Below are 72,089 nucleotides of genomic sequence, written 5' to 3' on the forward strand. Positions count from 1 at the left end.
ACTTAACAATCCTTGCCTTTTATCACCATGGCTAACAAAAATATGAAATTTGTTAGTATCAATGATTTTTATACCAATCTTTTTTACATAAGGAGTATTAATAAATTGCATTGTCCTACCAAGACTTTCTACAACACGATCATACACACTATGGAATACCATATCTATATCCACATCATCTACAAGTCTAGACTTTCCACATCAAAATCACTATATAAAGAACTGTCCCTACCTTTATTGTTTGTGCTTCTTTCATCATCTCCTTATATGTTTAAGTCTTCTTAGTTCATATTCACATCTTCTTCCATTTCTTTATGATGTTGATCTCCATCTTTATTATTTGTGCTTCTTTCATCATCTGCTTAGCCACCTCTTAGCCATATCATCCACCGTTACTAATCTCTTTTGACATGCTAACACATCCTCGCTTCCTAATAAACCATCTCAATTAACCAAAAACTTAACTTAGTTATTTAATTCCTCTTTTCTAAACACATTTACTCAATCCAGGACCACCCATGTTAGACACGACATTGTCAATCCCATTTACAAGCTTATTCTTCAACTCAACTCATCATATCCTCTTCCTCATGCATACTTAATTCCATGGAAGAATAATGCAATGTTTTAATCACCAATCAGACTTAGGATCTTGTCTCACAACCTCCATATGCGAAGGAAATTAATGTGTTTAGAAATTCAAAAATAAGCACATCGATGGATCGTTGTTTTGGTACAAGGCATCCCTTGTTGCCAATAAATGTAGCTAAAGGCTTGGATAACCTTTTATAGATTGTGACGAGACTTTCAACACGGTGGTGAAACCGGCCACCATTCGAAAATTTGATAGTGTGGTTGTGTCACATTAGTGGTCCATCAGATATCTTGATGTTAATGATGCATTCTTTCACAACCATCTTCAAGAAACCGTGTACATGCATCAACCATCAGGATTCTATAAACATCAAGACCATGTATGTCTACTCTGAAGGTTTCTCCACGAACTAGGCCCATCATGCATGGTTTATTGCTTTGCATTATTTATCACTCGCCATGGTTCCCCTCGTAATAGATGTGATTCTTTGTTTTTTTATTACAAGGCACTCATACAACTTATTAACTTTAATACGTTGATAATATTGTGTTAACAACTTCTTCCCTAAACTTCTATACATGTTTCTACTATGTTGGGCACTAAGTTTTCTATAATAGATCTTAGGGATCTTAACTACTTCTTTGGTATAGATTACTTATGTGTGTTCAAAATCGGATATACAGAAATTCGGATATCCGAAATTTCAGATGGCGGATTTTTAATATCCGAAATTCGGATATCCGAATTTTTGGATACGGGTCGGATATCCGAAATTTGTAATTTTGTAACAATCAAGTACTAAACTATAATCAAATAACAACACATGAAAATATTAATTAGAAAAACCATCATAAATAGTCCTTGTTGTTTCCCAAAATCTGAAGTATAGTACCATTGGTTTAGAAACGTCATAGATGGTCCCTGTGCTTTCAAAACTTTTGACGATTGGTCCTTATTGCTAACTCCGTTAAGTTTTGTCCGTTAACTAGAAGGGCATTTTCGTCATTTCACACCATAGGGACCATTTATGATGTTTTTTCGTATTTTTTTAAAAAAGAAAAAATTAAATATAATTAAATATAAAAGCTCTCTCTCTCTCTCTCTCTCTCTCTCTCTCTCTCTCTCTCTCTGCAAAAAAACCCACTTCCCTACCCCTTCTTCTTCGTCCTTACATGCACCACCATTCTCTAACATTCTCTTTGTTTTAGTATCTTCAACTCAATCCCCATTAATGAATAACTCCATCTGACATAAGATGAATAACTCCATCTGACATAAGCGTACACTTAAAATGTTTCAACACATTATTCACAAGGAATGGATTCATTACCACATTGTAGAATCCAATGGTAACAACCAGAAAACGCCTCTGATCGGTTGATTTCTATCCCTTCTATCATGGAATCCAATACGGTGAATGTCGTATTCACCCGCTTTTCTTTCCTCTAAGTTCTAATCGAACCTCTTTCACCCTTGACCTCGTTGGTTTCCTAACCCTAATTTAAGGAGTAATGTTGACTATGACTGTTAATTTCCCTCATATTTGGGTGATGACTTTCAATCGAAGGGCGGGGACAATGTTTTGAAGCAACCTGGTCCATGTAAGTTACCCAAATATAAACATGGTGTTGACTTTCCTTAACATGATTTTCTAGAAATTTTTATCTTTTCTGATTTCCATGATGATTTTGAACCGCCAGAAGACAACCGTAACACCACCCTTCTTTCTCCATTGTAAGATCCTCATCAAACCATAAAACCTAATCCTTGTTCATTTTTTTAACCCAAACCAGAAAATCAATAAAAATGTCACCTGTGTGAGAGAGAAGGGAGAGTGCAACCTCCTTTATACCCTTGTTCCCAATTTCTGACCGATGATTGAAGAAAAAAGGGGGAGACTTTGTGCAATTTTGAGAAGAAAAGAGAAATAGGGATTTGATTTCTTTTTTTTTTTAGAGAGAATGGTGTAGTGCAGTCAATCAATCATGGAGGAGTTTTGAGGCCCTGAGGTTTTCCAGAAGCTGTTCATGTTCAACAACCTGTTCGATTTGGTGGGTATTTCGGATCTTCGTTTCTTCACTATGTACCTATTTATTTGACATATTATAGAGAGAGAGAGAGAGATTATATATTAAATAATTATATTTAGTTTTATCTTTTTTTTTAAATAACTGAAAAGATCATAAATGATCCCTATGATGTGAAATGACGAAAATGCCTTTCAGTTAATGGGTAAAACTTAACGGAATTAGAAATAAGGACCAATCGTCAAAAGTTTTGAAAGCACATGGACCATCTATGACGTTTCTGAACCACATGTACTATACTTCAGATTTTAGGAAACCACATGGACCATTTATGATGTATTTTCTATTAATTATGAAACAAATTACAAAGCATAAAATGTTATGATTAATGATTAAAGAAATTCATTAATAAATCAACAAAAACTACATCAAAACAACAATTTTCTTGATAGTTGATTTCAATTTTTAATTTTGCATGAGATATGTATAGCAAACAAAATCAATTATTTATCATATCATATATATGGTATATGTACTTTAAGTTTTATTTTAGATTAATCGGTTAATTAGTCAATTCTTTAATTGATATATAGATTATTTAAATATTAGATAAATAGTAAAAGTTATATAAGGTTAAAAGGTGTGATCAAGTTTTTATATAAAAATATCTAGATTGACAATGTGTACATGTGGGTTTCTCTGTGTTAAAACACACAAGACAAATTTCCCAACATCACCATATCTCATATCAATTTAGGATCAAGAAATAGGTGGTTTTCAAGTTACTTACAACTCAAAACTCACTACAAAAATCTCTCAATCTTTTCACTCAACCTAAACATCTTCTAAACAATATGTATTGATAAAGATCTAGTTACAGAACTCTTATAGACGAACACACTATCAAAAAAATAGATGCAGATAACTATCTAATATCAAAGAACCCTTAAGAGAGAAAACCCTAGTTTTGATCACTCCAACTGAACGAATGAGTCCCAACACCTTCTCTCTCATTATTTATACTCTGGATCCAAAATATGGATATAACCCGAACCAACTCGACCCAGATTACAACCCACGTGTTTCCATAAGAACCTGCATGCACTTAACACCCTTGCAGAATACAATATTTACATAATACACCCTTTATAATAAATTACTTCCTAATAAATATGAGATTGTAAAAATAACACCATATTTTCAACATCCCCCCTTAATCGAAATATTTATTTTCTAAAAACATTAATAAGACCCATTTTATTAGACAATTTCAAAACACCACTAGAAAATTTTTCCCTAACAAAATGCAGATCTATCTCAAAATGTTGTCCTTTCATGAAACACAGGATTAAGAGCCAACTTAATTGTGGAATTATTATCACAAAAAACAGAAGCAAGGATAAGATTTTTAACTTCAAGTTCAAACATAATTTTTAAGATCCAAATTATTTCACATGTGATAGAACCAAGAGCTCTATATTCTGATTCAGTGGAAGACCTAGAAACAATAGATTGCTTTTTTACTTTTCCAAGAAATAAGACAATTATTAAGATATACCATATACCCAGATACAGACTTTCTTGTGGCTAAGCACTTAGCCCAATCTGCATCCACAAAACCTTTCAATTCCAACACACTAGACCTAGTTAAAGCAACTCCTTTTCCAGGACTATTTTTTAAATACCTTAATAACCTGAAATCAATATTTAAGTGTAATTTTCTAGGATTATGCATATACTGACTAAGAACCTGAACTGCATAAGAAATGTCAGGCCTTGTAACTATAAGATAGATAAGTTTACCTATCAATTTTTGAAATTCAGTTTTATTTTCTAATAGTTCATTTTTTCCATCATGATTGTCAAAATTTATAACAAAATTTGTTTCCAAAGGTGTGTTCACAGGTTTACAACCAAGCATACCATATTCATGTAATAACTCAAGACAATATTTCCTTTGGTTTAAACATAAACCACTGTCAATTTTAACCACTTCAATGCCTAAAAAATATTTAAGAGTTCCAAGATCTTTGATTAAAAATTGACTATTCATAAAAGATTTCACTTTTTGTAACTCTATCTCACTATTTCCAGTTAAAATAATATCATCAACATATACTAATAACACAGTTATTGAACCTTCAACTTTCCTAATAAACAATGAATAATCACTTATACTCTGTCAAAAACCAAACTTAAACAATGAAGCACAAAGTTTTTCATTCCATTTCCTAGGAGCTTGCTTTAGTCCATACAAAGATTTAGTAAGTTTACATACTCTAGTATCATTATTAGAATAGTAACCAGGTGGAAGTGACATATAAACATCTTCAGTAAGATCACCATATAAAAAAGCATTACTAATATCCAATTGATATAAAGGCCAAGAATAATAAACAAATTGAGAAATAACAATACGAACTGTTACAATTTTTGCAACAAGAGAGAAAGTCTCTTTAAAATCAATTCCATCTCTTTGATTATAACCTTTAGCAACTAAACGAGCTTTATATCTCTCAATCTCACCATTTGTTTTGTATATAATCTTATTGTAACGTCCCAAAATTCAAGACGAAAAATTTCTTTTAGTAAAACATTACTTTAAGCAAATTCATCATTTCAAAACATAAATAGAGTACTAGTTTCCAAAATACATGTTCGTTATCAGAGTAAACATTCCCAGGCTGTCTAAACTATGGTGTGTGCCATGCGATCACCCCGAGCTCCATCATCCGCTACCGAAAGTACCTGAAACCAAAACTGAAAAACCGTAAGCACGAAGCTTAGTGAGTTCCCCACCCTACCACATACCATGCATAAACACATACTGCACATACTGGGCCATGCCTGCTAACCTGGGCCTCGCCCGCTACAACGGCCCCGCCGCTCCAGGCCCCGCCTGGCTTCGAGCCCCGCTCGGATATAGATCTATTTCACTTAGGTCTTGCCTGTCACAGGGCCTCGCCCACTAACATATAATAGCACGTAAACATATCACATCACATCACATAATCTAAACACATACTAATGGATCTTGTCCTATGGCCTCGCCTATCTCTGGGCCCCGCCCTTGTCCTACTACTGATGAGCCATGGAAACCCGTCCATACTCCTGCTGATAGTGAGGTACGGGCCCAGCCCACCCTTACTCCTTCCCTAACTTGGGCGTCGCCCCTGCTCTGCTGCTACTGAGATGTGGAACACCATCCACACTCTGCTATTGGTGAGATACGGGACCTCGCCCACACTCACCTCCATACCAGGCACATACAAGTATCACACAAACAACAAGTATCAACTATCACATAAACCATTCCTTAGGCACCCGCCCTTTATCATTGGACCTCGTCCCGAATATCATACTAGCATACTGTGCCTAGGGCTAACCCCCGGGTCTTCTACTCATAACTACATGGGCCGACATTGTGGCCGTAGACCCATTCATACAAAGGGAAACTCACCTGCACTGGCTGAACTTGTTGATGATCCCACTAGCCACTGCCCGACAACTCTCTGAACTCCGGCTCCACTAGCTCCCCATGCTACAAATATCAACATAACACTTAGTCTAACTGACCTTCAAAGGTCAACTAAGTCAACTCTTGCCAAAGTCAAAGTCCTGGTCAAAGTCAACCTCCCAGGTCAACCCTACTCGCCGAGTCACCCTATTGACTCGCCGAGTTCATATGTTCAGAGTCCTTCTATTTGTGACTCGACTCGCCGAGTCAGTCCATGACTCGCCGAGTCTACCGATTACCGAGTCCTGGCCTGTCCAACTCACCGAGTCTCCATTCGACTCACTGATTCGAGTCTCAACTCGAAGGGTTTGGGGATTCGCGACTTGACTCGTCGAGTCCAAGAACAGACTCGCCGAGTCCAAGACAATCTTCATCCAACTCGCCGAGTTGTTCTTCCAACTCGCCGAGTTCATGCTCAACTTCATCCGACTCGACGAGCTGTTCATCCCACTCGTCGAGTTCCTCCTCATCTTCAAGTTACTCGCCGAGTCCACTCAAAGGACTCGCCGAGTCCATCCGGTCCTTCATACATGCAAAGGACTTTTGAGTCATGAAGGGACCATAATATGCTTAGATCTGAAGTAGCAACTTCAGATCTGGCTTCTAACTCAAAATAATAACATTATGGCTAAAAAGCCCCAACAACCACACATAGATCTAGGTGCAAAAAGGGTCCATGAACTAGTTTATTACCTCCAATGCTCAGAATGAACTCACAATCCCAGATCTATAGTCCCTTCTTGCTCCTCCAAGTTCCTTCTTCCTTCTCCAAGCTTTAATGCACCTTCCAAGGCAACAAATGGCTCAATCAAAGGATATGACGGCTAGGGTTTGGTATTCAGGACTAAAGAGGTAGTAAGGAACCCTAGGAAGAAGATTAAGACGTTTATATAGGCTCCAAGTCCCGAATTTAGGGTTTTCCACGCACAGACCAAACTCGCCGAGTCACCTTGGCCGACTCGCCGAGTCGGTCACTTACTCCTCGACCCAGATCCCGGTCGGACTCGCCGAGTTCCTCCTTGGACTCGCCGAGTCGCCCCTTAAAATTAAGGTTTTCTTTCCTTTCTTGGCCTTCAAAACTTTGGGTGTTACAACTCTCCCCCACTTAAACTAAACTTCGTCCTCGAAGTTTGCTATGGCCCATCGCCTGCGATCTGCCTCCAATACCCGATCAATGATTCCCACACCAGCTGCCTACCTTCGCTGGTCTTCCACTCGGTCATTCTGACTAGCATCAATCCTTGCGGATAATCATCTCGGGTCAGCCTTGACCCTAAACATTCTGGAAACACAACTTACTCTACCGACAATCCTTCTGGTACTCTACGAGTACTGCAACTGAACCTATAGGGGTTCACCCCTTCTTTCCTCACGCAATTCCTTTGCCTTCCCAAGGCGATGCTCCAAAAACAACTATCTCCTCTGACACTGTGAAGATCCTATCTTCACCAATCCATTATTCCCGCTAAAACTAGTACGGGTCATCAACTCCAGTAACCACTGACACTCCTCTCTTGTCATAACTTGGTGTCGAGCACCCCTCGACTCGACTAACTGAATTCCACCATAAACCGTTTACGCGCACTACTACTGACTGGAAATTTCTGCCATTCTTCATCTGCCTTCCGGGTGAACTGAGACCACTCTAGTCCTTACCAACCTATCAATGTCTGGATTACCGGCGCCCACTAGTAGCTAGTCCCAACACCTCCCCTAGTCGCTCCCAGCGACTTCCGAAGAACTTCGACCACCTATAACTGCTCAATCTATTTTGCCATTCAGGCACTACAAACCTGGGATCCCCGATCCCCTAACTTGACACTAAGGTCCCTGCTAGGTCCCACCTGTGCTGCTAAAACTCACGGGCCTCGCCCACGGGTCCCACCCGCCTCTATCCTTCTAGTCCCACTAGCCTAATCACTCTCGCTCGGGCCTCGCCCACGGGTCTCACCCAACCATACTACTGAGCAACCCTGCTCCCAGGTCTCATCTACACTGCTAATCTCATACGGGCCTCGCCCACGGGTCTCACCCGACTATATCCTGGAGCGGCCTCTCCCAAAGTCTCACCTCTCTAGGGCTATACAGGCAACTCCCTATCATTCTCATCCACTACCCATTCCTGATCCCTATCAGATCACTAGGAGATAAGGGCCTCGCCCCAACTCCGCTAACGAAGCTACTAAGGAATGCTACGGCTTACCCGTAGTCTTACGTCACCATTCATTGCTGACTGCTAGTGAATGCTACGGTTGCCCCGTAGTCTTACATCACTTCCACCACTGACTGCTAATACGAAGGCACCCATGTGCCATTAGCTCTCAAGATCCTCATTCCGACTCCCCCGAGTCCTACGAGCGATCCACAACCTGAATTCCCAACCACGTACTAACCATTACCACCACACGCACTAGCTGATGGGGAGTTTCTCAAACTCCCAACCCTGAAATCCTCAATCCATCGGACGCTGAACTACTTCCTTTCCTTCTCGGAGGTCGCGCACTCATTCTGGGTCTGCGTGCTCCTACCTTTGCACACTCGGAGGATTCTCCCCCACTTCGATCCTGCTTACCCCTTGTTGCTCAATACTCAAAAGAAATCCCAATCCTTGCTACCATTCCATAATCAATCTGCTGAGGAATCCAAGCTTACCATAGCTAGGGATCTAACCAATCCATTTCTAACACTACACAACTCCGATCTAGCGAGACATACCAAGTCCCTCCCAAGCATGCTACAGTTACTGCATCCCATGCAACCTTCTCCAATAGGGCACATCCCCTCACTACCTTTCGGATATCCAAGGTATGCAGATGACATATAACTCGATCACAATCAACCACTCAAAAATAAAATACTCATACCGATAATGATGCAGAACCATAACAATATCATCATGCACAAATAAAAGAACTGAAAACAGAAATCGCATACCTGCAACGTCCGGTGTTGATCGCGCCTTTAAGGTAGTCATCTGAAAAGCTCTGCGTCCCACCGCAAGCGCCTCTGCACGGCCCTGACGGCCGTCTGTGATCCTCAAAGTTGCAGGGGCAGGTGCCATCACCCGTCCTGCTGAAAACAAACTGGGGGACTGGGCCTTCTTGTGGCCCCGCTGATTGCAGTGAAAACATATCAAGTCGGATCCCTGCATGGTGGTAACAGTACAATCCCTGCTGAAATGACCAGTCCGACCGCACTTGAAACAGCCAGACTCACCACCGCTACCACTCCTGCACGCGCCCCCGTGCGCCCTGCCACACTTCCCGCACCGGCTGCGGTCCTGAAAATCCCTCGACCTCGAATCCGATCCCTTGGGCCTTTTGCCCAAACCTTCAGCTACCTGAACCTCATCCGGCTTCCTCTTCAGGATCTGCTCCAAATCAATTTCCCTCTCTCTAGCCCGAGAAATCATATCTTCCAGCGTCTTACAACTGGATCTGCTCATGAACTCCCTGATGTCATCCCTCAACATCTCATGGTATCGGGCCTTCTTCATCTCCTCATCTGCGACATACTGCGGTACAAGAAGAGCCCTCTCCCTGAACTTGGCGGTGATCTTCGCCACAGTCTCAGTGGTCTGCGTCAAGTCCTGAAACTCCCGTGCCAACTGCTGCACCTCAATAATCGGCGAAAACTCCGCCCTGAACCTAGCCGAGAAATCGCTCCAGGTCATCGCGTCCAACGCGGCGTCATCCCCCAAAGCATGACCAATCTCCTCCCACCAATCCCTCGCTCTGTCCTTCAGAAGACAGGAAGTGAGTCTGACCTTGTCCCCCTCAGGGCACCGGCTCGTACGGAATGCGTTGGCAACATCGGCCAACCATCTGCTGCTAGCGATGGGGTCCCTAGCCCCATGATAATCTGGTGCCCTGCAAGCCCTGAACTCCCGAAATGTCAAGGTACGCGCTCCCATCAAAGCCATCATCTCAGTACGGAAGGCTCCCAGCCTCTCATCCAAAATATCCAATATACCCTCCTTGACCGTGCCAAAGATCACAGGAGTCTGACTCAAAATACTGCGCGTAACCTCGGCGGATATCAACTCCCTCATTCGCTCCTTGAGCTGCTCGGCCCCTGAACCCCAGCCTGATCCCTTTCCGGCGCCTGATCCGCCCGCTGGTCTCTCTCGCAATGTCACCATACTGAAAATATAATACATCCACTATCAAAAAACTCATCACTGCTGCGAGACCAAACACACTCCCTACTAGGTTCCTGGTCTTGTCTTGGCCTTTCCCGAATCGAGTACGGATCCTCTGCTTTCAGTAGTACGGGCCCATACTACCTTCCACATCTATCCGTACGTTCCTCAGGAATTGCTTTGACTCCACCAGGTCCTTTATCCACTACTACTGCTCCCAGCACTATCTCATCCTAGGCTTACCCTAGGGAAACCTCTGACCCAACTCAAACCAGTCCTCAGCTGCTGAAGGTCTCCTTGTGATGCCAATTAGCCATCACTTGGATACCATCACATGTGACAAGGCTCAGATAATCCTTCAAGTAAAAGACTTGTCCCTACAACGCTTGGACTCAAACAAGAGCTGCGCAATAGGGCCAAATCCAGCACTCTGAGATTATTCAACCCTGATCACAGGTGACGTGACGTATCCACCTAATGGCTAACTCCCATCACTCAAAATCCCACAATGCACAAAGAAAGCAGCATTCGAACAAGCGGAAAATCTAACCACAACATACTCAAGCAATCATATCCAAATAGCAAGAATCTGAACTAGCATGCAACACAAACTCATAAACTCAGGCATAACATAAACAAGATATCCTACTACTGTCTAATCAGCACTATCATGCAACTCAAACACATATAATAGGTACATAAGGCATCATTCCTAGATCCTTAGTCCTAATCTAGCATGTTGTTCTATCAACTGATAATCATAACATAAACTTGTATGGGTATTTTGGGGTACTTACTTGAGCTCGGCTGATTGCATGCACCACACCCCTTTTCTCTTTTCAAAGTTCTTTTTCTTTCTGAATTTTTTTTCTTTTCTAAAACTGTTTTTAGTTCTCAAAAATCTTTTTACAAAACTGTCTTTTCATTTTTGAAAACTTTTTATCCAACCCAACGGTTTGACTTCAGGCACACCCGAGAGTATGCTTGAATCCCTCAAACCAAGGCTCTGATACCAACTTGTAACGTCCCAAAATTCAAGACGAAAAATTTCTTTTAGTAAAATATTACTTTAAGCAAATTCATCATTTCAAAACATAAATAGAGTATTAGTTTCCAAAATACATGTTCGTTATCAGAGTAAACACTCCCAGGCTGTCTAAACTATGGTGTGTGTCATGCGATCACCCCGAGCTCCATCATCCGCTACCGGAAGTACCTGAAATCAAAACTGAAAACTGTAAGCACGAAGCTTAGTGAGTTCCCCACCCTACCATATACCATGCATAACCACATACTGCACATACTGGGCCATGTCCGCTAACCTGGGCCTCGCCCCTACCTCAGGCCTCGCCCGCTACAACGGCCCCGCCTGGCTTCGAGCCCCGCTCGGATACATATCTGTTTCACTTAGGCCTCGTCTGTCATAGGGCCTCACCCACTAACATATAATAGCACGTAAACATATCACATCACATCACATAATCTAAACACATACTAACGAATCTTGTCCTAAGGCCTCGCCTATCTCTGGGCCCCTCCCTTGTCCTGCTACTGATGAGTCATGGAACCCCGTCCATACTCCTGCTGATAGTGAGGTACGGGCCCAACCCACCCTCACTCCTTCCCTAATTTGGGCCTCGTCCCTGCTCTGCTGCTACTGAGATGTGGAACACCATCCACACTCTGCTATTGGTGAGATACGGGACCTCGCCCACACTCACCTCCCTACCAGGCACATACAAGTATCACACAGACAACAAGTATAAACTATCACATAAACCATTCCTTGGGCACCCGCCCTCTATCATTGGACCTCGTCCCGAATATCATACTAGCATACTGTGCCTAGGGCTAACCCCCGGGTCTTCTACTCATAACTACATGGGCCGGCATTGTGGCCGTAGACCCATTCATACAAAGGGAAACTCACCTGCACCGGCTGAACTTGTTGATGATCCCACTAGCCGCTGCCCGACAACTCTCTGAACTCCAGCTCCACTAGCTCCCCAAGCTACCAATATCAACATAACACTTAGTCTAACTGACCTTCAAAGGTCAACTAAGTCAACTCTTGCCAAAGTCAAAGTCCTGGTCAAAGTCAACCTCCCAGGTCAACCCTACTCGCCGAGTCACCCTATTGACTCGCCGAGTTCATATGTTCAGAGTCCTTCTATTCGCGACTCGACTCGCCGAGTCAGTCCATGACTCGCCGAGTCTACCGATTACCGAGTCCTGCCCTGTCCAACTCACCGAGTCTCCATTCGACTCACTGATTCGCGTCTAAACTCGAAGGGTTTGGGGTTTCGCGACCTGACTTGCCGAGTCCAAGACAATCTTCATCCAACTCGCCGAGTTCATGCCCAACTTCATCCGACTCGACGATCTGTTCATCCCACTCGTCGAGTACCTCCTCATCTTCAAGCTACTCGCCGAGTCCACTCAAAGGACTCGCCGAGTCCATCCGGTCCTTCATACATGAAGAGGACTTTTGAGTCATGCAGGGACTCAAATCTGTAGATCTACCCTTCCCAAGCCTATTCCTCACGTAAAGTTGCAAACTTTACGTGTAGAGAAGGAGATCTAAGCAAAATACACCATAAACTAGGGTTTAAGGCAAGGAGGCTCCATAATCAACTCAAGGGCTGCTACTTTATGCTTCTCAAGACCATAATATGCTTAGATCTGAAGTAGCGACTTCAGATCTGGCTTCTAACTCAAAATAATAACATTATGGCTAAAAAGCCCCAACAACCACACATAGATCTAGGTGCAAAAAGGGTCCACGAACTAGTTTATTACCTCCAGATGCTCAGAATGAACTCACAATCCCAGATCTATAGTCCCTTCTTTCTCCTCCAAGTTCCTTCTTCCTTCTCCAAGCTTTAATGCACCTTCCAAGGCAACAAATGGCTCAATCAAAGGATATGACGGTTAGGGTTTGGTATCAAGGACTAAAGAGGCAGTAAGGAACCCTAGGAAGAAGATTAAGACGTTTATATAGGCTCCAAGTCCCGAATTTAGGGTTTTCCACGCACAGACCAGACTCGCCGAGTCACCTTGGCCGACTCGCCGAGTCGGTCACTTACTCCTCAACCCGGATCCCGCTCGGACTCGCCGAGTTCCTCCTTGGACTCGCCGAGTCGGCCCTTAAAATTAAGGTTTTCTTTCCTTTCTTGGCCTTCAAAACTTTGGGTGTTACACTTATACACCCACTTACACCCAATTGGTTTTCTATTTTTTGGTAAATCAGTTATTTCCCATGTATGATTTCGATGAAGTGCTTCCATTTCATCATTCATGGCTTTAATCCAATTTGGGTCCGAAAAGGCTTCATTATAATTCTTAGGTTCAACAGTTTTATTGAGATTAGAAACAAAACATTTAGTTTCAGGATCAAGAAAAGAATAGTTAACAGATCTCTCAATACCATATTTATACTTTCCTTCAACAACATAATCAGCAAACTTAACAGGCATATGAGACTCACGCCTAGACCTAGAGACACCTACAGACTGATCCATAGAAGGGTTTAAGACAAACTGATTATTTTCCTCAGATACACTCGAAGAAGAAGGAACAGATGAACCAGTAGGAGGCACAGTTGCCTCGCCACCATGGTTGACAAAATTACTAAAATCAACATCATCCATACTAATGGTTGCATCAGCGCCATCCGACTGGGTCTCTACTCTTAGCTCATCAAGATTAATATAATCATTTATATATTCATTATTATCAAATTCATCATAGGAAACAAGATCACTAGGGCCAAAATTATTTGAAACCTTATCAACAGAAGTTGATTTCAACTTGTATGGAAAAAAAGATTCGTAGAATTTCACATCCCTGGATACAACAGATGAATTAGTTGATGGGTTTGAGCCATAAGAACTTTCCTATGTGCACATGCAAACCCTAATGCTTGGATCTAGGTTTCTCTAATTGAACATGCAATGTATCCAAGGCTTACAATTCTAGATCTAGTGTAAACAATTGAATCATATCATATGAAATCAGATCTAGAAGAATACCTTAAGCTGCTTGCTTGAAACTTCTTGTTCTTGGAGCTTAGAGTCACAATTGTCACTCCTATAATGGCTTACAAACACCAACTAGCAAGAGGATGATCTTGAGAGAGAGAGGAGGTGAGAAATTGGCTCTAGGGTTCTTCCTTGCAAGAGTATGGCTGATTTCCCTCACCCAAGGGGTCTATTTATACTATGAGATACCAGGGTTACACCCTTAACCCTAACTGAATAACTTAGGCCCTAAGCAATCCAAAGATCCTCCTAGATATGAGGCTTGGACGATTTTAAGGTATCCTAACCCTAAAATCCGTCCACCCTAATATCCATAAGGATACATAGCCCAAAACACAACTATCACACATTTGACAGTTTATGCCCCTTTATTCAATTAACCTCTTTAAGTCACCAAATTAATTCTCAATTAATATATGACTTATATCAATCAAATAATATTATTATTCCTTTAATATATTACTCTCATAATATATTAACAATAATATCTCTTCTCTCTTTGCAAATCATCATGTCAAGTTGCTATGGTGAAGACAACCCAAAAGGACCATGCACATCCGGGTCAAGTACTTACCAAATATAGTTACAGCCTTAGACACTAATCCAACATTAGTATCCAAAATAAGAAGTTTATAAGCCTTTTTATCAGAACAATATCCCAAAAAAACACATTTTTCAGCACGTTCGGACAATTTATCAGAAACATTTAATTTATCAGAAACATTTGGCTTAACAGCAAAACATAGACAACCAAACACCCTTAAATGATCAAAACTAGGAATTCTTTGAAAAACAAGTTCATAAGGTGACTGGACATTTAAAACTGAGGTAGGCATTCTATTTATTAAGAAAACAGAAGTTAAAACAACATATCCCCAATATTTAGCAGGAACTCCTGATTGAAATAAAAGAGATCGAGCTACATTGAGAATATGCCTATGCTTTCTCTCCACAACACCATTTTGTTGTGGAGTATAAGCACATGATGTTTGATGTATTATACCCTTTTCAAAACAAAAAAACTTCATTTGATTATTAACAAACTCAGTACCATTGTCTCAACGTACAATTTTAACATTTACATTAAACTGATTTAGAAGAATATTAACAAAGGATTTAAAACAATCAAAAACCTCAATCTTAGATTTCAAAAGAAAGATCCAAGTGGCCCTAGTAAAATCATCTACAATAGTCAAGAAATACTTAAACCCTTCAACAGAAGCAAGTCTATAAGGACCCCAGACATCTATGTGAACCAATTCACCTAACTTAGTTGAAGTATGTTGACTATGTTGAAAAGGCTCTCTAGTCTGTTTTGATTTGTGACAAACATCACAAGGAGTAAGAGACTCATTTCCAAGTTTTAAAACATTTTTTAAGGATGTCAAAGCTTCGTCTGCTGGATGACCAAGTCTACTATGCCAAGTTAGTTTAGAGACATAACACTTGGACAAAATATTTGTTGAAATACCTGAGGGAACATAATCAAGATAGTATAATCCCCCAGACTCTCTACCATTCTCCACCATCTCCTTTGACAATGAATCCTGGATTTTACAAGTATGTTAAAAAAAAACAACTTCACAACCACTATCCTTACAAAGTTTATGGACAGAAAAAAGATTAACATTAAAACCAGGAACAACAAAAACATCAAATAGAGTAAGATGTGTGGACAACTGAAGATTTCCTTTTTTTATTTATAGGAGTTGAAGAACCATTAGGATGTTTGACAAGAAGGTTAAGTCTAGACACATCTACAGCATCTCTAAGTTGTGACTCAGAAGCTATCATATGTTGATTTGCTCCTGAGTCAACAATCCAACTTTGAGAATCATTTGAACTAACGAAAGAATTACAACATTGAAACATAGATATACCTGCCATATTTGCAGTAGCAGACACATCATCACTAGTAGAATTCTCACTAATGAGACGAAGAAACTTAGAATATTGTTCACCAGTGTGAAAATGAGCATCACTTACAAGACCAGACTCAGAAGGAACAGACATGCTATTGTTAGAACCAACAGAAGAAGAATTCACAGAAAAGGATTTGTTCTGATTGTTATTATCATTTTTAAATTTAAAATCCTTTGTATAACCAATTAGTTTATAACATCTTTCTATTGTGTGACCTTTGAGATTGCAATGTTTACATTGTAAACCTTGATTCTTAGACCTAACTTGATTTTGTCCCCGTTTAAAATCATTAACTTTACTATTAAACACAGAGACTTGTGGTTTTGAAGAAACAGTAGACCCAAGAGACCCATTCTTTTGAAGAGATTCTTCTCTAGAAAGAATAGAGAAGGCAGATTTAACATTTGGTAAAGGCTCCATCAAAAGAATGTGACTCTTAACTTGACTATAAACATCATCAAGTCCACTAAGAAATTGCATTAACTTCATCAATTTAGAATGATCATTAAGTTTTGTAGCTGCCTCACACACACATTCAGTTAAACAAGTTAGACCATTAAACTCCTTCCACAAGGAATCTAGTTTATTGTAATAATCAGAAAGAGAAGAACCATTTTGCTTTAAAGTGTTAATATGCTGATGAATATTAAAAATTACTGACCCATCAGCTTTGTTATATGTTTCAAATAATTCATCCCAAATATCTTTAGCTTTATCTGAATACACATGACTAGCATATATAGTTTCAGAAATTGACCCTAAAATCCAGTTACAAACAACAGCATTTACACGTTCCTATTTAGAAGCTTTAGTTTTCTCAATATTCTCAAGAGTAATGGAACTATCCACAAAGCCCAATTTATTCCTAGCCTTAAGACCTCTAGACATAGAACTACGCCACAAACGATAGTTCTCATTACCAGTCAGTTTAACTATTATAATAGAGATTACAATATTATCAGAAGGATGGACATATAAAGGATCATCAAAGTCAACAGGAATTTCCTTAGGAACACCACTCCCTCCAGGAGTTTCACCATCCATAGTAAATCACAAAAGACAAACCAAAGAAATCAAATAACAATCCAGATCAAGAATAGAAACAAGAACTCAACAAACAAACAAATAACACTCGTGTTGACTTAAAGTCCAGATGGTCACCACAGTATGTCGGGGCCCAAGACAATCAACACAGTGTAAAAAAACAGAACAACTTGAAAAAACAATCAACAATTAACTGATGTACTCAAGACATCAGGATCTCCCACATCTACTGCTAGTAAAGAAGAAAGAAAAGAACGAGAAACCCACACAGTGCAGTAGGCAACCGAGATTGTTGAGATCGACTCCCTGAATCCGTTTCCTACAAGGGTTTATCAGTGATGAAACCTGACCCCAAGAGGATTATTTCAGATTAACGGGGATTGGTCGATTATGTTGCAGAGTTTTAATCTTCAACACAGCAATGCTTCGTCAGAACTCGATTCGCACACACCTGAAAGATTAAACAAAAAATATCGCAGTACCAGGATCTCAATAACCAGATTCAAGTTTAGGGAAATACAAGACCAAAAAACCCTAAACTAAACTTGTTCAATTACACGAACAAAAAATCAAAATGAGAAGGAAGATATACCTTTCACAAATCGTCAAGCGCAGAAACACCAGATGATGAACAACCAAGAAGCGACCGTCAGGATCAAAGAACATGAGCTTTAGAGCTCTGATACCATGTTAAAACACACAAGACAAATTTCCCAACATCACCATTTCTCATATCAATTTAGGATCAAGAAACAGGTGGTTTTCAAGTTACTTACAACTCAAAACTCACTACAAAATCTCTCAATCTTTTCACTCAACCTAAACATCTTCTAAACAATATGTATTGATAAAGATCTAGTTACATAACTCTTATAGACGAACACACTATCAACAAAATAAATGCAGATAACTATCTAATATCAAAGAACCCTCAAGAGAGAAAACCCTAGATCTGATCACTCCAACTGAACGAATGAGTCCCAACACCTTCTCTCTCTTTATTTATACTCTGAATCCAAAATATGGATATAACCCGAACCAACTCGACCCAGATTACAACCCGCGTGTTTCCATAAGAACCTGCATGCACTTAACACCCTTGCAGAATACAATCTTGACACAATACACCCTTTATAATAAATTACTTCCTAATAAATATGAGATTGTAAAAATAACACCATATTTTCAACACTCTGTAAATATCTAAACCAAAGAATTTACAATTTACATTTTAGTCATTAATTTAACAAAATATTGAAAAATAACTAAAATTATGAATATCTGTTTCAGACTTCGGATATCCGAAATATTCAAAAATTCTTAAATTTCAGATCGGATTTTCAGATATTCGGATTAGATGCTTCGGATGCGGATATATTTGAACACCCCTAATATTAATGTTGATGTTAGTAATTGTAATAACGTTCATAGTTTAGACTATTTTATTTATAAAAGAGCGTATAATGACATTGTCATAGATGTGTTACTATGTTTTGTTAAGATTCATTTTATGTAGTTTTGTATTTTGGTGATGTGCTTTAACAGTATTCCTAATGTAATTTCATGTATTGTTCCTCTAATGGTAATGTTTTCAATGATGATATTGGGAATCTACTTTCTGTAATGGTAATGGTCATGTGCTTTGATAGTAAATGTAATGTACTTTGATTAATATGACAGTCGTAATGAACTTTCATTATTGGTAATGGTCATGTACTTTGACAACAATACTAATGCTAAGAGGAGTGGGGGTCGCCACCAGGCTCGCTAATCTCACTAGTAATGTTTAAACACCGTCCCCAGCAACTTACCAAAAGACTCGTTAATTTCAATTCATTAACCACTTGACGAGTAGAGAGAGAAAGAAAAGTATGCATCTCATTGGTTCTCAATTTTCATGCACATGTGTATGTCAGCAAGCCATTTCCAATTCCAAAACTCCATTCCAAATAAATGATTCCTACCCTCACTACAAACTTGTTTACAAATATAGTCACATTCTCAAAACTATGATTTCAATTAAATCTTTTTAACCCTTATTTGATAATTCCCTACAAATTTGGTCCCAAACATCAAACATTGATTTAAAAGAACCAAAAGGACCCATCACTTAAATATTATACTTATTTTCATGTAATTGATTTATATTATATTAATTGTTGGTGGTTTAAAAAAAATTGATTAGTATTTGTGCATAAAATATATTTGTGTATTAAAATAAAGTAATTTAATTAAATTAGAGAAAAAATCAGAAAAAAAAAAACAGAGTGCTAGAAGTGTTACCACTCCCTAGCAAATGCTATGATTAGGTGTTAAATGAGAAAACACTCAAAAAGCTGATGTGGCAAGGTGCTAGGAATTTTACCACTCCCCTTTGCCTAATGTAATTTGACACCCATGGTAATGTTAATGTACTTTTAGTTCCTCTACATGTAATTGCTAATGGTAATGTACTTCTTGTTATTATAAAGTGGAGCTACTTTTCTGCACTTTTTATTATGCACTTGTAAAATGGTCATCTACAAAAGTACAAAACGGTACATTACATTACATTAAACGTAATTATCGTAACATACATCCATTTGTACACCCATGTTCAAAAAGGCCATTATTTACAATCATTGTTCAAAAAGACCAACTAGAATTCACGTGTTGTAATGTTGTCTGTTGCAAACAACTGGGTCCCAAAATCGTCCTCTATCTTTAAATAAACCTCATCTTCATATTACAGGGAAGACACCTATTCTACCTCTTTTGCCTTTCTATTCTCTTGAATCTCCTTCAATTCTCTTCTCTTTATCTTTGCTCACATTTTCCGTTATAAACTTTGACGCCAATCTATGTAAATCAGGAGCAGAGCCCCATTTGCTTGAATGATCCATTCCATACGTCTCACATCTTTCCAACTCAAAATCATTTGAATCCTCAGAAATATCCGTGTCATAGCTTTTCTTGGAAAAGTTTAAGCTGAATGCATACCCAAAGTATTTCGAACTGTTGAACTGCATATAAACTTCCGGCTTCACAAACCCTCGAAAATTATTTTGGGAACGAGGTGTTTTTGAAAAGAGTGTTTCCTTGAAATTGTGCGCACATCCATGGTTAAATGGGTTCTTCTTTCTTTCGTATCTATACCGGAAGTTTTCATAAGTAGTCTGCATAAAAATCAAAACTTTAAGATACCTATTTGAAAGATTTATGTGAACAAGAAGGCAAGAAGAGTAGGAGGAAGACCTGGTTGGTGATAACGAGATAAAGATGAAAAGTAGATAAGCCTCCAACGAACCATGAAACTGTAAACGTGTATGTTATGAGAGCTATGGATACCGGTGACTTCAGAAGAGCTTCGGAGACAGTGTTCTTGTCGGATTGCATAGTCATGATGATGTTTACCCAACACATGGTGAAAACATAAAGGCATAGTTGTGCTGTTGCCGTTACAAACATGAAAAAGTATCGATAATTCCTCTGAAATTTACAATTTTGAATCATTAGATGTAGATAAGAGTCATAAACCCCATAAAACCCTAAAGTTATAACCATTTACTACCTTGCCGATACATTGGCCCACCCATGGGCAATGATGGTCAAAGCGGTCAACACAGTTATTGCAAACAGAGCAATGAGAGCATCTTGGTGGGCGATAAATCAGGCAAGTGTTGCAGAATTTGACCCTAACGATTGTTCCGTTAACGTTAATACTTTTTGTAGGTGGTAGAAATCGACCACTATGACCAGTTGCCCAGTCTATAGAGATGCTAGAGGCATCCCAATCATCATCAGGTTCCGGACATGGTGGATTTCGGGGGATTATGCCAGGATCTCTTCCAGAAACAAGGAAGATAAGGATAAGAATCTGTAGCAATTGAAAAGAATCAAAATCATAGTAGTTAACAATGGCCAATCTTGTTGAAAAGAGGAAACACGACTCACATATACAGTGAAGACAGCAGGAATCGCTACTAAAACAAGGCCTACAGTATCGGGAAAGTGAACCAAAAGACTTTGAGAAACAAGGGAGCAAAACAAGATTACTGGAACCACAATGAGGCAGATTGTAAGGTTTAAGGACCTGGCATCAGGACCAAATATTAATCTACCTCCGCAAGCAAAAATCTGCAAAAAGAAAAAGAAGAAAAAAACAATAAAAATATGAGCAATTTTGACGATTTCACCACCACTTTAAAGATGACAAAACGTTTATGGTGTTAATAGTGGGAAAAGTGAATCTACATGCATTGCCCATAAACTGTTTGATTAAATGCGCATGTTAAAGAGGGATTAAGGAAAGAAAAGGGGATCATAAATTTGTAATCATACGTTGTTTCCTTTCCAGACTTGGTAGAGGCGGAGTGAAGGGGCATCAACATTGCTGTTTTGCCTATCGGATAATCCACGAGGGAGGCTGGTTCTCTTCATGGCCAAATCAAGGTTGCGATGCTTCCTGAAAAAGGCCCCAAATATCCTACAACAAAAATCAATATGAAATTCAATCTAAATTCTTGTTTATTGATCGTAATGCATTACGAAGGAGAAAAACCTGACCTTTCTCTTGAAGGTAGATGGGCCCAAGGAAACAAAGCAACCCGAAATTGTTAATAACGATCAGGCAAATTGAAAATGATGGAAACGAAACAAATTGGTGTGGAAAAGGGATTTATATTGCTGGCGAGAGAAGCCCCTTCTTCTCCCCCCTGCAATGTATCTACGATAGTGCTCTCTCAATTATTTCTCTTTCTCTCGTCTCCTTCCCAACAGTTTTTTTCCTTCTGAAAATGGTGTCCGATTGTGGGTGGAAATGATGCTCTGATATTCTTTCGAGTTTTGACATAGATTTCGCATCCAAGACATGCATGATAAATTTTTTTTGGAAGTTTTGAAATTTTGATGTATACATTTATTACGGTCTTTATTTATGTATATAATAATAATCTGTTAAAGGTTCGATCTAAAATTATAAATAATTTATTCTAAATAAATAAATGGAGATCAATTCATACAATATCAATCATTTTTATGTTATAATATCTTATTTATATTTTCTTTTTAGGATTGAACTCTAACATCTTTTACTACAATATTATAATTTTTGTGTTATAATATCTATTTATATATTTTTCCTATAATAACATTAATTTTTAATCTTTTTTACTAGAACATTATAGAGATTCGTAAAAAGTGTAATACGTATCCGAATATATGATTATATTTAAAAATATATATCAACTCAAAAATTACTTTATTAAAGCATTTAAACTTGCTTCATTTCCGGATACTGGATAGTTTTTTATTAATTTAAAATAATATAGAATAATAAAACAAAACTATAAATCCACAATTAACAAACCAAAACTGTAAAGTCATTACTTTCTATATGTAGGCCTTATAAGCATATAATTTAATTGTGCTAAGAATATGTAAGACCAACAGTTGAATATTTATTTCAACTCAACACAACTCCAGTATAAAAAAATAATAATTATTATTATATGAGACCTTATAAGCATATAATTTAATTGTGCTTAGAATATGTAAGATCAACAGTTGAATATTTATTTCTAATCAACACAACTCCAGGATAAAAAAATAATAATAATAATTATATGAGATGCAATGGAATAATCCAATAACATAAAATACATATATAGCAAATAAGATGGATCTTATCCTCTAAATCCGATCCTCACCATAGAAATACATTATATATAATAAAATGTATGCAAATTGAGTGGAAATTTATGAAATTTAGACATCACGATCTCTCTTACATTCCGGAGCCATGGTCGGGAACCTTTTCCGATCAGTGCAGTAGTTATAAATGGTGAACTGTTGACGCACCCACCGGAGACGGCGCCACTGATAAGCATCGAGATCTTGAAACTCTTTCTGGTCCCACCACCGTTTGCCTTGGGTCGCACAATATTTAGCATTTACCGATGACTCACAGCCGTCGATGTGGAAACTCTTGTATGCTGCAACAAAAGGTCCCTTTGACCAATCGGTCTTCTCCAACCCACCTCTGGTCGCCCAATCATCGGCATTCCATAAACTCGAGTATATCTTCATCGGTTGGTTGAATGGAAATCTCACTCCCAAATCTTTGCTGTTCTTAAACACCCTGATTGGAACATCATCCACAAAAAACCTGCATATAAATATATCCAAGATTTCATAAATCTCCGGCGACATTTTCAGATTTCAGACAAGAAATCAAGAACCGGTTCTTTATAATAACTTACACAATCTGGTAAAGATTCCAGAGAACAGAGTAAGAATGGTAAGCTTTGGTGGGGTCAAACCAGAGATAGATGCGTTGCTCCCGGTCACCCTTCCCGCCGGTGAAAACATTAGTCTGTAAAATGTACGGCTGCCCTGTTCTGTTCCCCAAGAACTCAAAATCTATTTCGTCATGCTCCGAGTTTTGGGAGGAAAGCTGCCATTTTTATGAAAGATATTAGCTAAACTACCTTAAATAATATGTACGTATTACATAAAACGGGAAATGTGTTAGGAGGGCGTACATAGAAGGCGGTTACAGTGCCGGCGGAATCTCCGGGAACCATTTTAATCTGCATACTGAAATGGCCGAAGAGGTAGGAGCCTTTGGATTGGAAGCCGGTGCCGGTGTAGTTGTCCAGAGACAACTGGATCTCGGAACCGCCGTTGAAGTATTTGATATGGTCGAATGCCCAGGTGGGTACGTAGTTCCTACCAAAAGGCACAGCCACCGGCTTTTTTGGAGCTGCTCCCATGGCGATATCCGCCATTGCTAACACACACAGACATAGCCACACCAGACGCTGCATCCTTCTTGTTTAAGTAGTTTTACTGAAAGAAGAATCAAAAGAAAGGAACTTGTGAGGGGAAGCCGAGTTTAAAAGAGTAAGAGTTGTGAAGAATGTATACCTTAAAGGATTTGAGTGAGACAGGATGGTGTGGAGAATGGAGGCGGATGAGGGTATATATATATGATAAATATTTATATTATTTGGAGAGATAATGATAATGAAAGTAGTAGAGTAGAGAGCAATAATTAAGCAAGCATACAGAAGGGCGACACAGTTATAGCCAGCTATGTTCAATCAGAAACCCTATTTATGGGATTAGCTGTTCTGTTGCTTCTTTGATTTCTTTTATAAATATAGTAGGCCAAAAATTAAACCCAATATCATAAACAATCATTATATTTTATTATTTTTTTTTGAAAAATTAAATATTCTTTTATCTTTTCCTCATATATATCCTCTATCCATTTAAATGATGACATGTGTCTACTAGTATCTTAAAATATCATTAAGCGATCATTAAATGTTACACATGTCACCATTTCATTAGGTAGGAGGATATGTAGAAAAAAAATAGGAAGATATTTAATTTCTCTATTTTTTTTCGGTTTAGTTGTTTAATTAATTTTTTTATTAAAAACAATTTATTTTTGGATAAAATTCTATTGCAATAAATAATTATGATATGCAAAACTAGTTTGGTTCTTCCTTCTTTTTCTAAGATAGTCATTGATATATGACAATGTTAAATTGTGAAGTCGTTTCTTGTCGTTGAAAAATCATTTGATTTCGATTTTTATAATTTTGTTTCGTTTTATTAGGTTGAAAAGTCATTTGATTTTGAGATGTTTAGGTTGAAACCATTCCATTTTGTTTTTTTCTAGTGTTGAAAAAAACTAAACACAAAATTCATTGTATATAATAATTTAGCCCTAGAGTGAAACTAAAATCAAATGTTTTTCAACCTAAAAAGACAAACTACATCGAAGGAACCGAAACCAAATGATTTTTCAAAAAAAAAAGAAAAAAAAAACTTTGCAATATGACTTTGTCATATATTGATATAGATGTATGTATATAGTCGTAAAAATATTATAAATTTTGAGTGACTATTTATATATAAATTAAAATTGGATATTTAAATCAGAAAAAATATCAAAATATAAAGTTTTTTTTTTTATTTTGTTAACCCTCGAAATTAGTTTACGTTTTTGAAATTTTGTTAACCCTTTGGGTGTGTTCGGCACGAAGCGTTTTGAAATGTTTGAGAGCTTGTAGCTTCTAGCGTTTGACAAAACACTCCGTTTAAAACAGAAAATCTCGTTTGACGCTACAAGCTTTTAGCGTTTAGTTTAATCAAAACGCTTCAAATCCAAATGCTACTTTATGTAGCGTTTAACAAAACGCTACAAGCTACAAGCTACCCGCTACCAGTTAGTTTTGCCGAACATGTCTAAAATACATCAGAAACTGGCTTTTTAAAAAATTGTTTAAAAAGTAGGAAACCAACTTTTAGAAAAAAAAATGTTTCGATCAATTACGTAATATTTTGATAAATTATTTTTAAATATTTGACAATTTTGTTTATACATGTTTTTTTAAATAAATGTAAAAGTGTAATCTAGTTCTCAAAAGTAATAAACCGTCTAATAAATTAAAAACAAAACTGCAAAAATGGTCCCTATAGTACGCATTTTTTCCGTGTTTTAGTCTAAACCCCAATTTTTTTGGATTGATGTTCCTTTTGACCATGTTTGTTTATGATTTTAGTTCATTAGAAAACTTAAAAAAGTCCTTCTGACATAATTTTAATATTTTTTCTATTTATTTTAAAGTTTTATTAATTAAAAATATGAGGCTCTCCTATCTCTCTCTATCTATCTCATATCGTGTTCCTTAAAATATAACACACACATATCATACAATGTTCCAGATCTGAAACAAAGATGGCTAAGGGCTCGTTTGATTTCCTTTCTAACTGGATCCAAAGCTAGGACCCGGTCCTCAGTCCAAAATAGCTTGTTTGTTTTCCCTTCTCCACCCTTGGACTCAGTCCAAATAAATGACTCGGTCCCCAATTTTGTGTTGATTCGGTCCGCTGGAAAAAGATAGCTGACTGGAAAATGGACGCAATGTACCCTTATGTTCTCCATCTCCGCCGCACTTGCTTCTTCTTCCTACTTCAGTTGCCAAACGCCAACACCATTCGACGAGACCATCACCTAACGACTTCTTCCTCCAGCAGGCCCTTTCTCCTCCGACGTTGCCTTCCTTTGGTGCCGCCCTCCTCTAGCGCCTTATTCCCCCCTCGATCTCCAAACCGGTAAGTTCTTTTCTCTCATTGTGAATTCGTTTTTCTCCTTTGTTAAATTGAAATTGAAATCATTTTTCTCCTCTGTGAAATTGAAACCGATTCTTTGTGAAATTGAAATTGGCATCTCCATCCAAATCACAGCCTCTAAAGTTTATGAACGTGAAATTCATTCCTGTTGAAATCGTTTTTCTCCTCCGTGAAATTGCTCAATTGTAAGTTGTGTACTTAACGATTGGATTCTGTTAATTTTCTTGCCCTATTTTTTGCTTATAGATGTAGATTTATGATCATTATAAACTAGAAAAGAGGTTAATTTCGTGATTTAAATATCATCTTGATGGCATATAACGCTGATTTAGGGTGGCAATTCATTCTTCAAAAGTAAGCTTTCAGGTATGGAACAAGGATATTATAATCGAAACCCAACTGCAAAAGCATTCCTGAAGCTTGAAGCTTGTCGGATCTACTGATGCTAATAAAATATGTTATGATTCATCATCCTAAAGGCCATACAATTCCAAGATTTAGTAAACCTTTTATTGTTTATTATTTTTGTAGAATTGAAAGTGTTTGTATCCAACAAAGGAGATGTATATCCAACAAGGAAGGTGATGTAGTAACAGTTTGGTATCAAGAATCAACAATTGTTGCATAAATTTGTACTTATGATGTATTGTACCCCACTTTGAAGAGGGTTTTCACTTCTCCCCTCTTATTTAGATAAAGTTTTTTAATTTCACTTTAAATATATAGAATTTAACTTTCATTTTACAACATTGTTAATAACTTTTCTTTTATAGCAATGTAGTGTGTTTTACTTTCATTTTTATAGAATTCTACTTTTATTGTTTTTTTTTTTATCTAAAATAGGGTCACGAAAATGGGGAAAAAATGTTGTAAAATGGAAGTTGATGATGTTGTATATAGCATGATAATTTATAAATTAAATTGTAAATCATAAAAAGGAATTATTAAAAAAATGTTGTTTGAGGGTAATATAGTCAGTTTGCACAATCAGTCAAATATAAAATCAAACAACAAGTTTCAGTTAGAAGTTAACCTAGTCAGAACTTCTAACTCAATCAGCTTCTAATCCAGTCAGCTCTAACTCAGTTAGCAACTATCAAACGACCCCTAAGACCATTTCCAACTCACTTCCTTTTTTCCCCTAAAAATGGAGTAAAAAATGGGGTAAATAATGTTTCATCTCCAACGCTACTTCATTTTTTACTCCCAAAAATATCTTCCTAGCATATTCCAATCATCCAACTTGTATAAATTATCATACACACCCATTCTACTAATTTAGTTTTAACAAATATATAATCTATATTTTTTTTCATTACAATAATATTAAATAAATAAGATTATATTTATAATACTTAATTATAAGCTTTTGTAAAATACGTTATCGTGTTTTAAAATTTTAATATGCATTTAAATTTTTATATGAATTTGATAAACAAAGAAAAAACTTTATATTTATAATTAATTAATATAATTTAATATATAACACAATATTCTAAGTATTAAATATTAAATTTAGTAGATAAAAATAAACTAAAAATGTATAAATATATAAAAAGAGGGACTAAAACCAACAACTCAAAGTTTATCCCCATTTCGGGAGAAATAAATAGTATAACACCATAAATGGGATAGGGTTAGAGAGGAATGGGGGAAGAAATTAAGATAATAATGGAAAATGAGAGTGGATTGGAGATGATCTAACGGGTATACACCTTCAAAAGCAAACAACAAAAACCTAGAAACCTAGAATATCAACTGATAATTGTTTTTGATTCATGAAATTAAAAGTCATCATACAATGAGTGAGATGGCAAACGGGCAACAAGTTGTGCCGCTAAGCCTTTTTGAATGGTAAAACTAATTCTTTTAAAGACTACATTCGAAGATCTAGGGGATATAACATTACTATGCATGATTCGTTGTACACTTTTAAGAAGCTCTACTGCATCCGGTGCGAGGAAACCAAACGTATCAAATGCAAATGGTATGAACACATGTTGATTTTCCAAGCACGGTCTCTTATGTTTGGTGACTTTGTTTGTGGCTGCTTTTAAAGCAGCATGTCCCGCTATGAAACCCCCAGCCCTCAGACCCATGAGAGGGGATACCCCTATAAGATCCACACATGCGTGTTTCCCTCCGACCCATCCAAAAATCAAAATGTCAGCCGGTCTGAGGGTTGACCTTCCTTCTGTCGGGTCGGTCAAGAAATTAACAGGTGCCTCTTTCTTAGCAGAAACCCCGACACGCTTAAATATGTCAAACGAAACATCCTGAACCATATCGTGCTTGTATTTGAACCCCGGGAGTTCTTTACAGTGAACTGCATGCTCTCCAAAAGAGTCCAAACATGCCTTGCGACACACAAGACATATCTCGTCAGTTGGGAAAATGGGAATCATGAGTCGATATTTGATAATAGTACGATACTCCACGGGAGACATGTGTTGGCCAAGCCCATATATAGGGATAGCTAGAAGAAAATCTTGAGCATGTGGTGCATGTAAGCACTGGAAAACCGCTTCCTGCCGAGCTGTCATGTCGAAATGCACTTCCATATCTTGGACAATTTTATGAAAAAAGGCACTCGCCGGTGTATTCTGGGATTTAGGGGGGAGGGGGTGTCTTTAGTAGTAAAATTGTTAAAGTCAAAATTTGGATGCTTGTTGCGAAGGGATGCCTAGGCACAATCATAATCAGAATCCATACCATGTATACCGCTATCCCGTAAGATGTGGTCTTGCAATACCCAAGATTGGGCCCTTGAGGCAACAAAAACATAGGAGGTAGCCTCTACTGCCGAGTATAAACCCAAACCCTAAACCTAATGGGTAAGGAAGCAATTCGCCATTGTATGTCACCAAAGAAAGGGTCCCCACAAACCACAATGTCCTCAATCGCCCCGCGCAATCCATTGTCAAAGAATATTGTCGCCTCCTCTATGTGAACGGGTTGGCACGTCCTCAACCCAATGAAAAGCTAGCTTAGCAATACCCATACAAGACCGAAGAAGAAGGAGCTCACTCTGGGGGTCAGACAATTGTGGAAGAAGGCGCATCAAATTCACAGCGTTTTTGGTTCTCTTTATGGCTAGGCTGCGAATGAAACTAGCATCTCAACTAATAGCTCCCCCAAGAAGTTTCACCCCCAAAGGCGGCCTCCCAATGTCTGCCGGAAATAGACCCTCCCGTAACTTCCTACCATCACACGAGGGACAAAAGAGCTCGGTTTTCTTGATATTAAGCTAAATGCCCAATTTTGGGCCAGTCACCATAATGATGTCCAATGCTTTGGCCACCTCCTCTGAATCTCCGATAAGTGTGCCATCATCCAAGTACCATGCATGGAGAAGAAGCTTGCAATTGTCTCTAATCTTATGTAAGAGCGGGTGCAATACAATGGCAAAGAGAAGTGGTCCCAAGGGGTCTCCTTGTTGAACCCCAGTAGAAGACCTGATATGTGTGTTGCCTAGATATAACCTTGCTGCTAGACCATATAGGAATTCTACCCACAGGGAAATAGAGGGACACTTCAATCTGACCTCATGAAGTAATGCGGATCTGTCAACAAGGTTAAAGACATTAGAGAAGTCCACGGTAAGAATGGAGAGAGATTTATCATCATGGCACTCACTCAACAACCTATTGGCGCTATGTAAAATGGCCTCAGCGCCACCCGACACCCTGACTCCGAACTACAAATCATTGACATATTTGGCCATTTCTTTACCAACCCCTTTCATGGACAACTTGGAAACCAAACGTCTCCAAATAGTACCTACTGCAATAGGTCGTATTCCCTTGTCAGGTTTTAAGAGCGGTGTGAAAGGAGCAGAGGCAACAAATTCTGCCAAGCTCGAAGGGCATCTTCCCCCTAGCCATAGATTAACCACATAAGTAATAGCACGCATGAGGTCTTTGGCTATAGCCGAACCTTCTCCACAAAGGGCATCTAAAATGTGTTGAGCTCTCAACCCGTCCCTCCCACACGAGGTACCTTTAGGGAATGATTTAATTCCCCCAAGTACATTGTCAACATCCACTACCAGGGGAGGTTCTGAAAATATGGGGTTGGGCATGGAAGGTGGTGGCTTGTATGGATGCTTATCCTCCAATGCCTTCGTGGTATCACCCCCAAATGGAGCAACCCCCAAAGAACATAAAACTTTCACTACTGCTGTAAAATGTCCATTGGCACCCTTACGAAGACATTGTCTGACATTGGTGCTGCCGGGTGTTCTTTTCTCCTGAATGTACTCTTCTTTTTTATCTTGTTGCTCCAGTCTTGCATTGTTAACTAAGTTTTTAACTAGCTTGGCGATACCGTCTTCTAAACCCTAAACCCTAGAATATGGAAACCCACCACCTTGTACTACCCCTTCTGAAACCCTTTCCCGGGTGCACCACCAACTAAACAAACCCCACCAACACATTCTCTGGCAAGAATTCAAGCGCCTGTTGTAACGTTGATCTTGTAAATTCTAATTCCTCGTTGACCATACACATATCAATAATTAATACATATATAGGTGGAAGAATTGAGTGGTTGACATAAAAAGAAAGGTTAAGGACGAAATAACATTTCTTGCATCGAAGAGGTGTGTAAGGGTTGGTAGGGATGTGTGGGTGAGGCTGGACCAGAGAGACCGAGGTGGCGAAAGGGATGACGTACTTGCTAGCATCGATTTTTGTGAATGGTTAAGCGTTCCAGATCATACGAACACTGTCGATTCCTTCAGGATCGTTGTTCGCCATCTCCGTCGACATTTTGGGTGGCAAAAATGAAAGCTTTGTAAGTGTAAATTAGGAGAAATTAGTGATTAGGGAGACGCGGAAGAGAAATAGGGGATAAAAAGGGTGGAAATGGAGAGACGTGGTTCTTGTGTGTACCTAGAGACAAAGGTTGTGACCAGTGGTGAAACTGTTGGTGCTAGAATCGATTTTCAAGGGTGGTGTCTGATAAAGGAGATGGTCACACCCACGAAAACTGGTATATCACCGTCTGTTCCCAGGGTACAACAACCTTAACAGTGGTGTATTACCGAATATTTCACTTCCCTAAAAGAGTCGCCGGAAGCAGGAGTGCAGAGAAGGAGGAGAAAGAAGAGTATTTTCATTCATGTGTTGAATGAGATGGTAAGGTATCATTTTATACTTGAATTGTGTAATGGAAACAAATCAATAATTGATTGAGCGTTTAATGCCAATAAATGTCATTAATTACGTAATTAATGCATCCATTACAAAATTCAAAATAGGGACCAAAATTGTCAAGTTTAGCAAAAACGAGGGTAGCACGTGCCCGAGTTTTCGGAGCTGCATTCGTGTCTGCAGGTCGCGCCCATGCACAAGTTCGGTGTTTTTGATCTACGAAACCCAAGATTTGCACCCCTACGCGCGGGTAGGAATTGTAGTAAAACCATAAACACAAGCTTGTAAGCCTTTCATGCATTCAAGGTTATAAACTTTGTTGAGTTTGGTCTTTCTACCAATGTGGGACTCATCCCCACATTCATCCCTTTTGCTAAACTTATTCTCAAATACCCTTCTTTGAGTATCGATATCTCATTCACATATACTCCATTTTGGACATATAATATATTGTTTCGAAGTCCTCGTGGAGGAGAACACAAACCCACTTAGAGTTAGTTATATATACAACATATGTATATATTTATATATGTCCAAAGTTAGTAAAAAATATAAATATTTATACTAAATTTTCCAACATTTTGAACATGTCGGTCTTTTGTGTACGCACATATTCTGTATTTTTAAGTTTTACAGCATTGAACAGATTCCTGAAGAATACATTATGAGACATTGGTGTCGAGATGTTATTCTAACAGAATTACTTAAGAGGCGTTTCTCTAATTCTTTTGTTGATTCAAAGTCGACATGACGACTATTGAAAAATTTTCAAATGCAGACCGTTGCGTTTCATTTTTGAGCCATGATTCTGCTAAGTTAAAGTCATACCTTGAAGAGTTGAATAAGTTGAAAAAAAATTGTAGATGATTGTCCTATGCCCGAGATTCCCTCAAGAGAATCATTCTACAACCAAATTATAGGTGTGGAGTCAACTAATGATGTGCCTGACATTGAGAATCCATCTGATATTTGTATTAAGGGAACTGACAGTCGTGGTAAGAGATTAAAATCTAAAAAATAATTGATGGAAAAAGAAAGTTTGAAGCCTAAGCGAAATTGTGGTTTATGTAAACAGATGGCTTCACATGATAAACGAAACTGTCCTCTAAAAAACGTGCCGAAGTAGTTTAATTTTTATATAGGTTTTTTAAATTATGATATTACAGTAAGTTTTTTGTTTCATGTGTTTTATTGACATTCATTTCAATTTTGCTAGTGTTTTATGAAATTATTAAATATGGTTATGCACTATTGCATACTTTTTTCTCATTCATTATGCAAACGTGTTACATCGACATTACAATCATTTATAATCATTAATTTTCACAAGTACTTTGTAAGACCAACAACATACTATTTCCCAAAGAGTGAATCAACAACACAATAACATATTCCAACAGAACTATACATTCAAACCAATAATTATTACATACGTATATAATTTCCTTATAACTACATACCTACTAAAATTCAAAATTACACAATGTTTTGTTTATTTCAAATTTATCGCAAAACCATATATAAACACACTCATATCTACAGAATACTATAGTTAATCACAAAACGTAATGACTATAATTTCATACACAAGTAAATTCTTTCTATTGATGATACATTTTATTTTATTATTTGTCATAACATATTTTGCTTTTTACATTCTTTAAGAACAATGCCATATGGAGACTAATAGTTTTTATAAAAACAACATAGAACAATTCATAACTAGAATTTTAATGTATTCTCATCATTTTCATTCTTTAAGGACAATGACATATTATTTTGTTTATTTATATTTTAAACCCCCCTATAAAAACAATATAAAAGAACACACCAACATAATCTTAATATATTTTCATTATAGTAAATTGAAATTGTAAACTATGAGCAAACAATAAAGAAAATGACCTTTAAGCATTTAAACTCCAAAACATAAATTACTTTCAAAATTTTCATACCCAAAAAAACATTCTGACAACAGTCACTTTCTAATGTTTCCCAAACAAAGACAACAATACCAAAATAAAACATACTACCATATATCAAGAACTGAAGTCTCCCAACTAAAACCATTCTACCATACTTAAGTAATCAAAACAACATGTCCATCTTAAAAATGACGCCTTCCACATCTCTTCTTCTCCATAACTTCCTTCACTTCATTCATCATAACCATCTTCTCCAATGGATCAAGCCTGTCATATCATAGGCTTCTGCATCTCTCTCTAACATACTTTTATACTTGTTGTAGTCGGATTTCATAAGCCTTGCCATGTATTTGACTCTTAAATTATTTAGAGCAATTACATCACTTTGTTTTTTACCTGTAAAACCGCAATCCCAACGCCCTTCACCTTCCCACAATATACGATTTCATATGCCTCATAAGATACACTCCACAGTCTGATCCTTCATTTGTTACTTTCCATGTAAAATTCATGACACGGGGTTTAATTTTGTTGAAAGTAGTTGATTTTTGGTAATGCTTTGATTTTAAGTATCCGGCAAACAATTTTTTATGTGATACAATACAATACATTTATGATACATCATCTGTAACACTACAAAAGCAACTCATATAAAAATACTGATATGTAATTCTTAATCTTACCATAATATTTGGTTTCCTTCCATATATACTCTCAAAAGTGTTTGTTCGGTTGACATGATCTATAATGTAGTAGGTGGGTACCCTTAGATCAAAGCATATTAAATAATATTTACTTCCCTTAACTACTGGAAAGAAAACCCGATAAACGACAAAATTTATAACAATAAGCTATATCTGTATAATAAATAATATAACATATAACAATTATTAATCAAATTACCAGACCAACATCTTTGAGACTTTGTTTAATTGGTAGATTCCTAATGTGGAGTTTCAACATCGAATCAAATAATGATTGGGTTGTATTGTATTCAATCGATACATCCAATATCTCATCTGCTTGTATAAATAAACGAAACAATAAATTATTCATCATAAAACCCAAATTATTATTTAATAGTAAACTTAAATTTACTACGTACCAAAAAGTTTGTATCAAAGAAAACTCTAGCAACCGATCCTACATCCCTTAGTTCCTCCATTTTGTTGAGTAATGTTGTCTAACAGTCAATGATTATAGCATATATAAACGTGTTGCTTTTAAAATGATATGCAAATCCTTGATGCAATACGTGACCGCTCCTAATGTTCCAAATATCGTCACTGCTCAACAATTTTAATCAAATCCATTATACAATTATGTTTTATAAGTAAATCAATATCATATATTTTCTCAACCCTTATTCTCTTTTTGATGCAAAAATTGAATTGTATAATGTCATCTCATCCTTCTTCACTTTGTAACATATTCGAACAATTCTTTCAACAAACGGTGACTTTCCATATACAGCTAACTTTTGTCCTCTTCCCCCCTTTTTCCATTATCATCATCTTCTACACCTTCTGCAATCTCCTTACCTACATTTATGGTTTTATATTATCTATCTATTGCCAATGTTTCCAATATTTCTTTTTATTTTTTCTTTTCTCTTCTATAACTGTTCAACACAGCCTCATCTGTCATTTCTATGGCTTTCGCCAACACTTTGGGATGACTCAAAAACTATGAACAAGTTAGATGGTTTGTAGTATCAACTTTTTCTACAATAGGAGTATTAAAACTTACACCATCATCCTTTTTATCCCCATAAACTACCAAAGCTCTAACCGGAGAAATTTCTCATTCATTACCACCATCGTCCGCTCCTTTGTTAGCATCATCATCAAAACCATGTTCTTTATATTTCATTCCTCCACTTCCTTCATTCTTGATTTCATTGAATAATCCATTGTTTTTTTCGTACCATTCCTTCAACAACATACTATCTGGAAAAATTTCCATTACAACTTTCAAATCCATTTGTGTAGTCTTCTTTTCGGACAAAATTATTCCATAGCTATGCTCGATATCAGCCGCATAAGCCAGAAAAGAGTAGATCAAATTATGAGTACCAAAATTCTAATAGAATTAGTTGTCAACAGAATAATTGTACCTATTACTTTTAACTTTTACCTCAAAAGTACACATCTACTTCAATGTTTATGAATATAACATATTTTTTTTATTATAAGTTTATGTCTTCCCTCCTCATCCCCATAATCTTGCTTAAGGCCATCCAACATTTCATCATCAACATAAACATCTTCAAAGTCCTCCTGTAGTTGCCTTCCAAACCCTTTCATATTAATTTCCAACTTCTCTATTTTTTCAAGAACATCACATGTAACATGTCGGACAAACGGTACCCTTTTCGTTAACTTCACGTTTAAGAACTTCATGTTATACACAAACACCATCTACATCACAAAAATTATTAATTTAATATATATAATTCAATATACATTAAAGTATAAATCTACTTAAGACAATAAGATTACCTTCAAAACGAGTATAGGTCCATTGTAATAACATGTCTTATCATCCCTTCTTCACAGTTGTTTTCTGCTAACCAAACAATCTAGAATATACTTACACCAATCAATCTTCGAGAAGTCTTTCACCAACACCAACTTATTAACAACATTTATTTGATTTATACTACTCAATGTTGATTCCACAAATGTGTTAATGAAAAGGGTAATGAAATTCAGACTAAACATCAGATTGTCTTGCTTTGTGTTTTTGATCCTCTCCAGGTATTCTTCACCATTAAACCCTTTTTTTCATATTGATTTTTCCATTCTTGCAGAATTTCATTGTCTTTTTCACAACTAGGCATGTTCATGAAGTCTTCCCCCATCATTTGGTAACCCCAACATATCATGCACGGTCTCTTTGGTAATTGTAATCACAATGTTTTCGAGAACTAGATGGATACTTTATGGATCATAGTGATCTAAGAGATAGTAGTTAAGTAATCCCGGAGTACTGCCCATGTCAATATTCAAAAGTGATCCAAAACCCATAGACACAATCCGATTTTTCTGAGCAGAGGACATCACTTTCACAACTGCACTAACCCTTCCAGGATTCATTCTAGTTGCAAGTCTTCTTAAACCTTCTGGATGCTCCTTGCTCACTTTTCTAACCATGCCCTCCATCTTTTTCACATTCACATTTTCATATTCTTTTTTCCCTTTTTTCCCTTTTTTCTCTTTGGAAATTGCTTTGACTGTGGATCATTAACTTCCTTTTTACCTTTACCAACAACTTCCTTAACTTCCACATTCATACCAATTTCTACCTCTTTGTTTTTTTCTTTTTGATCCATTCATACTCTCCACAAGTAATTCTTTCAAACTTCTTGGGTTTTTTTTCAAGCCTTGCTTATACATAATTCTTCTTATCCTTTCCAGGTGTTGTTCTTGCAGAATACTTCCTTTTTACCCTTTTCACACTTGTACTATCAATATTAATCGTCTCCTGTTCACCTTTAATAACAACTGCTGAATCACATAAAAATACTTAGTTATGCTCCACTCATTATTAGGCAATAATTATTTAATAACCTATTAACAATTATTTAAATATATAATAGAAGTTTTATAAATCAGTATGTTAGAACATTTACTTGTATACTAATTCTAACTGAATTATATATATATATATATATATATATATATATATATATATATATATATATATATATATATATATAATTACAAGTTTCACTAGAACAATACAAGTTCTAACTGTATAGTAATTCTAACAGAATTGTATATTATACAATTACAAATTTTACTAAACCAAATAATAAAATAAACCAAATTACAAAATTACCTGAATGTCCAGTAGCTATATTATCTTTTCCAGGTTCTGATCTTGAAGAATTTTTCTTGTTTACCTTTATTTTACTTGTTCCAACAATATTAATAGGAATCTATTCACCTTGTTCACCAACTGCTTCATCAAATAAAAAGAAATAGTTATTTTCAAAATATTCTAACAGAATACATGTTTTTTTCAACATTAAATTATAAGTAAATAAAATATACAATTAATATAACTCATTATGATAGAATGATAAAACGTACATTAATTCTTAAAGAATACCATATATTAACATTATAACATATTCTAAAATAATTTTTATTATAAATCATAAACCAGATACAGAAAACTACCTCTAGGTGGAGAAATGATCTTGTCTTTTATGGGTGTTGATCTTATAGAATATTTCATTTTGACCTTTTTTCACTTGTAGTAACAACATTAATAGGCTCCTGCTCAGCTTGGGCAACAACTGATGGATCAAAGAAATACAATTACTTAGTAATATTTTCCAATATAATCATCCATAATTCAACCACATACAAGAATATGTATGCTTTTGATTCTGACAGAATGCAATATATTTACGATTACTTATTCTTAAAATATTGAAAGTCAAATACTAATTATGGAAGCCATAACATAACCAAATAACATACCCCCAAATTGAAAGTCAAATTCTAATTATGGAAGCCATAACATAACCAAATAACACACCCCAAAATCACAATCATAAAACATAACAAAAACTAACTTTATATTCTTCATAAATACATAACAAAACCACAATCACATCCCCTATTATTAGTTTATTACAGAACCACAATCACATCCCCTAGTATTCAAACATTCTAATGGATTTTTCATATTCGATTTGACAAAACCCTAATAAAAAAAATTACGCCTCTTTTGCATATATTTTATCAACTTTGTTCTATACAACTCCAAAAACACATATAAATACTACATTGTTCAAACCTTCAAACATAATTTTAAGGATTCAACCGTAAAAATAAAAAAAAAATTACCTCTAGGGGGAGAAACGAAATCATCACCGTCTTCATATAGATTCAACACCGTTGCTGGTGTGTTCTTAAATTTCATCTTGAAAGCACTCGACCTTGTACTCCTCGTTCTACTCCAATTTTTCTTCTTCAAAATATCACAATGCAACTTCAGTAAACAACTCTTGGAGAATCGATGAGTATATACAAAACAAGAGCATAATCTACCAATTTTTTTGTTGATTCTAGTAAATATTCTTTGATCTTGTGTTCCGATAGAAACGATACTCGAATCCGGGTTTCTATAATGTTCTTGGGATTATACGTTTAGTTGAGATCAAAATAGGTAGTTTCCTATTTTAATGGTGATGAGACATATACACAAATACCCTTATGCACCCGTTTTCATTTAATGTGATGGTTTTTTATTTTATTTATATTAATTTAATATTATTCATTTTGTATTAAAAATTTTAAAATTGATTGGCCCACATTTAATCCTACATCCATACAGTAATTACTTTGAATATAGTAACCTAAGCATATATATATATATATATATATATATATATATATATATATATATATATATATATATATATATATATATATACACACACACACACACACTAGATGTGTGCCCGCACAAAGCAGCGACGATAAATAGCTCTTTTGGAATATAGTTTTCTTACGGGGAAATAACTATTAGATTTATTATTAGTTATTATGTAATAAAAAAATAACAACTTTTAAATAAAATATTTATGTTTAGAACTTATATTTATATTGCTTGTTAGTTGTTTATACATTTGATGTAAATTAATTATTATCGGTGTCTAGTTTAAGAAATGGAAATTAAATTATATAGATGAATTTAATATTTTAAAATTGTCATTTTGCTTCAAATTAAATTTCTTAATAACCTTCGTTAATTCAAGTATTCAAACTTTTGACAAGTATTAATGATTTATTTATGCATAATTAATTTGTACAAAAAACTTTATATCTTATACTTCTTAAAAGGGAAATCTTCAGAAAAGTCCTAAGATTTTACCATAATTTAGGAAAAAGTCCCAAACTAAAATTTGTTTATGAAAAAGCATGAATTACTGATAAAAATGACGATTTGACCTCTTTTTTTTTTCCAGTTTACCGGTTTTATTACTTACATGTTTCACTAAAGTTCTATTATTTTACCATAATTTGCGAATAAGTCCCAAAATAAAATTTACTGATGATTTAGCCTTTTTCTTCATGTAACATAAATTTTATCGGTTTCATTGTTGACTTATAGCCATTAAATTAGCTGATAACATGAATACGATAGGTTATATAATGTCACATTTACTATAAAATTTGATACCCATCTCATCGGCTAATTTATGACTATGTATCTATGTCAGCAATGAAACAAATAAAATGTGTGTTTACCAGAAAAAATGACAGAAAATGAGTTGATGTCGGATGAGATGGATATAGGGGTGTTTGTTTAGGTGGATCGGTTTTATCCGATCCAATCAAGTGAATCCAAATTGATTTTGGTTTTCAAAACATGGATCCGAATAGTTCAAACTAAATTCAAATCCGATCCAATCCGATCCAATTATAATTCGGTTGGATCGGTTTTTATAATTCGGTTTTCAAAAACCAAAACATTTTAAAAGGATATATAATTATAATATTACTAAACTTTACGCAAGAAGCAAAAACAAATTATTTTTGAAATTTATAAACAACTAATAAAAAGATATATTATAGTTAAATATTTTATAGATAGAAAACATTTAAAAGAAAATGTTTATTAATGTTTTTTTTATCGGGTGAAACGCTTTGAACCTATTTGAAAAATTAAATTACAAAACTAATAAATAACTATATATATATATATATATATATATATATATTATAAATAGATAAATAATAAATGTTTATTTGGTTTTTTTGGACTATCCGGTTCTCATTTTATAAACCAAAACCAATCCGAAATCCAAAATAATATTTCGGTTTTGTTGAAAACCAATCCAAAAATCCGAATATCCGAACCAAATAGTCCAATCCAAATTGTCCAATTGGATAATTCAGTTTTATCCGAATAATGAACAGCCCTAGATGAATATATTGGGTTACATAAGATTAGATAAACAATTTGATATTTCTTATAAACGTAAAAAATAATGCAGTTGTTGTTAATTTATGTAATTATTGTAGTTTTCATTAGATACATTTTATGTTCCAAAAAGATATACAATACATCAGGATATCAAGTTTTATGTTAAACATAACATTATATAACTCAACATATCTATCTCATCATCTCACTTAATGACTAGGCGCCCGGATCAACAATGAAATCGATAAAATGTATGTTACATAAAGAAAACGGTCAAATCATCAGTAAATTTTATTTTGAGACTTATTCACAAATTAGGGTAAAATAATGAGACTTTAGTGAAACATATAAGTAGTAAAACCGGTAAACCGGAAAAATGAGTCAAATCGTCATTTTTACCGGTAATTTATGCTTTTTCCTAAACAAAATTTAGTTTGAAACTTTTTCGTAAATTAGAGTAAAATTTTAGGACTTTTGTAGAGATTTTTTATTTTTAAAATTCAAGATATGGCTAATATGTTTATATATATATATATATATATATATATATATATATATATATATATATATATATATATATATATATATATATATATATATATATATATATATATATATATATATATATATATATAAAAGGGAACAACTTTATGGTATCGACTTTTTCATCGTTGAAAAAGAAAACCTTAGATTTTAGGCATGAATTTGCAAAGATTATTAAAATATTATAAACAAATTTTAAGAACCTTCAAAGCTAATAAATCCAATATGGATTATTTAAATCCATAAAAAAGAAAATGAATGGACTTTGTGTTTGTAAATATAAGAAACAATTTTTAAAGGAAGGAAATAAATTTTGACATGAGATTATAAAGGGGTTGTTTAGAATCATAGATTAAGTTGATGGAATATGTTTTATTTGATAAAATATTATGAATGAAAAAACATATTTTTATTTGATAAAAACATTTTATTTTAGATTAAATTATAATATTGAAGATTAATTCAAAAAGTCAAAAACTAGCCCCATATAGTATCTTTAAGTTGAGATAATTTTAAAATTATCACACACAGAAGTCCAAATTGAACTAATTCATATTTATTAATCTAATATTCTGTAAGACCTTATTGATTTTTTTTTAATCTAAAACCATTATAGCATCCGTCATAGTCGATTTATGATGTGGTATTTAATCTTATTTTTATATTATTTTCTCATAGATTTAACTAACATGATAAATTATTTATGGTTAATCTCTTTAAATAATTTATTTTAACAGATGGATTTATACTTATTTGTCTAATCTATTTTATAAGACGTCTTCGAATTTTTTTTCCTCTAAAACCACTGTATTTGTTTTCGGAACAATTTATTATGATTTGAAAAGAATATTATTATTATCGGAGTTATTATTAATTATTGTATTTTTATAGTTTGTCATAGCTTTTTGCTTTTAAAAAAATCTTTATTTTTGCTTTCTTAAACCACTTTATTGATTTTTATAGCTAGCCATCAACAACATGCCACATGTCTTGACGTTTTAAATGTTATTGTGAAATATTTGATGATATCTGTGAGATGGATATGGGAAGCTGTTTTCCAAATTCATTGGCATTTGCTAAGAGTGAATGTCGGAGCAAACCAACAGTTGAAATCAATCTATGGATCTTTGTTAAAGAGTTATTTTCTACTAACCATATAATTTTCATTATACATGAGATGCTTATTATATGAACATGAAAAATAATTCACTTGAACATATTATAATGTCATTCGTAAATACAGATGACCATAAAAGGGACTCATGTGGCTTGGTGTAAGAACTCAAATGGATTTTACCATGTTTTGAAGGGGATATTTTTGGGGCCTCTCGTTAGTTGAATCTTAAGTTCTTAACAACATGTATATGCATACTAAGTGTAATAACACGTGTCTCAATTATTCTATCTCATGGATCGGACCCTTTTTTTATTGGAATTCAAACATACAACACAATGAGTACACCGTTATTTTTGAACACCCTATGTGGGTGGTTTATATAGCTTGTAGAATAGTAGAATACATTGGTCAACTTAATGGAAAGCAATAATTTTGATGTTCGTATTCTTGTTGTTGTTGCATTTTATAGGTGCCATAACATATCTAAAACCCAACTAGAACTATACAAAGCTTTATAAGTGTTTTGTGGATGTAGTACGAAAAAGGTTACAAGACTTGTAAACCGAAATGAACAACTAGACAAATCTTGTCAAGTAGGGTGTTCATGGATGGTTAACCGAACCGAAAACATATTTTGGAAGGTTAACCGAGACTATTGGTTCGTTCATTTCATAAACCTAAACCTAAACTGAAAAATCAGATTTGGTTAACCGATTTTTTCGGTTCAGTTATCCGGTTAACCAATTAATCATTACTAATTAACAAAAATATGTTAAGATGAATTATCAAATATTTGTGGAATATGAAAAATAATATAGACTATTACAAAAACGTATTTTTAATTAATAAATAAAAGATAATCAAATATTTAGTTATTTATATGTAATGGTGATAAATGCAAATGACAATTTTAATCTATCTTAACATACGTATATTTAAACAAATGTTACTGGTAACAATTATTTGTTTAAAATGGAAAATATATATAATTGATGATTATTACTTGTAACTAATAATTTATAAGAAATAATTTGATATTAATTTAAACGAGTAAGCATAAACAATATTTTAAAAAATAGAAAATAAAATTTTGGTTTTTTGGTTAACCATCTATAGCATAAAGCATGAATCGTAACCAAACCGAAAAACCGAAGATTTTACCGATTCGGTTAACCAAACTGGAAAATTCAAAAATACTAGTTTGGTTAACCTAAAAATCAGTACGGTTTTAAGGTTTTTAGGTTCGGTTATTCGGTTTTTCGGATATTTTGAACACTCCTAATGGCAAAGTCAAGGATACATCTTTTATATGGAAATTTGTCTATGGTTTTATAAAAACCTGTTTTGTAAAATTTTAGTAGAAAGAAGGGTGTAGTTGATTATGTAATGAAAACTCATGTTAACATTAGTAAATTAATGTGTTGAGAAAGTGGTTGTTATTTTGAAAAAGAACTTGTTATTAACTCCTGATACCCAATGTTTATGGCTATGAAAATCATACCTAATAAGGTCTAAATGACTAATTCTTGATTCTAAAATGTATCCATGACAATAAAGAATGTGTGAGCCAAAGAATCAGATAAAACAGATAAAACAGTCTGTATGAAAAAATATATGCACATTTGAAGTTAGAGGTTGAACCAAGCTTAAGTTAATGAAAGTTTATTGTATACATGTTTATTTTAAGGCAAAACACATTTGTGTAACAGTGGTGAAATGTACAAAGCAAGGTTTAACGAAGTACATTGCTATTTTGGGCATATAAGGCAAAACCACGACCGTGTTTTGCATTATAGTTATTGACTATTTGCTTCTTAAGATCACACCAAATACTTCCTAAAACCTCCAAGAACAGGGAAAGACGCCCCTAGAAGGTCTAGAGCATCAACATGAAGAGATTTAAAGAGAAAATCAAGGGGAATACAAGAATTAGTTAGCCTCTACTTGAAACAAAGTATGAGTGTTCCTCCTCTTTATGATTTTTTCTTTGATGGATCAAATTAAAAAGGGGCTTATGAACCCTAGTTACCCTGTTTTATTAGATAAGGTGAATTTTGTTAGACAATAATTAGTAAAGTGTAAAACACTTGTTTACTAGCTTTAGAACTTCCAAGTAAAAGCTTGAAATTCTTGTTATAGTGAGATTGAAAGTGATGGATTAAACCCTAATTTTGGATAAATTATTAAGGACTTGGAAATGAACTTATATGCTTACTCTTTGTCTTAAAATTATAGCTTTTGTGGGGAAATTGAAAATGATGTATTACCAAGTTCAAAGCTAATAGAGGTTGAAATGAGTGATGTAGACGGTTGAGAGAAATGTTATGAAGTTAGGTTATATTAAGAAGCTTGTTATATCGTTAAGTATTGATAGTCAAATTATGGTATATTGTTTGACAGTTTTGGAGACTGCGAAATAACTTCAAAGACAGGGAACTCACCCACATATAACATTTCAAGTTGAATAACCGTCTCCCCTCCTTAATATATAGAGGTTGTTTGTTTTTTCTAAAACACCATTTCTGACCACTTCTGCTTGCGTTGCGCAGAACACGCGCAACACTTGGCCTTTCGCAGTTGTTTGTTTTTAGAAAGACTTCTGACTTAAATACTGATGCGCTTGTGTTGTGTAGCGCAACGTTGGACCCTCCTCTTCTCACCTTACTTTAAGTGTAACGTCCAAAAATACGACCCAAAATTTTTTGTTTTAATAATACTAAAAATCACATCATCGATAACTATCACAATTTTTAATGAAAACTCCCAGGATAAGAAACACTGAAGCTGTGGTGTGTGCGATGCTATCATCCCGAGCTCTTCCTCTTACTAGCGGAAGTACCTGGAACCAAAAACTGAAACTGTAAGCATGAAGCTTAGTGAGCTCCCCCAAACTACCACATATCATACCATCATACAGATAACACATACTAGGCCCCACCCACTGCATCGGACCCCGCTCGGCATCAGACCAAAGCCTGGAATAACTTGGGCCCTGCCTACTACATCGGGCCCTGCCCGACATCGTACCGAAGTCCGGAATAACTTGGGCCTCGCCCGGCATCGGATCAAAGTCCGGAATAAATTGGATATAACATATCATGAACATATAACATAATCACATTCTATATCGGGCTTGCCTGACATACTATACATAACAAAACATGCATGAATCACGAAGACGTCAAGCATACATACTATTACATCGGACCAAGGTCCGGAACTACTGCTAACTAAACGGGCCGACATTGTGGCTATAGGCCTTGTCGTGTCGTGTCGTGTCAGACAAAAACACGACACGACTGTCCGATTTGACAGCCCTAGCCACACTCTACTTGCTCCAATCTCCTTCTCCTCCAAGCCTTCTTCCTCCAAAAATCCTCTTTTCAAGCTAAGGATCGGGGCGTTACATTAAGCTATCTTATTCAACATATAATTGTTTTATTTTTTAACATGTTTATTATTTTAATAATATTAGAGTGCGTTTGGTTGGCAGGAAAGGAATGAAATTTAAGAAAAAAATGATTCCAATTCACACGAATTCATGCGTTTGGTTGGACTTAGAGGGGGGGGGGGGGGGGCAAGATTCCTAAATTAAATAAACTTTCCACCATATAGAGGAAAGTGAATTCTTTCTAAACTTGGATGAAAATTTTTCCTTCTTATCTAGGAAAGTGGTAGATTACAAAAATATCCCCTTTACTTATCAGAAAACCAACACTCACCACTAGTGCTACTGTAACGTCCGCAAATTCGGGCTGGTTAATTTAGAGACAATAAGCATCAAAAATGACTTTTTGATAGAAGATTATTTAGAATAAATAATTTTAACTAAGTTATACTATATGTCACAAGTTTTTCGTACATATAAAGAACGTTGAAATCCGAGTTATGACGAAGAAGTTATGACATGTCGAACATTAACGACAAAACCGGCACAACACTGTGTGACGTAAAAAGTGAGTTTGCGATAAAATACTTTTTAGATTTAGCGACCTAAATGAAAGTCATATTATACGTTAAACGGAGAGCATGCATAAAAAGAACGTCCAAATCTGACTTCGAATGAGGAAGTTATGATCTTTCTAAGATTTGACATACCAGTATGCAGCCCAGAATTCGAATTTTAGATTGATTGTTTTTTAGCCGACACAACCTAAACGAGAATCAAAGATCTCTTTAATAGGAGCTCAACAATAAAAAGACAAACGAAAACGGACGTTAGATAACAAAATTATGATTTTTTAACGGACTTTACCGGTCCACGCCTGTTAAAATATAACTTTAAAAATAAAGTCAAAACCAACTGTAACGCCATGTTCCGAATCAATTCGTAATTCGAGGTTGTGGCCCAAAAAGCGGTCATCATAAGGATTAAGGCCTTTGAAAAGGTAAGATTTAGGCGCATTTGGATGTGGGTAATGTAAATATGTGACCCAATAGTTCGGTTTGCACTTTGGAGTCAAAGGGTAAATTGGAATGTAGTGTTTCAGACTTCTTTTATGAATTATGAATTTTATTTCGATGTGTTTCAAGTCAAAACTAATTAGATAGAGTTGTAGAGCTCCTTAATACCTTTCCGTGGATATAAAGAACGTCGAAAACGGAGTTAGAACGAATAAGTTACGACCGTTTGAAGTTTAGGTGGTTTTGGGCCAAGCTGAGTACGTTGGGCGTACAAAAAGGTGTACGTTGGGCGTACTAATGGAATCCTCAGTATGTTGGGTGTACGCAATCAGTGTCCAAACCATATTTTCGTGGTTTAAGCCCTATTTAAGTTCCTTAACTCCCCCCAAACCCACTCCATTCTCAGCCTCCACCCCTCCAACACCCCTTTCATGAAACCCTAACCGTAGATGAGCCTTGTGAGCTAAAAGAAGGTGATTTTGAGTGCTTTGGAGTATGCATGGTGCACCTTGGAGAAGAAGGAACTTCTTGTAGAAGTGTTGGTTGCATTGGAGCTTGTAGATCTGGACTTCGTTCACCTTGATCTATCTTCTAGAGGTATAAAGTTTGAATCTTGATAACGCATTTGTTAGATCTAACTAGTTTTGGATGTTATGAGCTTTTGGTCATTTTAGTGCGTAAAGTTTAGATCTTGAAAGTTTGTGACCTTTTTATGGATAAAGTTGGAAACTTTATCCATCTAAACATCATTATGATTCAGATATGAAGGTTGGAGACTTGGACTTAATGGATTAAGTTGAAAAAGATGCACTTTTGGTTCCATTTGATGCTTAAAGGCTAGATCTTGGTGGTTTCGACCATTCTAATGGATAAAGTTGGAAGCTTTATCCATTATGGAGGTTTTAGGATCCATAAAAATGTAACCTTGATCCTTCTATACCTTCCATGAGAGTATCATGATGTCTTAATTTATTAATAAGTTAAGGTTTTAGTTTTTGGACCTTTTCTAGACATGGGAAGTCATAAAGGTGGAAAATTTATGACTTAGAATGATGTTGTGGGACTAGATCTGAGTGTTGGATGAAAGGAATTAACATATTAAGAACTTAATGGAAAAGTTTGATTTGTTGACTTTGACTTCCATTGACCGTTGACTTTTGACCAAGTTTGACCTTGGGCCAAACTTGAGGGTTTTGACCTATTAACTAAGATTTTATCTGGTTTTGGTATTGATAGCACAGAAAGCCGGCAAGGCACCAACTAAGGATTTCTTCCGGGAGCTTCTGCATTCAAGGTGAGTCTCCTTACTGTTTGTATGGGTCGAAGGCACCAATACCGGCCCATTTGGTTTATGTAATGTAGGAAGACCCGGGGGTTAGCCCTAGGCATTATGTATGAAAGACCAGGAGGCTGCTCCAGGCACACTGTATGCTATTATGTATTGTAGGAAGACCCAGGGGTTAGCCCTAGGCATTTTGTACGTAAGACCAGGAGGTGGCTCCTGGCACACTGTATGCTAGTTAGCTAAGTAGAGTAGTATGCATGCTAGTTTTCCTTGTTATGCTTGCATGGAAGACCAGGAGGTGACTCTTGGCACTTGTCTGTAAGACCCAGGTGGTGGCCCCCAGTTTGACAAGAAAGACCACGTGGCGGCTCATGGCATAATAGCAAGACTATGTATCGACACATAGCATCTTTATTGATTATGATATATGAACGATATGTATGACAGTATGTGATTTATGTGCTTATATGCTAGACAGTATCCGGTTGAAAGAGATCGAAGAGGTAGGTCATCACCCATATATGTTAGGTAGTATGTTGATATGTATGGTATGTGGTATTTTGGGAAATCACTAAGCTTCGTGCTTACGATTTTCAGTTTTGGTTTCAGGTACCTCCAGTTTTCAAATAAAGGAGCTCGGGACGATCGCAGCGCATATACCTATGTTTTCTGCAATATGTGATTTCTAGGTATAAACTATAATAAATGTTTTATTTGAAATGCTTTTCAATGTCTGAACCTAGTAACAAATGTGTTTTAGTTATATTAAAAATGAAATTTTTGGTCATGAATTTTAGGATGTTACAACTTGGTATCAGAGCCTTGGTTTGAGGGATTCGGGCATACTCTCGGTTGTGCCTGAACTCAAACTGAGGGCTTGGTGAAATTTTTATAAAATAAACATTTAATTACAAAAGAATTTCTAAGTAAAGGAAGGGCTGTGACGCGTGCAATTGATCGAGCTTAAGCAAGCGGTTCCCAAAATACCAATACATGTTTGTTTTGTGATATGATTATATGATTCGCATGCTAGATTAGAGCTAAGGATACAGGAAAGATGCCTTTGTATGCTTATACGAGCTTGTAGATTTTCATGCTAGAACTGATCAGCCAATTGTAGGATGGCTTGTTTAGGTTATGCCTGATTGTATGAGCCTTCGAATTACATGCTAGTACATATTCCTGATTAAAGGATTGAATGGCTTGATGGAGTATGTTGGTTAAATTTTCCATTGTCTGAATGTTGCTTGCTTTGTGCTTTTTGGGACTCTTAGCAATGTGAGCTAGCTACTAAGTTAATATCGTCACACCCCGAAACCGAGAAGGACGGAAACGTCTGGGGGTGGATGACTTCATGTACAGTATCATAACAATTGAATAAGAGTGATCAAAGCCACACAACTATCATATTGATAATTTATAAGTTTACATTGTATTCGAATCAATGTTTGTTTGATGCCAAATACAAATGACAAAGATATATGATGTGACGCTACTACACCCCATCTTCAAAATCCTTATGGGTATCTGTTTACTGATTTCCTGAGAATACAAGTAGTTTGAAAAGTGTCAAAAATTAAGTTGGTGAGTTCATAAGCGTTTTGTATGAGAAAAATCTGCCATTTTTCTTTGTAAAAAAGATAGAGCGTACGTCCATAAAATCCAATATTTCCTTTTAATGAAGTGTAGTCTTAGATACCCTAAGACCGATATGTTTGATGAAGAAGAATCGAGTGGCTCTCAACACTCAACCTCCAAGCCTAAAGAGAAAAAGAAGAAAAAGAATATGGTTGTGTCCAGAAAAAGAATTTCTGAGCCTACAAGCCAAAGTAGATCAAATTCTTGTTGCAATTAAGTCCACTCAACCGCAATCTGAAGACATTCCAGGACCACATTCCTTAATCGAACGAATTGAAAGACTGGAAACCCGTGAAATACTGGTTGTTGAGAGGATTTCTCTCAAAGTGGAAATGGGGATTCGGTCGCTAGACAACACTCGACAAGCTGATCATAAGCAATTCATGGCTATTGCGGAGCGCCTCATCTCTGAGGTATCCACAATCAAGGCAGATTTACAAACAACCATTGCGGCCCAGTCAACTCACTCATAGAAGCTGATAGCCGAGACTCACACTGCCTGTAACACCGTAAATTTCAAAACAATTTTTCATTTAAAAATAATCGTTTAATTCATAAAAACACTTTTCTTAAAATCTCATTCATAATCGAATTACAAAAACATAACTCCATTTTCACTTGCACAATAAACTAAGATCCTCAAAACATGACTATTTCTCTGGTGTGTACAATCGAGCAGGTGCCGTCCCGTGATCCCGAGTGAAACCTGAAACACATAACACAAAACACTGTAAGCACGAAGCTTAGTGAGTTCCCCAAAATACCACACATAACACATATTAGCCACTCGAGGCTATAAATCTGTGGGTCCGTGAATCCCTACTCTGTGAACCTTCCGGTTCTAATTCTGTGAACCCTCCGGTTCTAACTCTGGGAACCTTCCGGTTCTAACTCTGTAAACATGCACAACATAAATCACATAGAAATAATGCAGTACAACACATAACACACATAGCATACAAATACTCTGCCACATAACTCTGGTTACCTACTCAAGGTAAAGTATAGTGAGAAGACTCACCTGGCAATCAGAAAGCAATTATCTGCACATGCGAACCTCGGACTCGCCATCGCCTAACACATAAGGCAAATATCTCTAATTAATATTCGAAGTCCCAACTCTAATTAACCGGCGATTATTCCTTCCCTCTCTAGTCAGGTAATGGGTAAATGACCATTTTACCCCTCCCTGACCTCTATTACCTCTGTTGACCAAAACTCCCAAAGTCAACATAAGACAACTCAAGTCAATGGTCAACACTGACCAGACTCGGCGAGTACACAAGAGTGACTCGGCGAGTCCATGCGGGTTCTCTAAATCCTTTTTAAACCTCTTAGACACGACGAGTTCCCTCTCCACTCGTCAAGTTACTCGGCAACGAAACGTGGGGCAACCCCGACTCGACTCGTCGAGTCTGCCTAAGGACTCGACGAGTTGCTCCCATGACAACCCTCATCTGACCTTCTGAGGTCAGATCTGCTTCACCAACCCATAGATCTAACTCCCTCAAAGCCAATAACCACGAAAAAGTCAAACCTTGGGCACTCATGCAAGGTTCTACAAGCTCATTTGGGTGAAACCCTTCATTAAATAACAACCCTAGCTCAAAACTCCAAATAGAATGCATAAAGCATGATGGAAGGGACTCTCTGGATCTCTTTGGGTCCAGATCTATGACTTCACACTCAATGGGACACTATACTCCCCAAATCAAGCCATAAAAGAAGCTAGAAAACCCTAAAATCACCAATCTTACCCAAAACAGAAAAGGGAGAAGGATTTGATACCTCTATGGTGAAGATACAAGCTCAGAAGCTCTGAATCGATACCCCCTTGACCTCCCTTTGCTGGAAATGACTACTCCATTGCACAACCACTTCAAGAATGCTCCAAAATGGCTCTTCTTCACTCTCTCAGCTCTCTGGTTCGATAGGAGTCTCTCAAAGGGGTAGGTGGCCGCCACTGGAGGCCAAACTCGGACAATTAGGGTTTTCCTTGACAGCGCTGACTCGGCGAGTCCAAATACCCGACTCGTCGAGTCCCTTCATTAAACTGGCCCCCAAAATGCGATCCTACTCGACGAGTTGAGGCGTCAACTCGCCGAGTCTCCTCATTCCCCAATAAAAAATACTCAAATTCCCACACCTAGATATCCGGATGTTACAATTCTCCCCAACTAGAATCAGACTTCGCCCTCGAAGTCTCACTCTAGAAACAACTCTGGTGTTGCCACTGGACCTGCATCAGAGACACCTCTTTGTTCCTCAGAACCTTGATCTTTCGATCCCGAATAGCCACCGGTCTCCCAACGTAGTTCAGGCCCACATCCACCTGAATATCCTTTAATGGCACTACTGCCGACTCCTCGGCTATACACTTTCGTAGCTGCAACACACGGAAAGTGCCATGGATCTGACCTAGCTCTGCAGGTAGCTCCAACCGGTAGGCTAGCCTACCTACCCTCGCAATCACTTGAAAAGGACCGATATATCGGGGCCCCAACTTGTCTCTCTTCCTAAATCGGATCACTCCTTCCCAAGGAGAGTCCTTCAGGAGTACACAGTCACCGACCAAAAATTCAAGCTCGGACCGGTGCCTGTCCGCAAAACTCTTATGGCGACCCTGAGCGGTCAACAGCCTCTGCATGACCTGCTGTATCTGCTCTGACGTCTGAAGTACGATCTCTGTACTACCCATCACACGTTGCTCTACCTCTCCCCAACAAATGCGGTCCGACACCCCCTCCCCTACAACAGCTCAAAGGGTGGCATACTGATGCACTAATGATGGTTGTTATTGCAGGAAAACTCTGCCAAGGGCAAATACAGGCCACAATTTCTCCCCGAAATCTAATACGCATGCCCGAAACATATCCTCGCGCGTCTGAATCGTTCGCTCGCTCTGAAGTGTCCACAGACATCACCATGGTAAACTCTAGCTCATTTCTCATATTCATCTTTGATACCGAGCACCATGTCAGCTTTTGGCCCCACAGCTGAACCCCCAAAGGTCACACATAACATGATCCAAATTATCCCACTAACTTCCTCCCCGTAACCACTATCACGGCCCAGTGACACGCAAGTCACGGAATTCCCTTTTTCCTCATAAAAAAAATACAAACCAATCGAAGATCGCCTCAGCTCTAACCTCTGGCGCCTGTTGCGCGTATTCTCCCGCGCGCCTTGCTGACCCTCCCGACAAAGACGGAGACCCCAGTCTCGCCCCGGTTTAACCACTAGGCTCCAAGAACTCAACACTAGGGCTACTCAAGCCTAAAACTCTTCTGCATCAAGCACTTATTGGAGAACACTCCGTCATCACACTCTCTTGCCGTCTAGTGGAGTACCATGGCTTCCCGCAACATTACGACATCCTCTGACTAGTGAGTACTACGGCTCCCCGTAGTATCACAACACCAACTACTAGTGAGTACTACGGCTCCCCGTAGTATCACAACCCCAACTAACTAGTGAGTACTATGACTCCCCATAGTACCACTGTTGGATATAGTGTCTAAGTCCATAACTATATTTGGTATGTACTTGACCCGACCCGGCATGGTCTATTTGGGTTGCACTTCATCCGAACAATTTATGGATAATATTTGAGAATAGTACAGGTTATGATTTATTAATATATTATAAGTTCTAATATATTAATATAAGATCATATTATTTAATTAGTATTGATCTATAATTAATCTAGGATTAATTTAGAGATCAAAGATATTACTAATTAAATATGGACTTCTATATTTATATAGTGTGGGCTAATGCTTATTTGGAATGGGCTAGGCTTGCATGGGAAAGTCCATGGATACTCCATGGAGCTTTAACCCATGGATCTCATGGAAATGAAGAGACATGGGTATTAGGGTTTACATGGATGTAACCCTAATCCATCACACTTTATAAAGGAGGTTTTGGTTCTTGAAATCATACTAGTTGACACTTGTTGAGGTGAGGGCCGATTTCAAGATAGTAGTGACTATTCTCTCAAAGTTCCAAGTTTGTGGTGATTTGTGATTTCCATTTGAGGCATCCACACTATTGGTGCTAGGCTCTAAAACTCCAAGGAATCAACTACAACTACAAGGTAAGTGTTTCTACTAGCTTTATTTGATTCAAGTTCCCCATGCCATGCTAGTTAGGATATGAACCTTGGAAAAATAATTATTTGCATGTATCTTAGACAAACATAGATCCAAGGTTTATTAGGGTTGCATGTACACTTAGGAAGTGTTAGAATGCTCAAAACCCATCAACCACGACTCCCTCCCTCTGACTTGTGAGTACTACGGCTCCCCGTAGCATCACAACATCCTCTGACTAGCGAATACTACGACTCCCCGTAGCATCACGACTCTCTCTTTCTTTGATTTGTGAGTACTACGGCTCCCTGTAGCATCACAACACCCTTTGACTGGTGAATACTACGGCTCCCCGTAGCATCACGACTCTCTCTCTGACTTGTGAGTACTACGGCTCCCCGTAGCATCACAACACCCTGTGACTGGTGAATACTACGGCTCCCTGTAGCATCACGACTCTCTCTTTCATTACAACGCCACACAACGATCACTAACTCATGCACCAAAGACTATCATAGATAGTTACACACACACACACACTTGCCCCGATATGCATTACAGACTCTGGCGGCAACCGCCATAACACAGAACCTACCTCTGCGGAGATCCACTTCCTTAAATAACCCCTCTTGACAAAACACGAAGGGCTCCCACTGGAACCGTGGATACATGATACATCACTAGTCATCTTAAACCCAAGACTTTAAATAACTCCGAAATCGGGATGCTATACGCGGAAACCATGGAACACCATAACAGAGCATCACAATGTCCTGCCTCTACCACTGATTCCCTTACTCCCAGCACCATATACATACAACAATACATTTCCTCTGAATCCCATAATAATTTCCTATTTCACTCAATGCGCAACTTCAGTGCATCCAAACACTCAATTGGAATATAAGGAAGGCGCTAACTCTTCAGAACACACTGATGATCCTCTGAAACCCTTTCCACTACTGCTCAAAATCCAAGCAAAAATACACATCCCAGCCCGTACTCGACAATCTTCTACCCATATTTCAACCTAGAAGTTCTCAACTGCCCATACCATCATTACGAGTCTTCCACTTGAAACGACTCTGACCACCACCAGATTCCTGACCATTGACCACCCGCCGTGGAGACACCCATCCTTCTCTCAGACATATACCACCTGCATTATCTCACCCTGCACCTTTCCTTGATCACCAATGACCCTGATCTCATGAATTCAAGCCGCAGGTTTCTGTATCCAACCCCTAACCGCTCTTGCACACATCTCTGGTTCTCTCAATAAACCACCCGGTTCTTCCCCACTTAGGGTTCGAACCATCACTATCTGACACATCAATAATCTCACAAACTATTTTCACCAGCAATAATGCACCTGCCCCTGGAAAGTGCTGCGCAACGCCCGATCATCCCCTTTAAGGAAATCAATCGATCTTATATACTCTGAACCTCAGATGAAATCCTCAAGAACTTCTCGTCACGACTGCCTCTAGTCATTCCAAGTCTCGTACCAATCCAATACCAAACAACTCAACTGTCCAATAACATCACTGACTCATAGACTAGACCACGAAATCATCATACTCCCCTGCCTCGACTCATCAACCGACGTTCCAACACATGGATCATCCCAAGAACAGGGACCCACTCCCATATTTAATACCCAACATAGATAGGAAAACCACTGCACTGATAAACTCGACTGGACTCCCCACTGATACCTCTACAATACGCCCTACTATACTTAAATAGGTGTAACGTGGTCCTCGACTATCTCAGTCCCAATTGGCCATCTGCTCATGGTTAATCACTGCCTCGTGGCACACATGCTACCTGATACTCTGATGGAAAATAATCATCAATGACAACCTGCAGGGTTTACCCCCAAACCCAAAACTTAAACATCATGCCTTTCATGTTTCGCACACGAACATAAATGGCACCACCCAGGTCATAGAAGGTGACATCTCCTCTATCGACTGATTGCTTAACTCAGACCAAAATTCTCCCCTCCCTCTGACTCCTTACCAACATACTTTGAAAGGCTCTTGACCTCCCTCTCAAGGGACGCCTCTTCGAACTCAATCATGGCCCAATGGCCTAAAACCCATAGCGTCCAATCTCTACCTCATAAATCATGACCGGATAACCGGAGAACTACAAGCATCATTCACTACGAACCATGGTACTCGTCCCATGACATCTCTTTTCAATATGCTCCAGTGTATGGTACCCGAACCATAGCATCACTCCTTTATCCACTCCGATGTATGGTACTCGAACCATAACATCACTCCTTAATCCGCTCCGATGTATGGTACTCAAACCATAACATCACTCCTCAATCCGCTCCGATGTATGGTACTCGAACCATAACATCACTCCTCCATCTGCTCTGATGTATGGTACTCGAACCATGACATCACTCCTCCATCTGCTCCGATGTATGGTACTCGAACCATGACATCACTCCTCAATCCGCTCATTAGAACCTTCAGAATACTCCCTGTATCAAGTATGGGTCCTTTGTTTTCAGTAGTACGGGCCCATACTACCTGCCACATCTACCCATACTTTCCACACGGACTGTCCCAGAGCTCCTAAGTAGCTGCTCGACCTTCTCGTTCACCAATTCCGTCGCGCGTGCTCGCTCCCCAGCGAAATTCTCTACTCTGCCAGCGCACTCATCTGGCTAAGGTTACTCCCTAGGCTCTTCCTAGATTCCCACACTTCTCTGCCATCAGCTGCTGAAGAGCTCCTAATGATGTCAGCCATCTACCTCCTGAATATCGTCATATTCGCTTGGTAGCTGACTCCCATCATCGAGAGTTCCACAAATCACGAAGCAAGCAGCGTTCGAGCATCGAAGAATACATAGGACTCACTCTGGGTGATAACTCCGCTTGCTCTGCTCATCCTCGAAAGTACAACCGAACTCGGCAACTCTTCCCCTCGCGGGTTCTAACTATTCTTTCGCTAAGTACCACGGTACTCATCTAGGTATCTCCCCTAGATTACTCCTCTACTCAAATCCCCTAAAGGATTCCAACTAAATATTCTCACTCATCACATTCTTGAAAGCACATCGCATATAACAGCAATTCCTAGGCTAAGGCATCACAAATCAGGCCACTCTAGTCCTAAGATATGAAATACCTAGCCTGTCTCTAGCATGCAATAATATCTCATAAAGTGCATCACAAATATCTCATAACACAAAAGTAAGGGTATTTTGGGAAATCACCGTTCGGGCTCTGGCTGATTGTACACACTGCTCTTTCTCGTTTTCTCTTTGAACTCTTATTCGCTTTAGAAAATTATTTCTTTGAAAAATTTTCTTACTTCCTTAGTTTGAGTCCAAATTTACCCGAAGGTGCATCCGAATCCCTCAAACCAAGGCTCTGATACCAACTTGTAACACCGTAAATTTCAAAAAAAAAATCATTTAAAAATAATCATTTAATTCATAAAAACACTTTTCTTAAAATCTCATTCATAATCGAATTACAAAAATATAACTCCATTTTCACTTGCATAATAAACCAGGATCCTCAAAACATGACTCTTTCTCTGGTGTGTACAATCGAGCCAGTGTCGTCCCGTGATCCTAAGAGAAACCTGAAACACATAACACAAAACACTGTAAGCACGAAGCTTAGTGAGTTCCCCAAAATACCACACATAACACATATTAGCCACTCGAGGCTATAACTCTATGGGTCCGTGGACTCTACTCTGTGAACCCTCCGGTTCTAACTCTGGGAACCTTCCGGTTCTAACTCTGTAAACATGCACAACATAAATCACATAGAAATAATGCAGTACAACACATAACACACATAACATACAAATACTCTGCCACATAACTCTGGTTACCTACTTAAGGTAAAGTATAGTGAGAAGACTCACCTGGCAATCAGAAAGCAATTATCTGCACATGCGAACCTTGGACTCGCCATCGCCTAACACATAAGGCAAATATCTCTAATTAATATTCGAAGTCCCAACTCTAATTAACCGGCGATTATTCCTTCCCTCTCTAGTCAGGTAATGGGTAAATGACCATTTTACCCCTCCCTGACCTCTATTACCTCTGTTGACCAAAACTCCCAAAGTCAACATAAGACAACTCAAGTCAATGGTCAACACTGACCAGACTCGGCGAGTACACAAGAGTGACTCGGCGAGTCCATGCGGGTTCTCTAAATCCTTTTTAAACCTCTTAGACATGACGAGTTCCCTCTCCACTCGTCGAGTTACTCGGCAACGAAACGTGGGGCAACCCCGACTCGACTCGTCGAGTCTGCCTAAGGACTCGACGAGTTGCTCCCATGACAACCCTCATCTGACCTTCTGAGGTCAGATCTGCTTCACCAACCCATAGATCTAACTCCCTCAAAGCCAATAACCATGAAAAAGTCAAACCTTGGGCACTCATGCAAGGTTCTACAAGCTCATTTGGGTGAAACCCTTCATTAAATAACAACCCTAGCTCAAAACTCCAAATATAATGCATAAAGCATGATGGAAGGGACTCTCTGGACCTCTTTGGGTCCAGATCTATGACTTCACACTCAATGGGACACTATACTCCCCAAATCAAGCCATAAAAGAAGCTAGAAAACCCTAAAATCACCAATCTTACCCAAAACAGAAAAGGGAGAAGGATTTGATACCTCTATGGTGAAGATACAAGCTCAGAAGCTCTAAATCGATACCCCCCTTGACCTCCCTTTGCTGGAAATGACTACTCCATTGCACAACCACTTCAAGAATGCTCCAAAATGGCTCTTCTTCACTCTCTCAGCTCTCTGGTTCGATAGGAGTCTCTCAAAGGGGTAGGTGGCCGCCACTGGAGGCCAAACCCGGACAATTAGGGTTTTCCTTGACAGCGCTGACTCGGCGAGTCCAAATACCCGACTCGTCGAGTCCCTTCATTAAACTGGCCCCCAAAACGCGATCCTACTCGACGAGTTGAGGCGTCAACTCGCCGAGTCTCCTCATTCCCCAATATAAAATACTCAAATTCCCACACCTGGATATCCAGATGTTACACTGCCTATGAGTCCACTATCTCAGTCCTTCAATCTACCATCAACAGACTTCAACGATCTTTGTTGACGAAAACGCGTACTCGCAAGTATACGAGGTCGTGCAAGTAATATAGTCGTAAGAACAGATATCGAACCCACAGAGACTATCCTATTCTAAGGAAGAGAGAACTAGGCAATTGATTGCAAAAGTGATTGATTTTATTAAACTAAAGAAACTACTAAAATAAAATTAAACTAAATTCAGCAACGTAAAAATGACAACTAGAATAATCGAACAAACAAGGAAAACAATTAAACGATTTAAAAATTATGAGAAATATGGGGTTTAGTTGACTTATACTGGTTCAACGGTTCTTCTAATGCAACTAATTTGTTAAACCAATTATATAGAAACGAATAACTTAACACCAACAAAAGATATCAATTACCTCTCGGTCTCATGATTCGATTTAAAAAAAAAACATTCACTCATATCTCTATGTAGTTCATGATTTTAAAAAGCATTAAGTCCAATGGTTTTGTTAAAAATGCCCTAACACACGTCTATGTTAAGTTTAAGCGAGATAACGAAACCGCACATTCATATTCAAACGATGTCACAAATAAAGCTTCTCTCGAAGTCAATATAAGCATGTAAATATTAAATTTAAACCAAACAAATTAACTCTAACTAACGTTGATCAAGTGCTAGCCAAAATCAAAATTTCCCGTCAAAATTCATATTTTTTTAAATAAGCACACATTTGAATATGTCATTGAATTTCAACAAAATTGGGTTAAACAAAATCAACTACATTAAAATTATCATCTCACCCTAGTCAACCAAACCCCACTAAATTACTACTCCATTAAACAAAAATTGATAATATGAAAATAAAAGCTAAACATGTTTGTTCACTAATTATCTGATTAAAACAAACGAAAAGAAGTGTCTAATTGCATATGAAAGTAAATGAAAAGCATAAAAAATGAAAACAATAATAATAATCAGGAAAAAAGCACCGGATCACGTTTGCTTATAAATGTTGTAGCACGGTCTCATCATCTACCAGTTTAACTTTGAATTGGTGCCCCTCATATTTAGCTTTAGAAGCAAAGATGACCAGAGATGAGCGCTGCTAATTTCTGCCGTAGGGTTTCTTAGCATAGGTTTTCTTCTTTCGTCGTATCCTCCCTTTTTTCTACACGTAAATAACCATATATATAAAGCATAAGTACAATCTTGCCCCTCCAACTTTCATCTATTGTGCAGCCGTAACCCAAAAGCCTTCAACTTTTCAACCTGGTACAACTTTAGCCCTTGATCTTTCAACTTTAATTCAACTATTACTTTTAGCTTATGATTTTCGTCCAGCAAACTAACTTCAACTTCAACGTCGATTATGAGCAGGAAAACGACCGATTCAGCAAAAACTCAAAACTTCAAACTTGTAGATAATTGTATCTAGTTTCCAAAACATCTTGAATCGCCTAAATCGGAGTCCCGAGGAGCCGGATATGATGAAAACACTGAGACGTGGTCAATCTGCCAAACATCTTTTATTCGCCTTAATTGCTCGTGATGAATTTATCTTCTTTCAAATCCGTCAATTCCTTATAAAGTTTTGAACTTCATAAGAGGAAGTCAAACTCCCACCATGACCCGTAGACTAGGTGGTGGGGAACCCATGAAACACAGGTTGCACTTGCATTAACAAGTAAAATGAATACCGTCGATTCCGATGCAAAGCACGATGTGCTATATTATGGATTTCGTGCAACAAAACCATCTCCCACCAACCTGTAGAATAGGAGGAGGGGAACTCAAGAAACTCGAGTTGCACTTGTGATGACAAGTGGTGATGAAAACCGTCAATTCAAATGAGAAGCACGTGGTGCTATATTATGGATTTTGTGCAAGAAAACCATCTCCCACCAACCTGTAGAATAGGAGGAAGGGACCTAAGAAGCTTAGGTGAACTTGTAAAAACAAGTTAATGAGCCGTCAATTCCTTTAAGAATTTTGGACTTCATAAGAAGAAGGCCAACTCTCATCCTCCTATAGAATAAGAGATGAGGAACCCATGCAAGACATGTCAAAAACCCAACTGAATGGGTAGAAAAACACCAACCGAGAAATATTATGTCGATTACACTCATTGACGTAAATTTATCTTTTTAAGCTCAAAAAATGATGTAAACTGTAAAATCTGGGGACAAAAATAAGTTTTTTAGTTCATTTAGAGATCGAAAAACGAGCACTAAACAATCTTTATCGTTCAGTTTTCATGGCCCCGAGATTCTTCAACTTGCAAAGGAGATTCATGGACTACTCTTCAACTCCGCCATCCCAGACAATCAGCAACTGGCTGATGCACTTAAGTCCCAATTCAACGAAATATGTTCTAAAATTGATGGTCTTAAGTCATGGCTTGAGGAAGCTCCGGGTTTGAATTCCTCAAGAGGGGGAAGTGATGAAGACCATCATTCAAACATCGTCTCTCATCACAGGAGCCCCCCATCATAACTGAAAAAAATTCCGTCACCACAACCATCTACTCATCACACACCACCGCAACATCCCTCTCCCTCCAACAAAAAATCACTCAAAAAATCTCTCCTGAGCGACCTGAGACTCCTCCTCACTTAAATTTTTTGGCTTCCGACATGTCATCTGCAAGCTCCAATGACTCTCCCGTTACAAAACAGAAAAAAGATGACTGGAAAGCAGGTAAATTTGCTGAACTAGTCTGGAGAGAATTCGGTTTCGACACCAGCATGGATGATTCCTTGATCAATTCTTGGATTAACCCCCACCAAAGACTACTGGATGATGACTACAAACCTTACCTTACTTATGCTAAACCTCCTTTTGACGATTACTGGGATATTCCAATCTCCCCAAATGCTAAATATTTCACTGTATTTGAGCCCTTTGACTGCAGCTTACCTGATCACAAAAGACTGCCCATGGAATTCGAAAGACTCAATCATTTCCATGCCAAACATGCTTCTTCCATAGAGAAAATCTGGTCTAATGATAGACCATCCGTTGTCAAGAACTTCAAGCCTCGGAAATTCATGAAAGCTGACTTCATTCAATATACTCTTACAAGAAGGAATCAGGACTATATCCGTACCCAAGCTAACTTCCCATGAATGAACCCAGAAGAAGACTTCCTGATAGCTAAGGTGTTCCAGAACAAAGTTGAAAAATATCAAAAGATGAAGATAGCACTGGAAAGGGCAAATACTTTTCTCAAGGAAACTCATTGCGACTTCACCAAAATTGATGCAGAAGTTCACCCTGCTCTTGCAAAGAAGTTTGATCTACCACCACTTGATCCTGGACCAATGCTTACCGAAGGATTCCAAGAAAGATCTCTTGGCGCAACCAACTATCATGACCTTGGAATTATTTTCAAACGTAGGGACAATGAAATCAAGTATTTCATCCCGATGACCGCAATGCATCGACTCACAAGGAAGCAACTTGTAGTTTCCAGAACCGCAGTGGAAAAATCCAAACACACCACTGCTGAAATCAAGTTTGAAATTCTAAGGAGGATCACATGGTTGGAACGTGTCAGAAAATTTTGGTGGATTCTCATCAAGTTCCTTAAACTTGATAAATGAAGAAGGTTGAAGAGGTCACTTAGGGGGAAATTGTTGAATCATGGAAGTGACCCTCTTAAACTTCGTATACCGAAACTCTCAAGATCCACAGTCATCATTGATCAGCTATTTCATCCGCAGTCACTATCTTACTTTGTTAGATAGCCTCTTTTGAAGTCCAGAAACCCTAAATTCGTTTGTGAGTGCATTGGAGAGCATTTGGAACCTTGATAAGTGCTTGGTGAAGAGATCTTTGAAGATTAAGAGGCTTGGAGCAAGGGGATTTACAAGGTTTTGGCTTATTCTTCTGTTGGAGTCTTCTCTTGAGGTAATGATTCGTTGCTTGAGCTGTTATCCATCTAGATCTATCATTTGTGGGATTTTTGGGAGTATATCTAGTGCTATCTTGAGTTTGGAGGTTGGATCTGAGGTTGTTACCTCAGATCTAGAGTAGTGATGATCCAAAAGAGCATAAAGTCCCTGTTCAAGAGTTGTTGATGAAGCCTTTTTGTCCCAAACCCTAGCCCTAGAGTGTATTATGCTTAGATCTCCTTGGATTCACGTAAAGTTTGCCACTTTACATGATGGATGGCTTGTATAAGAGTAGATCTATGGATTGGAGACCCTGCATGGCTTGGTGAAAGGCTTAGAATAATGGTTTGGTCTAGGTGTTGCAGTTAGTGATAGGGGTACGTTTGTAATTAGCTTTTTGTTAGTTTATGGTTGTAACTGAGTTTATGGCCATAAACACCTTACGGCCGTAAACTCCTCACGGTCTTGGGTGTCTATATATATATATATATATAGGGTTGTGTCAGACGTAATGTTGGTTGATGCCTTTAGTATTTTGTGGTTCCACCAAGTTGTATCAGACGTTTACGGTTATAAAACGTATGCAAGCTTGGTTTGTTACTTCTTTGTTTATTATTTCACTTTGTGTGATTGTTATGTGCTTTTGATCACTGGAAAGATCCGATTTTGGACCTTATAATTGGTATCAGAGCGAGACCAGCGTCAAAGGCAGTCTACAGTCGCTATTTGGTGCTAGTTCACGTGTTTCAGAAAAGGGGATTTATTGTTACATTAAAAAATCAACGATTCTGTGTTCTCGGTCCGAGATTACGGCCGTAAACACTATGTTGACGGCCGTAAACCAGTCAACTTCATCAACCGTGAAGACTAGATTCTTGGGCCGTAAACTTTATTTTGGTGCAAGTCAATTAATCTTGAAGACCGTAATTTAACCACATTAAATTAATTGAAAGTAAAATAAATTAATTCCTTGAATCTCTGTTAAAGTTTCTGAAACGAAAAATCACTAAGTTCACGGCCGCAAACTATTTCTCAGCCGCAAACTCTTTTTCAGCAATAAATGATTTCTGGCAGTGAACTCCTTTTCAGCAGTAAATTAAATTTCTCTTAGCATTTAATTTTAATTCACTTTTATATCTTAATTAACTTTAAATTAAAAATGGAATCACAAAATCAAAACCATTTTCAAGAGCTCGATGCTGTCATGGGCACCACCATGCGAATTCCAAGGCTTATGTCTGCTGATGGGTTCCCTGAGTGGAAATATAGAATTGAGAAATACATAAAGATGAAAGACTTCAAGATTTGGAAATGTGTCATAAAGGATCCAATCAGAATCACCATTACGGTTGGGGGCAGGTGGTTGACAAGAAAATTGAGAACTACACTAATGAAGACTTTGAGAGTGTAGAAGAACAGGAAAAGGCATTGGCCATTTTGACTATGGCCCTATCTCCAGACATTGCTCAAAGGTTCAGAGAGTATACTTCTGCTAAAGCACTGTGGGAAGCCCTTATTGAGGTATATGAGGGAAATGAAGACATGAGAGAGAGTCGCCAAGATATGCTGAGGCAACGATTCAACATGTTTAACTATGTGCCTGGAGAGACTCTTGAGGCTCAACTGCAACGGTTCACCACTCTTAATACGGAAATGACTGTGGCAGGGATCGTCTATACAAAGTTAGAAATAAATAAGAAGCTGCTAAATGCCCTCCCAAAATCTTGGGACATGAATGTAGCGGTCATTAAGAAGACTAAGAATCTTAATCGCCTTTCTCTAGCTGAAGTGATGGCTGTCATCAAAGTATGTGATATTGATGACAAGTAGCGAGAGATCAATCATGTGAACTCCTACTCAGCTGCCAATCTTGGCATTTCAACTAACAATGCTCTTTCTTCTTTCTTCTATTCTTCTGCAGGTTTATCTCTAAATGCTTCTCCTCAAGCTCAGATACTCTCCCATCCTTCGGCTTCCTCTGCATCAGTCATGCCCTACCCACAAAATCAATCATTCGTGTCTGCTTAAACTGCTTCATCTTCAAATGTGGCTTCTTCTTTAAAAGGAAAAGAGGGTGATGAAAACCTTGTTTTGAAGCAGGGCTAGTTAATTGCTACAGTGCACTTGTAGCCGGGGAGCTTCCACCTCAATTGTTATTTGCAGATCTTGATCAAATTCATCCTGAGGACGTTGAGGAGATGGATATCACGTGGAAAATTGCCATGGCAGTCTTTAGAGCAAAACAATTTGCCAAAAAGACAGGGAAGAATAACTGGGGAATGAATGCTGATAAGAAAGTTGGATTTGTGAAGGGAAAGCTTCGATGCTTCAATTGACATGAGCCAGGGCACTTTGCTCGTGATTGCCCACATCCTGATAGAAGAGTTAATAATGACCGAACAATGGTTGTAGTTGGGAACAGCCGAAGCAGTGGTCAAGCAAACAATGAGAAGGCTATGGTTGCGCAATCTTTCGATTGGGATGATCAAATACATGCTCTCAACTTATCTAGACCATAAAATGCTCATCTGGCACAGGTAAGGGATGATGCTCCAGCAGAGAGTGTAGCAGCTGAAGACAGTGTGATGGAACTACAGTTTGCTTTGATGGTATCCTCTTCTCATGAACCTAATTCATCCAAGGTAAGTCTTCCATCATGTTCTCAGGCTTGCATTGATTATGTAAAAGCTTTACATGACAAAATTGAGACGTTAGGCAATGAAGTAGAAAATCTTAGAATTCTTCGTGAACTTAATGAAAAATTAATAAGAGACGTAGAAGACCTTAGATATGAAGGGTACCAACTTCGAAAAGGACAAAAACCACTAAAAGCTCAATTGGAATAGAAAATTAAGGACTTTAGGAGACTCCAGGAAGACTACAGTAACAAATGTGAAAACTATGATTATGTGGCCAAACAAAATGCTGAGCTAGTGGCTGAAGTTGAATCTTTGAAAGGAAAGTTTGAAACCGCCAAACTTGATGTTAGAAAATATGACTTCTCAAGTGAGGTGGTTGCAAATATGATAGACCAAAGCATGCAGTTTAAAAGGAATCAATCAAAAGGTCTAGGGTATAATCATGTACCCCCTCCTTTCAATCATTCTTATGTGCCCAAGCCTTTGTCCAAAGAAGAGATTGCCAATGAATCATTTATGGTTTATGGCAAGCCCTCCGGTTTTATTTCGGGAGGATTTATTAATGTTGAAAGTACTAACATTTCTACTTCTCCTGCAGATCAATCCTTGAATCAGTCAAAGCACGAAGTTGAAGGAGGTGTTTCTGAAAATAAAATCGAGTCTAAACCTGAAGCTTTAGTTTTTAATAAAGACAACACGTTTTCTGATATTTCTAAAGACAATGTTTTTTGTGATGGTGTTTTTATGACTTCTGATACTGGTTTGAATGTTTTGAAAAAGTCTGGTTTGAACATTGTGGTTGACAATTTTAATGTTTGTGATAAAGATGTTGAAACACCACTAGTCTCACAACCCTCCCCATCCAACGCATCCTCACTTTTCTCACAACCTAATAATGTTGATTGTTCTTGTGAGAAAAGCAAGGGTGCAGGTAGGGAAAACAAATCTGATCAATGTAGTACAAGCTATAACAATAATAAGCAGATTTGTTTTAATTGCGGTACTAGTGGTCATATTGCTAGAAATTGTGAAAATCGTATGTTTGTGAGTTATAACCTTCCAAGAGGAGAGAATGAGTTCAGAGGAAGGTCTTTAAATAGAAACTCCTCTAGAAGTTGTTCACGAAATGATGATTGGGAAGATGAATGGAATAGAAAACGGGCTGCTTTTCAAAGACATAAAAGGTTTTTTAATCACCATGTCCCAGGCTGTCTGCCAAAAACGAGCACAGCCAAGCCAAGGTCAAGCTCCTCACAAAGCCACAGTGGGTCTTCAACCAACTCTGGTAGAAGTCACACAGGCGTTAAGCAGACTGATAAACACTCCATGACTAAATCAACTGGGACATTTAGGAAACCTAATTATAAATGGCTGCCCAAACCTACTCTCAATACATCATTTGTGTCCTCAGAAAAATCTAAATATGATAAATCTGGAAAGGCATCGGGATCACCCAGGAAGGTCATGACCTGGGTGCCCAAATCTAATTAAACCCGCACATTTTGCAGGGACAGTTGCGGGGAAATGTCGTGAGACCCTGGTTCGTCGACAGCGGCTGTTACCGACATATGACGGGAGATATCACCCAACTGCACAACATTCAATCATTTAATGGGGGATATGTCTCTTTTGATGGTGGAGATGGTGGTAAAATCACTCAAAGAGGAAACGTCTCAAATGGAGTTTTAAGTTTCGAAAATGTCAATTTTGCTCCCGAGTTGAAACATAGTTTGTTAAGCGTTTCTCAGATCTATGACAAGGGCTATTCTACGCATTTCACTGACAAGGAATGCATGATTCTAAAGCCAGAATTTGTCATCCCAGAAGAATGGATTCTTGTAAAATCAAAAAGGGATGGGAACGCCTATATCATCGATATGAATAGCAATCTTCCAGAACAAGTTACGTGTCTTTTCTCCAAGATCTCCGAGCAAACTGCCATGCTGTGGCACCGAAGATTAGGTCATGCTAACGCCAAGAACCTAAATCGTCTTGCGAAGAATGAGATGGTCCGTGGGCTGCCTGTGACATCCCCAAAATCTCGGCCAGAAAAGACCGATTTTCATTTATGCTTTTAAAATATTTTCAGAGTAAATCCTTTTGATTTGAAAGAGTTGCGGAATTTGTTCCTAAAAACAAAACATGATAAAACGATGTTTACCAAAGCATTTCATAAAAGAAATGTATTTTTCTTTATATAATCAAAACTCGGGGTGTCATGTTCCGATACAGACCAATAAGCATAAACGATAACATTACAAGTCATTCAACAAATATATACATATACGGACTTGTAAACAAAACAACTGATGGATCATCCATCTCATGCCCTCGCGCCACTTCCTGTAATACAAATAAAACTGAGTGGGTCAGGCTTGGGAGCCTGGTGAGCATATAGGGTTTTCAACCCACAATAAATAATCATATTTAATTTCCACCAACCAACAATAACTCAATTACCCATTCCCGTTATTCTCACTTTATGTCCCTAAAACAACTAACATAAGGGACCTAGTCTAAGAATATTTCATCGGGGCGACAACACATGCTTTGGGGGTTCCTCAGCAATATAAGTCAAATAAGGCAACCATGAGGGGGATGGAGTACAACGAATGAACACCCAAGTTCATTAACACCTACAGGTGGCGAACCTGCTAATGTTTCCACAAGACTGTCTAGAATAGCCCGTGGTCGTCATCTAAACTCCGCTAGATGACTAAATCAAACAACAACGAGGCCTTTCATCTGTTTATTACACACCAACTATCTACCCATGTTCTACCCAACATATTAGTAGATAAAAATATACATTTTTATACATAGTTTAAAAACCTGTATAGCATGCTTAAATCAACACATAATCCACATAACAGATGAGGCACACACACATAACACATATCTCATAGAGAATAAATCATATCTATGAGATAGAAGAGAGTGAATACACATTCACACACATAAACAACAATATTATACACATAACACGTATTTCATATAAAATACTTCATAATTATGCGTTAGAAGAAAGTAACTACACACTCACACTTATAAACAACAATATACTTAATACACTCGAACCAAACTTGTATTATTATCGTGTTTATGAAAGGTAGTATACACTGACTTGATCAGAAGATGATCGGACAGCACTACGATTTGCAGAAGTAGTAATCCTCAACAGATCTGAAAGATCTTCACAAAAATCGAACTTCTCGCGGGCAGAGCTTCGGCTCGGGAACCGCACTTCTCGGGATCTTCGGGATCTTGGGACTTGCCTCGGGGCTTGAGTATGATACCGGGGCTTCGGGATATTTCTGGCACGCAAAACGGGAGAGAGAAGAGAGAAAATGAACAAAAGACTCGGCTGCCTTCGGATCCTATTTATAGGAGGCCGGAGCCTCGGAGTACGCGGGGCGTACTGCAGTATGCGGCGCGTACTGCTTCCGAAATCGTCATTGCATGCATCATCCGAGCCACTTGCTGCGAGTGTCGACACCTTCGGAGTACGCGGGGCGTACCTCGGATCAGACCGGTGACTCCTTCGGATAATGCTTCCGAATTTTCAATTAAATTTAATTACAAAATATTTAATAAACTTCGGAAATTCATATCTTCTTCATACGAACTCCGTTTTCGACGTTCTATATATCCACGCGAAGGTAAGACTACGCTCTACAACTTTCGTTTAGACTCCGTCGGCTAATTTTAACTTTATTTTTATTATTTATTTTTAATAGGCCGCGACAGAAAAACTTCGTTATAAATTCATAACTTCTTCGTTTGACGTCCGTTCTCGCCTAACTTTTTATCGCTTCGATACCAACAACGAGACCTTCGATCCTCGTTTAGATTGTTTCGGCTAAAAACCGCTCGATCTCAAATCGAGTATTTCGGACTGCACACCGCTAAGCCGAAACTTCGATAAATCATAACTTCCTCATACGAAGTCAGATTTGGGCGTTCTATATATATTTGGAAACCTCGTTTCAACTACTACAACATTAAACAAAGATATTAAGTTTATTTTACACTTTAATTTTGACGCTTATTTTTATTCTTAATTAATCAAACCACATAATTAAGCAATTAATCACAAAACACATAATACTCAAATAACGCAATCTTATTATTTCAAAACGGGTTACAGAGGTTAACCTAGACTATTACATTGCTAAAACTGGCAAGCCCGGAAACACAGGCGTTACAATTCTCTCCACCTTAGAATGATTCCGTCCCCGGAATCACACATCAACAAACAAATGCGGATAGCGACTCAACATGTCACTCTCCGTCTCCCAGGTGAGATTTGGCCCATTCGTGTGTTTCCATCGGACAAGCACTAACCCAACCATTTTGCGTCGCAACTTCTTAGTCTTTCGGTCAACAACTGCCTCTGGTTCTTCAATCAACCTTTTGTTCTCATCAATTCTCAATTCAGAAATTGGAATTATGTCGGGAACTTCTCCCGTGAACTTCCTCAAATAACACACATGAAAAGTGTTGTGAATTCCATTCAGTTCTTCGGGTAATTCGAGCTTGTAAGCTTGGTTCCCAACCCTCTGAAGAACTTTAAACGGTCCAATAAACCTTGGACTCAACTTTCCCTTTTTTCCAAATCTTATAAGTCCCTTCTACGACGAGACTTTAAGCAAAACCGAATCTCCAATTTCAAAAGTCATCGGTCTTCGCTTTTTGTCAGCATAGCTCTTTTGACGATCTTGAGCTGCTAACATTCTTTCTCTAATTATTTTCAACTTTTCAGCAGTTTGATGAACCATCTCCGGTCCCATAAACTGCTTTTCCCCAGCCTCAAGCCAACAAGACGGCGTACGACACTTCTGTCCATACAAAGCTTGATAAGGTGCCATCTTAATGCTCGAGTGGAAACTATTATTATAGGAAAATTCTACCAAAGGTAAGTGTTCATCCCAATTACCTAGGAATTCCAAGGTACATGCTCTCAGCATATCTTCAAGTGTTTGTATCGTTCTTTCACTCTGACCATCAGTCTGCAGATAGTAAGCTGTACTTAAACATAACTTGGTACCCATTTCCTCTTGTAGACTTTTCCAAAACCTTGAGGTGAAACGGCTATCACGATCCGATACAATCGTTAACGGAACACCGTGAAGCCTCACAATTTCCTTCACGTAAGAATTCGCAAGCTTTTCCATAGACCATTTCTCCTTGGCCGCTATGAAATGCGCACTCTTAGTGAATCGATCAACGACCACCCAAATCATGTCGTGACCATTCTTTGTTCTGGGCAGTTTAGTGACAAAGTCCATAGCAATGTCTTCCCACTTACCCATAGGCACAGGCAATGGTTCTAAACTCCCGTAAGGTTTCTGATGTTGTGTCTTGACTCTCGCACAAGTCACACACTCAGCCACATACTTTGCAACATCAAGCTTCATCGTCGGCCACCAGTAGTAGGGTTTCAGGTCCCTATACATTTAGTGCTACCCGGATGAATCGAGTACATGGTCTTGTGAGCTTCTTCCATCAGAAGATCCCTAATTCCTCCTGACTTAGGTACCCAAATACGATCTTGGAATACCTTCAGTCCATGACCGTTTGTACCAAACACCAATGTTTTACCCAAACGTTCCTCCTTTCGGTCATTTTTCTCATAAGCTTCCTCTTGAGCTTTCTTTATACTTTCCACAATGGTCGATACAACTTCAATTCTCAACGCTCTTGGCCTTCTCCTTTCAAGATTGACTTTCCGACTGAGAGCATCAGCAACAACATTAGCTTTACCGGGGTGGTAAAGTATCTCACAGTCGTAGTCTTTAAGTAATTCTAGCCAGCGTCGTTGCCTCATATTCAATTCCTTCTGATTAAAGAGATATTGGAGACTCTTATGATCAGTAAAAAGTTTGCACTTCGTGCCATAGAGGTAATGCCTCCATATTTTCAGAGCGAAAACTACCGCTGCCAACTCCAAATCATGAGTCGGGTAATTCTTTTCATGCTCTTTCAGCTGTCGAGACGCATATGCTATCACCTTTTCTCTTTGGGTCAAAACACAACCCAATCCAACCCCATACGCATCGCTATAAACAACGAAGTCTTCAACTCCATCGGGCAAAGAAAGTATCGGTGCCTCGCATAGCTTCTTCTTTAACTTCTCGAATGCTTCTTTATGCTTATCACTCCAAGCATAAGTAGCTCCTTTGTGGGTCAAAGCTGTCAATGGAGTAGCAATCGAAGAAAAGCCTTGGATAAACCTTCGGTAATATCCGGCTAATCCTAAAAAGCTTCGAATCTCCGTGGGACTTTTTCGGTTGTTCCCACTTCATCACAGCTTCAATCTTCGCTGGATCAACCATTATCCCTTCTTGGTTGACCACGTGACCCAAGAATTGGACTTCACGAATCCAAAAATCACACTTAGAGAAATTTGCATACAGCTTCTCCTGTTTCAAAACTTCTAACACTTCTCGCAAGTGTCTGCCATGTTCCTCCTGGCTTTTCGAGTAAATCAGAATGTCGTCTATGAACACTATCACGGATTTATCAAGGAAAGGATTACAAATCCTATTCATCAAATCCATGAATGCTGCCGGAGCATTGGTTAGTCCAAACGACATAACCAAGAACTCGTAGTGTCCATATCTAGTTCTGAATGCAGTCTTCTCGATATCTTGCTCTCTTACTTTCAGCTGATGATATCCTGACCTTAGATCGATCTTCGAGAAATAGCTCGAACCTTGAAATTGATCAAATAGGTCATCAATCCTCGGCAATGGATATCTATTCTTTATTGTTGCCTTGTTCAGCTCTCTGTAATCGATGCACATTCTCATACTTCCATCTTTCTTCTTCACAAATAACACCGGAGCTCCCCAGGGCGATGAACTAGGTCTAATGAAACCTTTGTCCAATAACTCTTGAAGTTGCATCATCAGCTCCTTCATCTCCGTCGGTGCTAATCGATAAGGTGCTTTTGCTATTGGCGTGGTTCCTG

At 37.7% G+C, this 72,089-nt stretch overlaps 2 protein-coding genes across 2 annotated transcripts; both read right to left on the reverse strand.

Annotated features, from left to right (window-relative positions):
- Positions 1–19,822: 19,822 nt before the first annotated feature.
- On the reverse strand, positions 19,823–22,164 carry LOC145094391 (putative protein S-acyltransferase 7). Its single transcript, XM_079032605.1, has 6 exons — positions 21,833–22,164; positions 21,608–21,752; positions 21,221–21,403; positions 20,838–21,143; positions 20,522–20,755; positions 19,823–20,442 (listed from the first exon to the last, which is right to left on the reverse strand). Exons 2-6 carry the CDS (start codon positions 21,704–21,706, stop codon positions 20,050–20,052), a joined length of 1,215 nt encoding a protein of 404 aa, XP_078888731.1. The 5' UTR covers positions 21,707–21,752; positions 21,833–22,164; the 3' UTR covers positions 19,823–20,049.
- A 702-nt stretch (positions 22,165–22,866) lies between these two features.
- On the reverse strand, positions 22,867–24,331 carry LOC145092106 (xyloglucan endotransglucosylase protein 2). The gene is made up of 4 exons (XM_079030005.1): positions 24,194–24,331; positions 23,809–24,115; positions 23,527–23,720; positions 22,867–23,432 (listed from the first exon to the last, which is right to left on the reverse strand). Exons 2-4 carry the CDS (start codon positions 24,091–24,093, stop codon positions 23,033–23,035), a joined length of 879 nt encoding a protein of 292 aa, XP_078886131.1. The 5' UTR covers positions 24,094–24,115; positions 24,194–24,331; the 3' UTR covers positions 22,867–23,032.
- Positions 24,332–72,089: the final 47,758 nt, after the last annotated feature.

Source organism: Lactuca serriola, chromosome 3, assembly GCF_051521515.1.
Source record: "Lactuca serriola cultivar US96UC23 chromosome 3, Lser_US96UC23_V15, whole genome shotgun sequence".
In the NCBI taxonomy this organism is placed as follows: domain Eukaryota; kingdom Viridiplantae; phylum Streptophyta; class Magnoliopsida; order Asterales; family Asteraceae; genus Lactuca; species Lactuca serriola.

What these genes read in the sequence shown, in the direction of transcription:
- LOC145094391 (XM_079032605.1), bottom strand. Translation starts at nt 21,706, where the DNA reads ATGAAGAGAACCAGCCTCCCTCGTGGATTATCCGATAGGCAAAACAGC. An exon ending in AAGTCTGGAAAGGAAACAAC is followed by an intron (nt 21,404 to 21,607) that starts GTATGATTACAA and finishes TTCTTTTTGCAG; the next exon opens with ATTTTTGCTTGCGGAGGTAG. An exon ending in ATCTCGTTATCACCAACCAG is followed by an intron (nt 20,443 to 20,521) that starts GTCTTCCTCCTA and finishes ATTTTTATGCAG; the next exon opens with ACTACTTATGAAAACTTCCG.
- LOC145092106 (XM_079030005.1), bottom strand. Translation starts at nt 24,093, where the DNA reads ATGCAGCGTCTGGTGTGGCTATGTCTGTGTGTGTTAGCAATGGCGGAT. An exon ending in GCACTGTAACCGCCTTCTAT is followed by an intron (nt 23,721 to 23,808) that starts GTACGCCCTCCT and finishes TAAAAATGGCAG; the next exon opens with CTTTCCTCCCAAAACTCGGA. An exon ending in TGGAATCTTTACCAGATTGT is followed by an intron (nt 23,433 to 23,526) that starts GTAAGTTATTAT and finishes ATTTATATGCAG; the next exon opens with GTTTTTTGTGGATGATGTTC.